General features: G+C 40.1%; 4 protein-coding genes across 4 annotated transcripts; 1 reads left to right on the top strand and 3 right to left on the bottom strand.

The window, feature by feature from the left end:
• Positions 1 to 249: 249 nt before the first annotated feature.
• LOC134795319 (mitochondrial thiamine pyrophosphate carrier) lies at positions 250 to 1601 on the bottom strand. Its single transcript, XM_063767138.1, has one exon. It carries the CDS (start codon positions 1466 to 1468, stop codon positions 503 to 505), a length of 966 nt encoding a protein of 321 aa, XP_063623208.1. The 5' UTR covers positions 1469 to 1601; the 3' UTR covers positions 250 to 502.
• Positions 1602 to 1849: 248 nt separating this feature from the next.
• On the top strand, positions 1850 to 31558 carry LOC134795301 (drebrin-like protein). The gene is made up of 9 exons (XM_063767112.1): positions 1850 to 2067; positions 3668 to 3839; positions 4555 to 4792; positions 16244 to 16341; positions 16663 to 16742; positions 17329 to 17487; positions 20981 to 21567; positions 22020 to 22118; positions 31376 to 31558. Exons 1-9 carry the CDS (start codon positions 1985 to 1987, stop codon positions 31525 to 31527), a joined length of 1668 nt encoding a protein of 555 aa, XP_063623182.1. The 5' UTR covers positions 1850 to 1984; the 3' UTR covers positions 31528 to 31558.
• Positions 4849 to 9166, bottom strand: LOC134795852 (uncharacterized). Its single transcript, XM_063767785.1, has 3 exons — positions 8806 to 9166; positions 5461 to 5614; positions 4849 to 4873 (listed from the first exon to the last, which is right to left on the bottom strand). Exons 1-3 carry the CDS (start codon positions 9149 to 9151, stop codon positions 4849 to 4851), a joined length of 525 nt encoding a protein of 174 aa, XP_063623855.1. The 5' UTR covers positions 9152 to 9166.
• A 6593-nt stretch (positions 31559 to 38151) lies between the features above and the next one.
• On the bottom strand, positions 38152 to 52504 carry LOC134795288 (trichohyalin-like). Its single transcript, XM_063767090.1, has 7 exons — positions 52385 to 52504; positions 50878 to 51113; positions 50134 to 50245; positions 45642 to 49254; positions 45220 to 45500; positions 44772 to 44976; positions 38152 to 38248 (listed from the first exon to the last, which is right to left on the bottom strand). The coding sequence occupies exons 2-7, from the start codon at positions 51101 to 51103 to the stop codon at positions 38162 to 38164; spliced, it is 4524 nt and encodes a 1507-aa protein (XP_063623160.1). The 5' UTR covers positions 51104 to 51113; positions 52385 to 52504; the 3' UTR covers positions 38152 to 38161.
• Between the last annotated feature and the right edge of the window lie 367 nt (positions 52505 to 52871).

Raw genomic sequence — 52871 nt, 5'->3', positions numbered from 1 at the left:
AATAACATAATATCTATATTCTGTAGTAATACTATACTAAAACAACACTAAAGTGATAGTAGTATTTCCCCTTATATGAGTGTGTAATGAAAAGTTGAAAACAGAGCATTTTGTATGGAAATGTAAATACAAATTCTTGAACGAATTTGTTGAGGCATTATTCATGGAAAGTAACTAAGAAATAGTAATTCAACGAAAAATTATAATAGTAGCTAATTATTGTTGCCAAAACATAATATTGGAGGAGGATAAAATAATATTACAAGGTTCATACAAAGATCAATTCAACTTTTCTCTTATTTCCTTAATTAACTATATTATGTGATGTGAGTATTAATAATAATTGAGTGATATTAATAAATAATAAACATAGGTATGTGATGAAGAACACAATTCAATACACTAACATTTGGACTACTACCATACAAAAACGTAAATACAAACCAATGTTTAAGAATGGCGATTTATTCTATGCCACTGTCACCATTCTATAGATCACTTTTCAAGTCTGTGTCCTCATCAGTAGATGTTTTATTTCATCATATACAGCAAAATGTAGCGCTGAAACCAGCACAGCTTTAAGCATACTGGGCCAATAACCTTTGTACAGGGATAGGAACCCCTCCTCAACTATTGTTAACTTAATACAGTCTAATATACCATTACAGTACATTTGTTTACCAAAACTCGTCCTGTACTGTTGGAAGCCTTGAATCTGTAATCGTTTCTTCACTAAATCACAAGGATAAATTGCAGTCTTCGATACAAAACCTGCAATTGATCCCGATAGCAGATTTGCTAGTAAAGATGACTTTACTGTCCCAGCGAGAGTATCTCTTTGAAAGAATTTTAGTTTTGTCAATATATTGTCTGTGAAAAGCTTGTAAATAGCGAACTGGATACCGGCGTGGGGCGCGATCTGCCCCAAAGTGGGTATTAAACCTTTAAATAAAGCTGCAGACCCTTCTGTCCTGACCATAGTGTGAAATGCATGAGTGAATCCTTTGTAGGCTCTTTGAGTCTTCTGTTCAGCGATTAACCGCGTTCTCACTGTGTCGAACGGAAAGGAGAGCACTGTTGCCACGGTCGCCGCCACAGCGCCGTTAGAAAAAATAATTGCGTGTCTATGGGTATCGAAAAATTGAGGGTTTGCATGTTTGCACACAGTTGTAAGCTCTTCGAACGTCGTAAATTGCAATATTCCATAAGTTATAGATAGTAACTGCGCCGGTATATGACCACTCCATAGCGTAGATAGTCCTTCTTCCCTCACAATTGATGATAAGGCTTGAAATACGGAGCTGTACTTAGAACCTTGTTTTATTGGCTCCAGTTGAAGTTGGAATCGAATTTTCAGCACGTCCAGGGGCTGTGCCACTGCTCTTGTGAAAGCGCCGGCTCCTCCGCCGGCAAGTGCAGACTGAAATGCGGTAACTTTGGATTCATGTTTATGTACTAGGAGCACCATACTCTAAACTTGGGTCTTATAACACAAACTAAACCAATAATTGTCAAAACAGTCTTAAAATAACACTTTTTACGGCGAATATTGGGAAAATAATATAGTTTTTCAATATTATTTTATAATTTTTCGACCTTCAAAACATAAGATAGCTGTCAACGTCAAATCAAATGTCACTCGCTCAAACGTCATTTGCTTCGTTGCCTTTCAACGTTTTTAACATTGTGCTAAACAGTTTCATTCATGACACAATTCATGTAATCACTTCGAGGTTCGTATTCGCGTTGTAAGTTACAGGGCGGTCGTCACTTTCATTTGCGATATGAAAGAAAGAGATACAACAAAATATTTACATATGGCAACAAGTGTTCTAGCTGTCGTCAAATTATCATCGGTTTATCTAGTCTATGGCTGTTGTCGGTCGAAATTGTTGTGAGTCAGGCCGCCCGTTCGTCGGCATTAAAGATTTCACAGAGATTTTGCTTTTTACAGTGTTCAATTCGTTAATGCGAAGAATGTAAAATGGCTATAAACTTGAATAAACACAAGGACGCGTTAGTCGCCGCGTGGAAGGACGTATTAGACGAGAAAACTGATACTGACTGGTGCGTATTAACAAGTTATAGTTTTACACAACAGCGACCTACTTGCCGATTTAATAAACGCGAGCTTGTCTGCATTAATGAAATGAATCAATTAGAGTTGTGTCCACGATGCGCCCATATTAGCTGTAACAATGGTATCAACAATTGCATTCAATTCAAACAAGGAGATGCTTCTAGTACACTCCTTTCACTACGTGAAATGAAAACTTTCGTATTACTATGCGGTATATATGATTAAACATGTTATGTGGCTTTACTCAGAAATTGATGTAAAATTCATGTGCTAGATCACTATTCTAGGTGCATTTTCTTTCAGCTTTCCAGTTATAACAATGTAGTTTTATCAGATCAGAAAATTGACTTGATTAACTATTCTATAACAATTTTCCTTATACCAGTAAGGAAAATTAATAAGTTTCCTTTATTAAAGCAGCCATATGTGCTGCATAATTATAGTTTTAATTTAACCTACTATTTGTAATATGATACCCCCCCTGTGAGCTGTCTAAATGTTGGGGCAATGCTAGAAAGATATATACTGCTACATCTACATTGGACTTGTGTGATGACATTTGTGTATTGTGAACTATTAGAATCTGTACATTATTTCAGCCACTAGCATAACAAAAGCATTACAAATGCAAATGATTTATGTAAATGTTTGCATTATTGGTGTATTTTATATAAATAACGAATCAGTTTTACAATTAACTGCTGACCTCAATTTAAAATATCATACCCCATATGTAATTGGGATCTTATTTGAATTAGGCTTGTGCCTGCTCGGTTACTGCAGCGAGCGCTCTGCTCTTGGTCAATCGGTCAAACGAACTAGTTTGGTCTTTTAGCTCCTTTAGTTCAGTTCGGTCGTTGAGAGCTGGAATGAATATGAATCGATTTTACAGTATTTTTTTTAAATCTTTGGCAACTGAATTACTTCATTACGATTCAAGTTATACGATACTATAATGACGGTTAAACATTAAAATCTTGACATAATAAAAACAAATATTTGATTTTCCTTCATACTTTTCAGGTTTAGGGCTGTTTGTCACTCTTTTATCTCGTTCGCACATGTGCCAGCGTCATTGTGAACCATTTCGTTCAGTCTATTTTCTGTTCCACTCATGTCAAGCGCTCACCAATCCCACTGAACTAAAGGACCTAAAGACCGAATAAGGTCGTGCAAAAAGATTTAGTTCCTTTTGGTCCTTTATGGGATTTCATTCCTAACCGTTCTTCGTTCATGACCGACACAACCCTAATTTGAATGATGTCATATGAAATAACCTCCATCAAGATTATAACGCTTTTCAGTGATTTAGATCCACAGTCCTGTCATAGCCCTAGCCATCTCTAAGAGCCGGTACAGACGGACTGCAACTTGTATGGGAACTGCACACCAACATTGCAGTTGACATGCAGTTCCCATACAAATTGCAGTTGGGTTCCAGTCTGTATCGGCCCTAATTTGCTAGCCTTATTTAGCAAAATAGCTACAACATAAGCAGCTTCCTGTGAGAGTTTGAATTGTATAAGATTGTCCTGTAAAATTTATTCTTATATTTATTTACTTCATATGTTCATTTTTCTATTCCAGGGCTCTATTTGGCTATGACGGCTTAACCAGTGACCTAAAGTTTGTAAGCAAAGGAGATGGAGGCCTAATAGAGCTGATCGATGAATTCAACAGCGGCAAAATACAATACGCATTTCTAAAGTTAGATGTCCCAGACAGCAGTATATCTAAATATGTTCTTATCAACTGGCAGGTGAGTGATAAGAGATAAGACTGTTTTCTGTATAATGGCAAGGACAAGAATGTTTGATTGCTTATCTGTGGGTGGCATCGGCATAATATTTATGTTCTATCTGATGTACCTGTATTCCTCTCTTCCGTACAATAAAGTGTTACTTACTGATTTTTATTTTGTTGTTATGTTTCTAGTCAGATTTCGATATTGGGACTCATTGACCGCTCAAACTTCATACGACATGACCTTGTATTATGGATCCTTCCAGGGGCCTAACTAAGACAACAGTCAAAAATCAAATTTATAATGCTTTATTTCTTTGACATCCAGTATTAAAATTTTAATGATCTCAATACCTCACAATATTCGAATCGCGACCTTGGCTTTCCTTCTATAAACTACGAACACTCAATCTTGTTAAATAAATAAATAAAAAAGCCATTTATTTCTGGGTAACCATACACTATAAAGTATTTGTACTTATTCTAAGATAAATCTTAATTACTAAAAAAGTTATTCCAAAACCCTCGTAAGAGGTATAGGCCTCTTCCAGTTGAGATTTTGTATTTCTTCTTCCCTTTCTGTTTCATTTTCCTCTCTTTATTAATCTTTTTGGTTAGAATTAGATGATTGCATTTATAGTTGTAATAAACTGGAAGGTTGCGGTCCTTAATCCCCACAGCGACTGCTCAATCTTGTTATACCCAAGTCACACAATTTCTTTCCCTTTCAGGGCGAAGGTGCCCCAACGGTCCGCAAAGGCACCTGCGCGAACCACATTAAACACGTGGCCTCCTTATTCACGGGCTTCCACCTAACCATGCACGCTCGTACAGAAGATGACCTTGAGGAGAGACTGATTCTGGAGAAGTTGGCGAAAGCCGGCTCTAACTTTAACTTCAAGTCTGGGAGGAATGAGGAACTGCCTCCTAGCGGGCCTGTGGGAACGGCGTATCAGAAAGTTAACCCAGGTAACATTTGAAGCAGTATTTTTTACCATCAAAAATGATGTCCCTACCATAGCGCCTTAGCTTAGAGACACTTCGGGATATCTAATCACAAAAACACAAGGTAATTTTTACAAAAAACAAACGCATGTCTACAGTCATCTTCTGACCCAAAAACTGTGTCTTGGCCTCTTGGGATTAGTCCGGACTAATCCTAATAAGGACTAGCTGATCGAAACCAGAGAAAATTCAACCAAAGAAGGCACCACTGAACTGTGGTTCAGATAATTCAGTAAGTACTGGTAATTCCGCTACTACGCTAGATATCGACTACGAAAATAATAGGCGTTTTGGTAACAAAACTGATGTATGGAGTGAGCACTCTATGCTTACTTAGCTTCTCTAATGTACAGTCACAGACTTTAATTTTTAGGGTTCCGTACCCAAAAGGTAAAACGGGACCCTATTACTAAGACTTCGCTGTCCGTCCGTCCGTCCGTCTGTCTGTCACCAGGCTGTATCTCACGAACCGTGATAGCTATTTTAGATAGAAATTTTTACAGATGATGTATTTCTGTTGCCGCTATAACAACAAATACTAAAAACAGAATAAAATAAAGATTTAAATGGGGCTCCCATAGAACAAACGTGATTTTTGACCAAAGTTAAGCAACGTCGGGCGTGGTCAGTACTTAGATGTAGATGTAGTGTAGGGACGCCCGGCCGGAAGCAGGCGGGCTGTCGATAGCTTGTCGCGTTCATTCAGCCCGGTTCCCTGGAGTTGGAGCTGCAGGTTACTGTCCCGGCGGCATTCCCACACTATTCTCCTCAAATCTTCTTGTTTTCCTGCAGAACAGAAGGACATCTTTGAGTTCGACGTCCTTTAGTTCGTTTTCTTCTAGTGTGTCTCTACCGAATGTATTATATCGCGGTGCCGCGTACATAGTACATTCTGCTAGTAAGTGTAAGCTGGTCTCCTCCTTTCCACAATGTGGACAGGAGGCGTCTCTACTGATTTCCATTATCTTAAGGTGTCTGTTGAGAGTATTGTGACCTGTAATGATACCTGTCAGTAGTCTCAGACTGCTCTTACCTAGTTTCAAAAGATACCTGGTTCTCCTGTGGTCTATACCTTTGATCATCATCTTCGACTGTCTGCATCCAGTCTCTTCTTCCCATTCTCTCTGTGCTTCCATCTCTTTTACCTTCTCTATGACTCCCTTCGTGACATCAGCTGACATAGGCAGAGCCGGTTCCGGACCTATGTATTCCGTCTCCGCCCCTATCCTCGCCAGCTCGTCTGCTTTCTCGTTTCCCGTTACTCCCTGGTACCCATGCCACCGTGACACTTCTTTGCTTGCCTATCAAGTTGAGCTCCTCTCGGCATTCTCTCACGAGCGAGGAGGTAACTGATATTTTCTTTAGTGCCTTTAGTGCTGCCTGGCTGTCTGTATATATTACAACAGCTCCCTCTTGTTTTGCGCTCTTTTTGATTATGCTTGCGCAGCGTGTTATAGCACATACCTCGGCTTGGAACACGCTAGCATATCTGCCCAGTGGTACTGATACTTTCTCTCCCAGTTTGGGGATCACTATGCCCGCTCCTGCTAATTTCGTCGAGCTTCTTCTTGAGCCATCCGTAAAGCAGATGGTCGTCGGGTGTCCGACTTCCACCTTCCAGTTGTCTCTTTCTCCTATGTGTATTCTATATTTCTTGTCAAAAATCTCCTGCCTCTTTATAAGGTCATTATTAGCCATCAACATTTCAAGTTTTGATTGTGCCTCTCTTTGTATCAGCGCGTGTCTCTTGTCCACGCAGCTTCCTCTCCATTCCTTGCATGCTTTCATTCTATACCACTGTTCTGTGGCTCTTTTCTCCACCTCAATCCAGAGTGGCTTCAAGCCTAGCATTACCTCCATTGCGTGTGTCGGGGTCGTTCTCATAGCCCCCGTCATCATGAGGCACGCTAATCTCTGGACTTTTGTTAGTTCTCTTTGGTTTTCTTTAATATGTGCTCTATGCCACCATGTCACTGCTCCATATAGCACCCTGGGTAGTATTATCGCCTTGTAGATCCAGTGGATCATTCCTGGCTTCAGTCCCCAGTTCTTTCCTACTGCCCTTTTGCATTGGAACAGTGTTCTTATAGCTTTAGCCGTCTGCTCCTTGATGTGAGTTTTGTACCTGAGTTTACTGTCTAAAGTAACGCCCAGATATTTCAATTCCTCCACCATGTCTAGTTCTATTCCTTGTATCTTTATGGGTTTCATCTCCTTTATTCTTCTATTAGTGAATAGCACTAGTTTCGTTTTCGATGGATTGAGATCCAACCCTCTCTCTCTGCACCACCTCAGTACCTGTCTGAGACCTCTTATCATTATATCTCTTATCACGGTGAGAACTATTCCTCTCACTAGCAGCACTCCATCATCAGAGTAAGCCTGCATGTACATGCCTCCTCTGTTGAGCTCTTTTACCATTGAGTCCAGAAGTAGGCACCACATCAGGGGGGACAGGCACCCCCCTTGTGGGAACCCTCTTCATGGACTAATCGTCTTTGTTACTCCTCCCAGCTCCGCCGTAATGGATCTACCTTTTAGCATTCTCCCTATCCATTGCGCTATTGTCGGTCGGATGCCCTCTCTCTTCAGACTTTCTTCTACGGCCTCGAAGGTTGCTTTGTCAAAAGCCCCCTCAACGTCAAAGAAGCAGCCTAGTGCGTACTGTTTCGTTTCTAGTGCCCTTTCCACCCTTAAAGTTAGGTTGTGTAGGGCTGTCTCCGTTGACTTTCCTGCCATGTAAGCATGTTGATTCCCATGTAGCGGGTCTCCACTGCTTTCCACATTTTCTCTTATATGTTTGTCTATCACTTTCTCTAAAGTCTTTAGTACGAACGACGACAGACTTATGCTTCTGAATGACTTCGCTTCTTGGTATGATTTCTTACCCGGTTTCGGTAGGAAAACCGCCCTCACCTCTCTCCACACCCTTGGAATGTATTTTAGTGCAATACTTGCCCTGTATAATTCCACTAAGTCCTCTTTTATGTATCTATATCCTTTCTGCAGTAGTGCCGGCAGGACTCCGTCAGGGCCCGCAGCCTTGAAGGGCGCAAAGGAGCAGATCGCCCATTCTACCCTCTCCTCCTCCACCACCTCCAATGCCGCTGCCCAGTCTGACTCCTCCTGACCTTCCTGCTCCTCCATTTCTGTCATCTCTTTGCAGTCCGGAAAGTGTGATTTCAGCATGACGCTTAATATCTCCTCTGGTTCCGTAACTAAGTCTCCATTTACTCTCAGACTACCCAGTTGGCACGATCGATCCCCTGCCAGCAGTTTCACTACTCGTGCCCCCTCTGAATAGCTGTTTAAATCTCCCGTGAACCTCCTCCAGCCCTCTAGTCTAGCTTTCTCTCTTAGTCTGGTGTACTTATTCCTGACCTCTCTGTACGTGTCCCAGCTCTGAGAGTCGTCCCTCTTTGTCGCCACTCTCATTGCCCTTCGCACTTTCTTCCTTACCTTTTGTAGTTCTCTGTTCCACCATGGCTGCCGTTTGCCTGTTTGTATCAGCTTCTCCGGGCAGGCCTTGTGGTATGCTCCTAATATGATCTCTTTCAGTCTGCGAGACCCATTTTCTAGGTCATTCACATTCTCATACCTGACTCCCGAGACAGCCAATTCCCTTAGCTCCTCTTCGTACTTCGTCCAGTCGGTTTTACGTGGATTTCTTACCTTCATCTTCTCTACGCGACTATCGATGCTGTAGAGTAATCTGCGGTGGTCAGACATGCTGTCCTCCACATCCACCCTCCAGCCCTTTACCTTGTCGCTCACCTCTTTCGTTGCCATGGTAATGTCAAGCACTTCTTTCCTGGCTCTCGTTACAAACGTTGGTGTATTACCTATGTTCATAATTTCTAGGTCATTGCTAATTATGAATTCTATCAATGATTCGCCCCTTTCGTTGGTGTCGGTGCTACCCCACACCTCGTGGTGTGCGTTAGCATCGCAACCAACAATCAGTGGAATCCCCTTACCTCTGTACCACAGTACCGTTTCTTCTAGTTCCTTCGTGGGTGCCACTCCATCGCCCGGCAAATAGCAGGACGCTAGCGCCACCTTGTATCTCTTGCCATCTTCTTTCATGAAGTAGGTCTCCACCACAACAAGGTCTCTGTAACATAAGGTCATGACACAACCCATGTTTCTTATTTTGTTGCTCACATAAATGCATGCTCTAGGAGGCAGCTCACCATTCCCTTCGTAGTAGAGAGCTCCCCCAAGATGTCCCAGGCCTGCCACCCGATTTTTCCATGCATAAGGTTCTTGCAGCAGTGCTATGTCAACTTCGGCCCTCCTAACATATTGTCCCAGCTCGGACATCGCATCCTTGCAATGTTGGAGGTTTACTTGGCATCAGAGTTGGGCAAAAATTAACTTGAATAAGAATAAAAATAAAAACAGAAATTTTATTCTTATTCAAATCGATTTGAATTAGAATAATTCTTGCACTAGTTATTTTAGAATAAAATTAAGGTGATTAAATCATGTGACTTTTATTTTAAATGCGGAATAAAAAACAGAATAATTATTCTAGAAGTGGGCCTATTCTAACTAAGGTTTTATTCAATTAAAATGTTATTTAGAATTAAGTTAATTTTTGTAGTACACAATCGGTTATATTTTGTAAGTTGATTTTCACCCTTCTATTTAAAAGTCGGATTGATTTGACATTTGTTACTTTAGTTTAGGTAAGTATAGTACACATTGAAGAGTTCCGCTATACACTTATCTAGTTCTATCATCCGATCAGGGTGCTTAGCCAATATGCCAAACGTTGACGCACCGTAGAGTTGCGCATAGTCTCTCTCTATTTCTCTTACATATTAGTGCGATAGAGAGACAGATAGCGTTTCGTTGGCGTAGCACTCGTAGCGCAAACGATTGGGTGCCTAGCTAAGATGCCAATTTTTGTTTTTAATTTAATAACCAAATCATTAGGTACAATTTAGCTGTTTTTAGCGCTTTCTGTCTCTATCACTCTTACATATTAGTGCGATAGAGAGACAGAGATAGCGTTTCGTTGTCGTAGCGCAAACGATTGGCACGTTGGCTAGGCACCCAAGGTGCCTACCCAAGATGACAATTTTTGTTTTTAATTTAATAACTAAATCATTAAGTTAATTTAGCTGTTCTGGGGGGCTAGCCAAGATGCCAATCGCTTGTGCTCCGACAACGAAGCACTTTCTGTCTCTATCACTCTTACATATTAGTGCGATGTGCGATAGAGAGACAGAGATACCGTTTTGTTCTCGTAGCGCAAACGATTGGCATATTGGCTACGCACCCAAGGTGCCTAGCCGAGATGTCAATTTTTGTTTTTAATTTAATAACCAAATCTTTGGGTACAATTTAGCTGTTCAGGGGGCCTAGCCAATATGCCAAGCGCTTGCGCTCCGACAACGAAGCGCTTTCTGTCTCTATCACTCCTACATATTAGTGCGATAGAGAGACAGAAATAGCGTTTTGTTGTCGTGGTGCAAACGTTTGGCATGTTGGCTACGCTCCCAAGGTGCCTAGCCAAGATGCCAATTTTTGTTTTTAATTAATAACCAAATCATTAGGTAAATTTAGCTGTTCTGGGTGCCTAGCCAACATGCCAATCACTTGCGCTCCAACAACGAAGCGCTTTCTGTCTCTATCACTCTTACATATTAGTGCGAGAGAGACAGAAATAGCTGTTTGTTGTCGTGGTGCAAACGTTTGGCATGTTGGCTACGCTCCCAAGGTGCCTAGCCAATAAGCCAATTTTTGTTTTTAATTAATAACCAAATCATTAGGTAAATTTAGCTGTTCTGGGTGCCTAGCCAACATGCCAATCGCTTGCGCTCCAACAACGAAGCGCTTTCTGTCTCTATCACTCTTACATATTAGTGCGATAGAGACACAGAGAGAGCGCTTCGTTGTCGGAGCGCAAACGATTGGCATCTTGGCTAGGCCCCTAGATCAGCTAAATTGAACCTAATGATTTGGTTAGTAAATTAAAAATAATACGGTTACTGAAACTATGCGTTATGCGACAGTCAATTTGTAAGATTTGATTCCATAAAATAGGTATAAATTAGACAAGAGACTAACTACTGTTACATCTACCTAACTATACGTAAGTAATTAGTACCTATACGGTACCCGGACTATATTTTTATTCGTGGAATATTATTTCGATTAAAACTCATGATTATATTTATTTGATTAAGAATAAGTTATTCTCATTCAATTTTTTCTCCTACGAATTATTCCCGACCTGCGATCATATATAACCATGGATACCGTCTTTAGGAACATTACCGTTCAAATTCTCGGGCCAAATTAGCACACATACACAATTACGCCTACATTCAAATAAGACGACGCGTTTACAGAGCCTGTAATCAAAGCTCGTAAACAAAATAAGAGTCATCTTTATTACACTAATGGTACATAGCTAAGTGTAGATGAAATGCATATAATGTCAATAACTACCAATCAGCGACATTAATCCGCTAATAACCTTCTTGCTGTACGTACTGGCCGCTGAGAGTTCGCGGTTCATATTTGATTAGAATATGACTTGGACAGGGATAGGTTTATGCCATACAGTGAAGAACCAGTCAAATAATTCACGTATAATAATTTAATGCAGATTAAAAGATAACTAGTTAAAATGTTGTTATGACATGACAGACTAACTCAACATAAGTAAATATATCATTGTTGTATAAATGTATTCCGCTATAATAAGTATTTTGTATATTTTATTATCAATCTGCATGGCAGTGCGAAGTCACGTTCAGGTATAGTCTGTCCGTTTTTCTAAGATCAAGTACGCCATAGTAAATGTATGGCGAACTTGATCTTAGAAATCGAACTGGCTATACAGTCTGCAAAATTTAGATGGGTACACGAATCGGGTCAAAAATATTTGAACAGGCGGAGTCACAATAAATCCCCACTTTCAGTTCAGAATATTTTATATGTATATAGCCGGTCAAGCAAGTTAGTCAGTAGAAAAAGGTGCAAAATTAAAATTTTGTATAGGACCACAGCCGTTCGCGCGTTCATTTTCTAAATTTGCCGCTCTTATAATATTTTAAACTTTCGCGTTTTGAACACATATTAACTCACATTATACGAAACGAAACTGATTTACGTCGGTAAATCAAGGTAATTGAATAGATTAGATTAGATTTCTTTATTTCAAGATGAAAATTACACTATAAATTTGCTACATTCGTCAAAATTATGTTTATCTTCTCATCATGATCGTCAAAAATTACATTATATATTTAAAAATAAAAAATATTAAGATTAATAAAATTATGTCTCCCAATAAGGATCGTCATGTACAAAGAAAAACATGTCAAACAATTGAATATAAACCAAGTTAACATTAAAGTCGATGTCAACATAAATAATTTGTAACTGTCATTAAAATGTCGAATTTAAACATAAAAATATCACAAAAGAACAAAATGTCATGTTTAAAATACAAATCTACAATTTAATAATAAATAAAATTACATATGTTACATATATATACATACATATATACATATATGTTACATAATATAATTCGCGTTAGACCCGTCTATAATGTGAGTTAATGTTTGCCGCTCTTTTCTACTGACGGAAATGGCTTGAGAGAGAACCTACATATATGTGACAGTAGAGAGTGGATTCAAATGATCAACATTTTCAGATAATGTGTGTATTTGTTAAATTAATTCAGTGAAAGCATGATAGGAAAAATGTATCTACATATAGGAGACCGGGTATGATTATCTCATGGGTTATATCTCATGAATAGAACATATTCTAGATATCTTGCCAGGCATCCACTCAATTTCATGTCTCTCTAATTGGACAGCTTTTTTCCATAGTTCTCTGCGAATAGCATCTTGTGGGAATCTGAATGGAAAGTAATGTAAAATGACAATACCAAATTTGATTATTAATTTGAAATAACTAGGTAGTTTTTTTATAGCTCCATCTCATGAAATAAAAAAGGAAAATACAAATCTGTAAGAAGGAATTTATTACTACATTTATAATTATATAGAAAATACCTAAACCAAATACAAGTTAATAAAATAGTCTACTTCATTTAGCATAACACCATCCCTATTATCCTCGCAATTTAAAAAGTCGTATGTTGTTACGACAGTCGTATGCAGTTGTTACGTTTTAGCTTAGCACGGTAGTATTGAAAACAAATCGTCATGTTTTTTCCAAATTCTACTGAAGTTATCTGTTTACTACAAGTGAAAAGTGATTCCACTGTCCTTGGTATGAACTAAAATAACTTCTGCACCACTTCACGACACATGAATATATTTTTAATTACAAAAAAACGTTGTTTTTATAAATCAATTTAGCCATTTGTCACTGACTGTCATCTCGGTGGTACTGAGATTGCCAATCGAGCAGTTTGTAAGTACCGCCTATCGCGGGGTAGTTTGCGTTGGGTCATAATTGAGCGGACAGAATACTTCCATGTATAGCATTTCGCTGTTCCCGACCAAAATTATTTGAATATTTTTGACGGGAATAAAATCGAGATGATTTTATTCCTACGAATTCTTATTCAAATAATGATTTTATTCTTGAATGCCCAACACTGCTTGGCATATGTTCGTGTGTGTGTTGGTGTGTGTGTGTTTGTGTAGTGTTCCCTGTGTGTCTCCCTTTCTTTTCATCTCTTGTGTGTAGTGTTGTTGTCCCCAAGCTGCTACTCGGAGAGTTCACTGCCGGCGACATCCATACTCCCCTCTCCTCCCGTATGGACATCGACGGGTTCAGCACTCTCCTGCTTCAGCTCGGGTGCTTCTGCTGGTCCTTCTTGTTTGGATTCTGAGGGTTGTGGATTTGGATTCGCCCTCAGAATCCGGACTCGTACGCTGGTGGCCGAGAAGTCCAGAATCTTTGTCTTCTCTTGCCCCCAGCTCTCCTCGACTCCGTCTGGAACCATATAGGTCAGTCGGGTTCCTAGCTCTAGAGCCTCCCTACCTACTGCCTTCCAGTGCAGAATTTTGAGTTCCGGTCGATCGGGATTCTGAGCGTAAAGGAACTCCTTTACGTACTCAGTGTCCGTGTCGCCCGGAACCCAAACCTGCACCCTGGTCTGCTCCAGCTTACGCACGATGATTTTGTGGCCATCCAACTCTCCGAAGTCCTGACTTCGCAGCCATTCCCTCGACTCCGTCGTTTTTGGTGTCACAAGGAAGAATCCTTCTGACACCAACCCCGACGTAGCGAATCTTGGCGCTACTAAGCCAGGCTCCCCCCTGACTACCTTCAGGACGACCACCTCAATCAGCTGCGTAAGCCTCTTTCTGATGAGTCTCGCCAGAGCCTCATCCACCGAAACTCCGTCCTCTCGGCACACAGCCACAGCGAGACCCCGATTCGCCTTAGCGACGTTCCGTGGTCCCTCCGCGGCCGCCTTGCCTTGGTTCGGGCGCTTCGCTGGAGGACGCTCCGAGCGACCCTCATCAGTACTCTGTCTTTTTATCTTTAAGCCGCTTCTGCTCGGGCCGTGCTTGGCCTCCCCTTTGGTAAATACCTCGGGAATGCCACTCCCTTCCCCAGCAGTCGCAGCCCTCCTCCTAAGCAGCTTGGCTTTCTTTTTCTGAGCCTTCGACTCATACTTGTGGAACTGCTCATGCTCCATCGGTGTGGCCTCCCTAATGGTTTCCCCCTTCGATGGTGATTTGAGCAGTGCATCCTCTTCGTTCAAAGTCAGGCCACCCAGTTGTAAGACATCTGGAGTGCCCTGCCTTGCTTCTCTCTGTGTTCCTCCACTCTCCTCGTCGGAGCTCAGAGTCCCACCTTCTTCAACGATCGGGGGTCTATCAGCTGGCTTCCCGCCCTCCCGCTCTTTCGAGACGGTCGGGGGTCCCTCAGCTGGTTTCCCGCCCTCACGCACTTCTACCCTTACGGGTCTCTTCTCCGCTTGCGCGGTGTTGGTTTTGGGTTTTTGTTTTTTTAATCTAGAATCCATACACTATTTAAATTTGTGGGAAGAACTAAAATTAGGGTGGTCAGTACTTGGATGGGTGACCGTTTTTTTTTTTTTGCATTTTTTTCCGTTTTTTTTTAAATTATGGTACGGAACCCTTCGTGCGCGAGTCCGACTCGCACTTGCCCGGTTTTTTTTTATATTTTGGGACATCTTACACAGTTCAACCTAGCCCCAAACTAAGCCAAGCTTGTACTATGGGTCCTAGGCGACTATATACATACATAGAAAACACCCACTACTCAATTGTTGAGCCATTTAGAGTTCAAGCTAATTGGGTTGTCAATACTAACGCTATGACATCTCCATTGTAAAGTAAACCCTAAATGGCTCAACAATTAAAGTCTGACCGTACCAACTCCGTCCAAAAATGATGAAACGATGATCCGATATTTACTGTTATATAATCACAAATAACGACATTTAATTTGTCAACAAAGTTGTTATTACAAATAATTGTAAACATTTACTGCCGAATTCATTATTACTTCCACTGTAAATTGAGTGTGAGTGTTTCTTTAATTATTAAAATTGACCTAAATGGCAAACCTTTTAGTTCGTAAACATTATGGTGTGACGTGTTTGAATGTAAGTGAAGAGATTATTAAAAGAAGGCATAGTTTGCGAAGAGGTGCGTTATATTATAGTTTACTTATTTTAATTCTTATTTACAAAATATATTCTGCGGGTTCAAACCCCGGCTCGGCTCGTACCAATGAGTTTTCGGAACTTATGTACGAAATATCATTCGATGTTTACCAGTTTGAAGGAAAACATTGTGAGGAAACCAGACTAATCTCATTAAGGCCAAGTTTACCCTCTGGGTTGGAAGCTTAGATGGCAGTCGCTTTCGTAAAAGGTAGTGCCTTCACCAATTCTTGGGGTTTTGGGCTGTAGCCGCGCGCGTCACTTGACGCCTATGGCAAGGGGTTAACATACACGTCTGCAAATAAATATGTCCTTTGTATTAGGGTTCCGTACCCAAAGGGGGAGGCCTATGTTCAGCAGTGGACGTCTTATGGCTGAGATGATGATGATGACCCAAAGGGTAAAAACGGGACCCTATTACTAAGACTCCGCTGTCCGTCCGTCCGTCCGTCCGTCCGTCCGTCTGTCACCAGGCTGTATCTCGTGATCTGTGATGAAGCTGAAATTTTCACAGATGATGTATTTCTGTTGCCGCTATAACAACAAATACTAAAAACAGAATAAAATAAAGATTTAAGTGGGGCTGCCATACAACAAACCTGATTTTTGACCGAAGTTAAGCAACGTCGGGCGGGGTCAGTACTTGGATGGGTGACCGTTTTTATAGATAATGGTATGGAACCTTTCGTGTGCGAGTCCGGCTCGCACATGGCCGGTTTTTTTTTCAAATAGTTTTGGAGCACTATGTAAAAGTAACTCTTTTGTTTCAGTTCAAGAAATCAACTCGTCAGAGCGCGACCAGTTCTGGTTGAAAGAAGAACAAGAAGAGAAGAAGAGAGTAGAAGCAGAAAGGAAAAGGAGAGAAGAGGTAAGATGATAAAAATGAATTAAGTAGTTCATAGTATTTATTCCTAATAAAATTTATATTGATTAACCTCCTTTCATAAACGAACTACAAACCTCAATAATAATCGTTTGTCTTTATCTGTCATTTTGACTTATGTATTTGTAAGAAAGGGATAAAACATAATTTAACTAAATCAGGCCCGTAAAGTTTTATGAATAACGGGGTTAGTGTTTATATTCTAAAAATATATGAAGCGATTTTTTACCTCAAACTCATCAGTACTCACTGTACTCAGTAATTCAAAACCGTTTGGACAGTTTCAATTGTGTTAATTAATTTTAGGAAAAGAGGAAGGCAGAAGAGGATGCCAGGAGGAAAGAAGAATTAGCCGCCCAGAGGAGAGCTAAGGTTGAAGAACAGAAGTAAGTGCTTGACTTATTCTTACCACCCTTTGACAATGTTCGTTAGGACATACATAACCTTTGACCGTCTTTTTATATACATATTTTTCTTAACCAGAACCATAGAGAAAAAAATACATAGACTGCTCACTCCATACATCAGTTTTGGTACCAATAATACTATTATTTTCCATAGTCGACATCTAGCATCGAGTAGCGGAATAACCGGAAAGTCTAATGACGTTGGGCATTAGACTTTCCGGTCGGTGCTACATCTATTGTCAAGTAGCGGTACTGATAATTCCGCTACTCGATGCTAGATGTCGACTATGAAAATAATAGTCTTTTTGGTACCAAAACTGATGTATGGAGTGAGCACTCTTGTCTTACTATATTTATCTATGCCAGAACAATAGGAAAGGGTCAAGGAGGCTTGAATTTCGGTGCCGAATTAAGAATAGTAGGTTAAGAATATTTACAGAGTTTTTGAAAAATCGTAGCGCTTTTTTATTTAGATCACAATACGGTTGCCAAAATTTTTATTAGCTATTTATTTATAATACCAATATTTTTTGCTATTCCTAATGACTATATTTTGTTTCCGTAGAGTGGCGAGTCCAGACCCAACGAGTCCCACCGGCGTGTCAACGAGCGAGGTACTTAGGAGGCAGAGGTCACAAGAGGCGAGGCAACTTATTGGAACCTCTACGGCCTCTGCCAGGGCCCTGTTCCAACAGAATTTGGCTCAAGGACAACTTACACCCAAGTAAGTTGGTTAACTAGAGGCTCTGTGAGCTGTATAACCTCGCTAAAACTATATAGATTTTAAACTTTTCCGAAATCGGTAAAAAAATCTGTATAATTGGCCTGATGACAGTAACAAAGAATAATGGAAATAATGGTTTCAAAGAAACATATACGTAAATACGATTCAAAAAATTAATATATTCAATAAAATAAAACTGCAAAATTCTCTAATCGGCCATTTTGACTGAAACGCGAATCAGAAGCGAGCTAAGAATTGACGTCATCAAAGTATGACATATTTCTTAGAGCAACATAGACAATCTCATTGACTGTAATCCATTACGTCCTCACCAAAGAGTTTGGAAGTTCAAAAAAAATATTATTTCGCCACTAAACATTTATTACGTCCAAAAAATATTATTACACGATATAAAGTAAATATTTATTTGTTATTATATAAATAAAACGCTAAATAATACGATATTTCAAAAAAAAACATAATTTTTTGGCTGAATGGAACTATCATTGCCATGTTGGCTGTCGTAACTAGAAAAAATTAAAAAGTAAACCCGGCGCTCGGTTCTTAATTCATCTTAAATTGCAACCGTGTGAGAGTCTTTGTATAAAATGACTTATTGTAAACAATTTTTGTAATGTATTTATCACTCCTAATAGTAATATATGGTGCTGAATTAACAATATCATTCGGATTCAAGGGAAATTCGTAACTGTAAGTATGTAAACAATGTCTACCACCATGATTTATGACGTCACAAATGGCGTGTGAGGCGTTTTCGCGCGAGGTTTAAACTAGCTATAATAAAATGCAATTATTTATGTTAAATCTTATGAGTATAGCTGAAATATTGTGTTTTTCGGAACCAATACAAGTGTACCGATAATATTAAAAGGGATTTCAAAATTTGTCATCAGGCCAATTATTGAATTTGCTTACAAAATTTCACAAGAATCAATGGTGAGATGCGACCTTGTAGAGGAGAACAGCTTCTACACTCGCGTGCAAAAGTATTGCATCACTTTGTATTTTTTCGTCCGTACCCAATATATTTGTAAACTGGTTAATTTCGCTAAATTGTTTTAATGTAATCATGTTCCTTGAAGTTTTAGCTTTACGAAAAGTAAAAAAACATGGAAACCGGTCCAGTATTTTTCAAATTATCGGCATTTTTCCTTTTTGTGAGCGGTTTCACGTTATCACGCGCACGAGTTGCGCTACCTTTGACCCCTATAAAACGGGGGGTAGAGAAGGGGTTGTTATTAGTCACTTATCAGAAGTCGATCGTTACATATTTTCGCGTATTTTCCCTTGAAAAAGACCTGAAAAAATGGAAACCACTGAAGCTGAAGTCCGCTAAATCGTCCAGCCCCTGCAAGTGGGGCGTAGCCAACGTTCAGTAGCTGCCGAGCTGAATTTAAGCCAATCTGCAGTTTGCAGAGTTTACCAAAGGTTCCAGGGGACTGGATCCTTTACTTCAATACCAAGAAGCGGCCGCAGAAAGTGTACATCAGAGAGGGACGACCGCTTCTTTGTCACAACATCTCTCCGAGATCGATACCAGACAAGCATTGCCATCCAGCAGCATCTGCGTGAGATACGAGGAATGACTGCCAGTGAGTGGACAATAACGGCCTGGCCACGACATTGGTCTAAGGCGATCGGCGGCGGCGACCGGCGGTAAGTCGCAAAAACAATAACCCGGCGACGCATAATGCATGCCACGAGCCTTGTCGCCGAGCGGCAACGCGCGCGGCGTGCACCGGGCGACCGGCGGCGGCGGCGAGCGGGGCGGCGCGCGACTCGAACATTTGTATCGGGCAGTGCGGGCGATGCCACGACTTTAGAGCGGCGCGACCGGCCTAGGCGGCGAGACGGATCGAGCGGTGGCGTGCGGAACAAAACAGTTTGTTTTTTCTTCGAGCGATATGGACACGGAAGCGTATATTATTGAAATTTTAAATGTACTTTCGCGTATTTAATTATGTTGTAACGTCTCCACACTCATTCTTGTGTACTCGCTTTTTTTTTGGGTGCTTTCTATACATAATATATATAATACTAAACTAGATGTAAATAAATTTGTCGTCCTGTATTTAGCCCATGCACCCCTTCTCTTCTGTACAAGATGCTATTGACAAACAATTAAATATATTCTATGCACTGAAGTGCCACTTTTGAAAAATAACATGTTTTAATACGTCCCAGCCGCTCCTAGTCGCTGCCGCCGCTACTGAAAGTACGTGGCATGCCTGGCGGTCGCTCGCGTTTGCCGCGCAGCCAGCCGCCCCGCCAGTCGCCTTAGACCAATGTCGTGGCCAGGCCGTAAGAAGAAGACTTAAGAAAGCGAACTTGACACCCAGGAGGCCCGTAGCGGGGCCCAGATTGCTGGCGCGACACCGTACAGCCTAAAGAGAGTTTGCTGGAAATCACAAGGACTGGACCATTGAGCAATGGACCCCAGTTCTCTTCTAGAAAGAGTGCAGAATGTGCTTGAATGGATGTGACCGAAAAGGAAGAGTCTACAGACGGCCAGAAGAACAGTTCGCTCAATGTTACATCTCCGAAAGGATCGCCTATGGCGGTGGATCCGTAATGCTCTGGGGCGGCATTTCCTACGACGGGCGGACAGAGCTGATTTTCGTGCCTGGCGGGGGCCGTGACAGTGGATTGACCGCTGCCAAGTACATCACTGATATCCTGGAGGAACATGTTGTTCCTTATGCCGGTATTTTTGATGAGGGGTTCATCCTAATGCGGGATAATGTCCCGTGTCATACCGCTAGGGCCACCGCAGCCTACCTTCTCGAAGTGGGCATCGACACCATAGACTGGCCAGCGATGAGCCCGGACCTTAACTCCATTGAACACGTGTGGGACTACCTAAAAAGGAGGGTTCGGAAGCGGAATCCTGTCCTGGTCAATGTTGAGGAGCTGAAGGGTGCCTTGCTGGAGGAGTGGGACGCTATTCCTCATCATCACATTAAAACATTAATTAGGTCTATGAAAAACCACTTGGTTTGTGAAAGGAGGAAGGGGTGGCAATACCAAGTTTAAATTTAATAATAATAATCGATATTGTATTAAAAAAATGACCTTTATTCATAAGTTTCCTGATTTATTTTTGGAGCATTATGCGACTACTTTCAGTTTTCTGATTTTTTTTAGTCTTCGGATTCGAAATTTCATTGAATCTACCATTTTTCTAATGCGTTACATTATAAGCTTTCAGTTGATACCAAAATTTTCAGAATCGGGTATAGAATTACAAAGATATTAGGTGCGGACGAAAAAATGCAAAGTGATGCAATACTTTTGCACGCGAGTGTATTTGGAACCATCACAAGCGTTCTGGTTCAATAGTAGCTTTTTATTTTAGTGACTCTTGGACCACTCGCTACACTTGTCCATTTTGACTTCTATCGCTTTCCCGAGTACAAGTGGTAAACAAACTTTGCTCCCGTGTTACATAACATTTTTTTTAATTATTCCGCAGATCGAACAGTATACCAGAGAAGCCCGTCCGTAGCTCGGTCATCGCGCAACGCATCAACACATTCACACAACCACAACCCACTTCCCTACCCCCCCTCTCCCCCTCAAACCGCTCCCCCCACAAAATCACCCCCACCGAGCCCCAGGAGCCCAAAACGAGCCCCCTCAAAAACATAGACAAAATCAAAATGAGCCTAGAAAGCCCCTCGCAAATACAATACGAACCTATAATAGATCCCACAGTCGATTTAAGTCCAAGTACCGAAAACAACCCAACTTCCTTCAGTGCCATAAACTATGCAGAACTTAAAGAAAACGAGTACAGACCTATAGCCGATTCGCTAAAACAGAGTGAACCTATGATTAAACAAAATATCTTAGAGAATGACATGTTCGATGCATCGTATTCTAGTTCGAATGAAAACGATGATGACGATAGCGACAATAAGTTTAGTACTATAAAGAGATCGCCGTACAGTAAGAATAATATAGCGGAGGAGAATGGGAAGGCGGAGCTGAGCAGGCAGAATACTGTTATAGAGAATGTTCATTATAAGAAGGAGGCTAATGGGACTAATACTAGTGATGGTGAGTTATTTTTTACATAACTTTAGATTTTGAAGTTAATATTTGTGGCCATAGGTATAGAAGGGCATAAGGAATTTACACCTGCGCTGTCCGAGACTTGTAACCTTTTTCACTAGGGCAACAGTTATTAATATATTATGTTTGATGAAGTGGTTTAATATCAAAGAAAATAGTTGTTAATTGTAATAGAGAGGTAAAGATTAAGAAAAAAACGTTAAAGTTTGACAGCCAAAACAGATGGTCACTGAATTGTCAAACGTGAACTTCTGGCAATCAGAGTTACCATAACCCTGTATAGGGCCAGCGACATTAGCTGTCTAATTCGAAGCATGACCGATAAAATCGATTAATCTTCGGTATGGCTAAATGTTGAAAAAACACTCTGTAATATTTAAAGACATATAATGAGGAACAACATTTGAGTATGTGTAAAATATGGTTAATATTTGCAGACGTGTCACCAGAAGGCCTGGAGGATGAGGGCACAATATATGAAGACTTGGACGACGACCCCGGTCTTACTGCGAGGGCGTTGTATGACTACCAAGCAGGTAAGTTCCTTCTATAAAATTGTTTCTCTATGCTAAATAATTTGGAGATGTTGTAGGTCCTCAAAGTCAATGTGACAATACTATTAGAAGTATTTGAACAAATTAAATTATTTTTCAGAAAAATATAAAAATTTTACCTTCCAATAAAATTGATATTATGTTTCCTTCTACGTCAGAGATGTTCATTGAGAGAGTAACGCGATCGGTGACCGACAGATGCCACTAGAGTCTATGTAGTCGCTCCGCCCTACGCCGTGACGTTGTTCCTCTTCCCCTCCCTGCAAACCGTTGCTCGCTTCCCGCGACTCGCCGCCACCATGTCATTGTTGAGGAGTACCGTCGGCATAAAAGTAGCCCAGTAGCCTGCCAGGAAGGCATTACTCACATCTCTGACGTAGAAGGAAACATAATATCAATTTTATTGGAAGGTAAAATTTTTATATTATGTGTTCCGTACTCTACGTCAGAGATGTTCATTGAGACCTGTTTATTATCTCCTGGTGGCGAGTCAGCGGGCGCGCAAGCGTTAGGGCTACACCTACTGTCATAGAACTCAGAGAAAGAATAAATATATACGCCTTATTGCAACCCATGAAATCACAGTGACTCGTTATAATGATGCATTACAGGAAATTGTGAATTTAAATTGTAATCCCAGGTTCGAATCTGACGTTAAACTGGTTTGAGAGATTTCTCATTCGAAATCGCATCCGATCCGCAGAATCTCGGCGTTAGAATGGTCTAAAGAAGAGTCATGTTCCCAATTAACTTAAGCCAAAATATCGCTAATTGGATAGATTTCCAGCCAATTTAGTGATTAAGTACATCGTGGATCGAAAGCAATCTTAAGCGAGGCCGGCTTGGATGAGACTGTGGCTGAAAGCGCAGTGTCCCCTAACATTTTGTGCAATTCTCACAAGTTGACGTACCCAGACTACCTACTTACTGGGTCTATACTTTATTCCGGAGCTTCTAAGAGTCCAATCGGTAAGACACGTTATCTGGTTTAGAGCCGAATTTCGGACACAAAATAATAGCGTGAACGTTATCTATGTAATTGCCCGGGCTACAGTATAGTAGAGTAAGGTCATTGACCCTGCGGCCTGATGCTAACAGTAAAAATGCGGCAGCTCTTCTATATAGGTACGTTGTAGGGCTATTCAAATTAGGGCAAGTAGATTTCTCGCGTCCTAAGCTGGTGGTTTGGGAGGCGCTGGTCTCGCTATTAATGGCGTTGGAAGAAGGCATAGTGTCCGATAGTGGTTCACATACAGCGCTTGTTACAGGCTTATGAACAAGTCTCGTTCTGAAAGCTAACATGGGCAATATAAATATATGTCTGAGATAGCTCGCTACTTCACTGGATATTAGAGGTACCTGGCAGTCGATCTTATTTTTGATGCACCATGAAGACCATTTCTACATTGTGGGCGTACAGGCGGCCTAGAGAGTTGCGTCTCGTTCGCTACGTAGCGTTAGCCCTTGGCATGTTTGCCTGCATGCGCCAGTCACGCCAGTAGGTACATCACAGCGGACGTCACTCCTGATCCCGCCAGCTCGGTGTTGGAGCGTCGTATCTGTCAGGAGCTACGCCTCCTTCTAAGGTCGTTGACTCGTAAGGGAGGGCGGTCTGACGCTGTGTTCACTAGGACCGCCAGTAAATTGCAAGCTTACCACAGCTGCGTGAAGGCTCTCCTTATCACGCCGTCACAGGTAACAGACTAGGCTGGGAGGTGGAGACATCCATACCAAGTCGTATCACCGGCAGCTGCCAGAAGCGAAGTGGTAGCAGTTCAAAGAGTCTGTTAAGAAATACCGTGACACAGTGCGAAGGCTCTCGAAATCGGAGGCTGGCCAACAAGGCGCAGATAGTCTCGGCGGCTTCTGGGCGTAGCTGCCACTCGGGCGCGCAGTGACTTCTTGATAAATCGCCCTCGGGGGTTGTACCGACCTGGTAAGTAGCAAGGAACCAGCGCGACCTGTAGACGATCTGCTGGCATCAGCAGTTTTTGCGACAGCCGTGGTAACGGAGGGGATGTAGTGTCGCCGTCGTTTTATGTATACTGTAGTGGTGCGGTTGTATGTTTACACTTCTGTCGTCAGCGTTGCAGATGTAGCCCGTTAACGGTTACTCTTCACTGTAAGGGCCTTACCTCGTACATTGTCTACCAATATTGGAGGTTGTAACGGACTGCTTGCATAAGATGAGGAAGGAAGTGGCGCGAGGCTTTCGGCAGCTTCGTGTTGCTGGGGACTGCGAAGGTGTCACCTTCCTCCATGAACTAAAGTTTGCGAGTTTGAGACTGAACAGGAGGCATTGAGTCTCATTTCTGCGAGAAACTCGGCAGCAAGGCAGGCGTGTATGTCGCGAAAAAGAAAACTTTCAATCGGGGTGTTGTGCCGCGTGTCCCACGTGATGTCTAGGAGCGTAATAGTTTAATTCGCTTTACCCGAAGAAACACCCTATATCGAGCTAGTATAGGGGTATGGTAGCATGCTTTTAAGGAAATCGAACTAATGAAATCCAGTTTAAAATCGATTTTGGCGCTTGCGTAACAAAACTGTTTCGATAAAGTCGAAGACAGACAGATGGAAACTGCTGGGGTCCTCCTGGCCCCTTTCTCTTAGCACCGGAAACTCAAGCTTGTTCAGGCGCAGCGGGTTTATTTGTCCCATTTTGTTTATTATGGGCTTGGCGCACGAGTTCGTCTTTGTAAGACGGAACTTAAGCTGGAGAGCGCGGGCAAGCAGAGATAATTATGTGAAGTCTGCAGACCTTTTCGATGCCTTTCACCTCGGTTTTGAGCGGTCGCACAGGGCCTTGTCGCTAGCTGTTCTTCGGTTGGATCACTCCATGGCCTCGAGAAGTCGTAGGAACCTCGAAGCGGCACGGCCCCACGTCGATCAGCACCTTTATGAAGCCCAGGAACACGACGTATTTTCCTCTGAGTATCGACATATCTTACCGCTTTCAACTCCGGGCAGTCGAGCCACGCTAGCCTTACGACCTTGTCTGCCGTCGCCGGAGGATTCCTTAACCGAAACCAAGAGCTTAGCGGTCTGTTCGTGCTATGGCACCATAGCTATAGGCGCCTGCGTACCTCAATTCCCATGTGGACAGGACAAAAATGATACTGTGGCGCCCAGCGCAGCTTGGTGGGCAGCATCGGCGGCAGGTAAGTTCGCGGTGGTATTCTTGCGAACAGAACATGGGCGCCATTGTAAGGGACGACATCGTCGTGGTTGCAGCATCGGTGGACAGCATCGACGTGATTGTTGGTGCCATCATGGCAACCGCCGCCGCTCAAGAGGCGCCGGTGCGTGAAGCTAGAGGCGCTATCGTGGCGGCCGGCTCGGGAGGCACCGGTGCTCGAGGCCGGGCGGCGCTATCATGGCGGCCGCCACTGGTTCGGGAGGCGCTGGTGCGTGAGGCGAGGACCCATCGTGGCGGCCCGCTCCACAGTGTTCGATTTCCCTCAAAAAATTTCCCTATGCTGTTTATTGCATAAATCAATCAAGGAATGCATTTGAAATGCAAGACTAGAACACCCAGTAGTCTATTTCAAATACTTTTTTTTATAAAAAATAAATTATATTTCATGAGCTTGACATCGAAAAATTACTAAATAAATTCTACAAAAGTATCTGATGAAGAAGTCGCTTTTTAATCAATGTAGTTTGATAAAGAAGCCTTTGGCGCATATTTTCTAGTTCTTAGTTTTGGAATTTACCCTCTGCTTACCGAGTTATTCATATAAATACAGATTTTCTATTTCATTTTTTTTCTCCTGAAAAACTCAAAAGTGCGACTTGTAACTAGCACTGAAAGATGGCTCTTAACTAGGTCTACCACTGGTAAAAAAATCACGTTCCACTATCGCGGCGTTTGGGAGTTACGTATAAAGGTCAAATTATACTTTTTAGGGTTGTTACTTAAAGGTCAAACAAATATGAAAGGTCGGAGTAATTAAAAAATCTGATTAAATTAAATTAAGAAACAACATAAGAAACTTTATTTATATTTATTTATTTAACCTTTATTGCACAATACAAGAAATTACAAATGGCAGACTTGCCAAAAGGCATTCTCTACCAGTCAACCATTGGGCCACGCAGAAACTTTTTAGTGCAGTGCACTTTGTTAAACAATAAAGTCATTAAATTCAGAAAAGAAAGAAAGAAATTCAGAAGTCAAGTTATAGTTTCTTTTCGCAAGTTGGTCTCAGATTTTATGTATTTTGTGGCTCATACAAATCATTTTCATTTTCGAGAACTAACGTGCAGTCGTCAACATGGGATGGATTTTCATCACCGTCTATTAACGAAGATCCATCATTAGCTAGATCTTCATCATCGACTTCAGCCTCTTGTAAGTTTTCTTCATGAATCGGCTTCAGAAGTTCACGAACTGCTTCTGGTAGACTAATCCTACTGGACGATTTTTGTAAGTATAAATGAAAGAGGTGTGCACACAATTATGTAAATGTATTCAAACTTAGCCATTTTGATAATGATGGATAAAATTGTTTTTTACGATTAGTCGATTTTTAATTAATCACTAGCACTGGTGCACTTTTGCCCACGTCAATCCAGTGTTCCTGTATTTTTATTTATGTACCTGGAGTATGTCTAAACAATATACAGTTTTGTAATAGAGGAAAATTTTGAATTAATTCTGACTAAAAATTAAAGGTCAAGTTGAGGGTCAACCCTAACACTGTATTTTTAAATTCGATAACTCCCAAACGCCGCGATAGTGGAACGTGATTTTTTTACCAGTGGTTGACCTAGTTAAGAGCAATCTGTCAGTGCTAGTCACAAGTCGCACATTTGAGTTATTTAGGAGAAAAAAATGAAATAAAAAATCTCTATTTATATGAATTACTCGGTAACCAGGGGGTAAATTCCAAAACTAAGAACTAGAAAATATGCGCCAAAGGCTTGTTTATCGAACTACATTGATTAAAAAGCGACTTCTTCATCAGATACTTTTGTAGAATTTATTTAGTAATTTTTCGATGTCAAGGTCATGAAATATAATTTATTTTTTATTAAAAAAAGTATTTGAAATAGACTTCTGGGTGTTCTAGTCTTGCATTTCAAATGCATTCCTTGATTGATTTGTGCAATTAACAGCATAGGGAAATTTTTTGAGGGAAATCGAACACTGTGCGCTCTAGAGGCGCTGTCGCGTAAGGCGGGCGGCTCCATCGTGGCGGCCGCCGCCGCCGGCTCGGGAGGCGCCGGTGCGTGAGGCGAGACGCGCCATCGTGGCGGCCAGCTCGGGAGGCACCGGTGCGTGAGGCGGCCGCCGCCTGGCTCGGGAGGCACTGGTGTGAGGCGAGAGGCGCCATCGTGGCGGCCAGCTCGAGAAGCGCCAGTGCGCGAGGCGGTGGTGCCATCGTGGCGGGCGGCGCCGTTGTGGTGGCCGCCGCCGCCGGCTTGGGAGGCATCGGTGCGTGATGCGAGAGGCGTCATCGTGGCGGCCAGCTCGGTAGGCACTGGTGCGTCGTGAGGCGGGCGGTGCATGCCATCGTGGCGGGCAGAGTCATCGAGCGGGCGGCGCCATCGTGGCGGCCACCGTCGCCAGGCTCAGGTGCGTGAAGCGAGAGGCGCCGTCGTGGCGGCCAGCTCGACAGGCACCGTTGCGCGTGACGGACGTTACCGGCACGGGAGGCGCCGATGGCTGGCTCGTAGTTGCACGCATCATCACGGCGACACTGCTGCCCTCGGCGGCGCCATCGTGGTGGCCACCACCGGCGTGTAGGTAACCAGCGACGTCATGACGGACGGCAACCAACGCGGCGATCGTCGCTGTACTCGTAGCGTTTTCACTGCTTCCACGTAACTTACCTTCCTTCCATTCGAGCAGTCGGCACGCAGAAGCGGTCCGCCTTCACCTTGGCGCCAGGACGGGATCGAGAGGTCCGCGATCCACCCGCGCCGCGACCGCAGCAACAGGAGCGGGCGTGTGCCTCTCGGAGTCCCGCGGACTGGAAGCGTCCGCACCGCGACTGCAGCAACAGGAGCGGGCGCGGCCTAGAAGCGTCCGCGCCGCGACTGCTCTCGCGGACTGAAAGCGTCCGCACCGCGACTGCAGCAACAGGAGCGGGCGCGGCCTGGAAGCGTCCGCACCGCGACTGCTCTCGCGGACTGGAAGCGTCCGCACCGCGACTGCAGCAACAGGAGCGGGCGCGGCCTGGAAGCGTCCGCACCGCGACTGCTCTCGCGGGCTGGAAGCGTCCGCACCGCGACTGCTCTCGCGGACTGGAAGCGTCCGCACCGCGACTGCAGCAACAGGAGCGGGCGCGGGACAGGAGCAGGCGCGTACTGAAAGCGCTCGCACCGCGACTGCTCTCGCGGACTGGAAGCGTCCGCATCGCGACTGCAGCAACAGTAGTGGGCGTCCCGCGGACCCCGCACCGCGACACCTCGGGCTCCGGCCCGCAGCGTCGCGGCGTCTCGGGGTCACCTTGGACGACAGCAGAAGAAAGTCGACGGCGCGCGGGGGCCGGGGCCCGGGCGGGCGCCGGGCGGGACAGGGGAGCCCCCGTCGCGTCACACCTAACGACACGAGGTACTCCCAGGTTAATATGACCTGCCCGAGAACCGTCCTTTAGTGTCGAAGTAACTTCTGAACGCCAATAAAACTAGAATATCATTAAACTGGCTCACCGGATGGTTCGAGACAATCCAAACCTCCTTATCGGCGAAGCGCGGCACCCGGCAGCGGCGCGCGCAGGCTGCCCGCCTCCGCGCCGCCCGGGCGCCGCCCCCGCCGCCGCCGGCACGATGACCGCACGTTCCCTCTCCGATGCGGAGCGACTTGCGTTACCACTTGTTAACGATAACTACTGACGTACTTCCTACTTCGATCTCGAAAATGCGAGTTAACGGTAACGATTTTAGCAGCATGGAATGTGAAAATTAATTTAGCAAGAAAAAAGTGGGTAGAATCGAAAAGCACCGTTCGATGACTTCGATCGCGAGACCGCCAAAAGACTAATATGTAGTAGCGATCTCTGCTATATCTCACTATTTAATCGACCGAGCTTTGGATCGGAAATGTTAAAACACCATGCTGCAAAAATATACGCAAAAAAATATTTGCGGACCATCGGTCAGACAGTCGACGAAACAATGACATGGTGGCGGCGAGTCGCGGGAAGCGAGCAACGGTTTGCAGGGAGGGGAAAAGGAACAACGTCACGGCGTAGGGCGGAGCGACTACATAGACTCTAGCGGCATCTGTCGGTCACCGATCGCGTTACTCTCTCAATGAACATCTCTGACGTAGAGTACGGAACACATAATATATTAATTTGTTTTTATCAAGTAGAAACACTACTATATAAATACTAGCCTGGGGCACTGGGGGCCTTAGTCACTTTTTCTTAGTATATGACATTTATTTCAGTCAATGTGACAATGTCCCCAAAATCAAAGTGCTATACATTTTTTTTCTTTGGATAGGTCTTTCAAAACGAATAAGGGTCTCCAACAATAATTTTATGATAAAATGAATATGTAGGGAAATAATCGCTCCGAAAGAAAAAAAAATGTGTTCCCCGCTCTAACTTTTGAACCATGGATCCAAAATATATTAAAAAATTCTCAATATGTACAAGAGCTTAATAAATACTTTCAATGGAAACTATAAAGCCATGGATACCCAATCAGCCGCAAAAAATGGCCCCGCAAAAGTAACGTTAAAACAGATCACACGTTACTTTTTCGTTTAGTTTTGGCTCAAATGTGAAGTTGTCAACAATGTCGTAAAATGGTCGTAAAAATATGCAAAAAAATAACAATGATAAATCAAGGAAAAAGCATGGAATGTATTTCTGTCGGTTAGTTCTTTGGATAGCATTACATAATTTATGTAATCTGGTGGTAATTTCATGGTTTTGAATAAATTATTTTGTTACTACCAAAGAAGGGATGTGAACGAACAAAAAATCTAATGAGTCGATATGAGGTCAATACTTTTTTATTTTTATATGGAATTCGTAAGATATAATATTACGTTTAAATTCAAGATTTCCAAGAAAACCTATGTGTACGTGAGTACGCGAGAGTGGACTGCTATTATAGCAAGAGATAGGGGTGATGCAGTTTTAAACAAGGTAAAACGGCACTTGTATGTCGGCCCGTTGCCCTGTTTCTGACATATACACGACCAATAAGGGCTTCGATTAACTGTAAATGCTACACATGTCTGAACACAGTGACAACCACAGGATTTTTTTGATAAAGACCATAACCAATCAGTACCAGTAGCGACCTAAATGTTCCCGTGCACTATATTGCAAAGAACGAAAGTGCGAAGAGTATATGTAGATCTAAAATACATAGTACAATATTTAATAAGTTGAATTTGCTTCAAGGATAATAGTATTTAAAGACGTATACTGACTTATTAAAAATAAATTTGTTTTATGATAACTTACACGGGTTGTTACCATGAATTAATTTTATTTGAACTCCCGATCAAATTGAATTTGTTTCATTAATTACTTTGGTTTTTCTGTACAGTAATACGTCTTAAAATGTACCAAATGGACTCCATTCGTTCATTATTCTCGTTTGACGTTGTATAGCGTAAATACAATGGTGACGTTACGTTAAGTGCCATCGGACTTAAAGTTTTAACAGTGTTGGTACTAATGTTTGCAAATTTGACACTTAATGTTTACGACAGTAAGTTCTTTTCCGTACAAAACATTTATCTTGACTCAAAATTTACGTAAGCGTTTTTATCATCAATGCAAATTTACCGCTAATGTCATTCTGACCCACATTTTGTGACGTTTTTGTTCCGCTCTGTGTGTCTATTTCTAATATTAAGTCAGTGTATAAAGCGAACATGATCGGTCCAGCCATTTTTGAGCTATTGCAAAAAGTCTTAAAAACAGATTCCCCCTTATGCTTGTGATGTACATGATACTTACTAATAGCCGCCGTTTAGCCTATTCTGACAGAATGGTAACTGCGGAACCCTACACTGAGCATGGCCCGACATGCTCTTGGCCGATTTTGTTGTGATCTTTATATGCTTTATAACTCGTATCTTATTTTTTGTGTGGCAAATACTGCCCTGCTAAGCCAAAGAGCGCTATCTCAAAATAAAATTAATTGCTAATACTTTAGTTTCTATTAATGAGAATTCCATTTTCAAAATTATTTGTTTTTGAGATAGCGCTATTCGGCTTAGGAGGGCAGAATAGTGGCAATAAATGGTTTCGTATTGTTAACAGCGGACGAATCGGAGATCACGTTCGACCCGGGCGACATCATCACGCACATCGAGCAGATCGACTCGGGCTGGTGGCAGGGCGTGGGGCCGCAGGGGCTGTTCGGTTTATTCCCCGCCAACTACGTGGAGCTCCTCCCCGCACACCCGCGCTAGTCCACCAACACTGTCTGTAGCTGTAATACCCGCTCCGTATATTTGTGTAAAGTGTCATTCTATGGAACTTGCTAACTATGTAAACAAACCGCCATATTGAAATTGTCTCTGAATGATGCTTTTACTAGTGACTTGATTACATAGTTAGCAAGTTCCATAGAATAACACTATAACCTTCGACCGGGGCGACATTTCTTGCATTAGTAAGACGTGGGGCCGGCGGGACTTCGCTAATTACGTGGGACTGTTGCCCGCACACCTGCACTAGTTCACTATAGTTCGTTTTTTTAGCATTAGAAAGAAGGTAAACATTCTTGATGTGTCTTTTAATTGAAAAACACGTTTTAAAAATAAGTCGGCAAGTATGTAATAAATATGAATCTAATACGATCATTTATATTCTTCCGCTTTCATAAGTAATAGTTACTGATTTTTAAAAAGCGTTTTTCAATTAAAAGACATGTAAAGATCGCTTACCTTCTTTCTAATGCTAAAAAAACGAACTATAACTATGCGGTCTGTAGTTGTAATATCCGCCCTTTTGATTTACATTAGTAGGGTGTGGGGCCGCGGGGGCTCTTCGATCTGTTCCCGGGCAACAACGTGGAGCTGCTGCGCGCGCCCGCGCTAGTGGCAGCCACCATGACACGAGCGCCGGCTCCGCGCCGAGAGTGAACCCATAACATAACTGCACGGTAGCCTCCTAAGGCCCAAGGTCCTATAGTACTTATTCAGTTCAATGAAATTTAAATCATATTCGATTGGAACAGAGTTGCTTTTGCTTTGTTTCGTTCAGTTTTTAAACAGCAATATCAACTCTATTTCCTACACTAAAGGTTCAAATTTTTGTGGGAAATTTTGCATTTTTCTACCTTACGTTATTCCTTTATTTTTACGTTACTTTTTTACGTTATTTTTTTATTTCTACTCAGATTCATGAGGACTATTGATTTTGAAAGAAAAGTGTCCGGAAAATTGTGTCAGTTTTGTGACGCATTTTCACATACATTTTGTATTGGCCGTCATAAAACAAACTTAAATTTTATACGGAAAACTGAGGTCACTTTTTCTTGTTTAAAATTAATAATATCCTAGTGACACAGTTGCACAGTAGAAATAGCCCATATATGTTGAAAAAAGTAAATGGTACACTTTGCTCTGCAAAACCCCCCAAGTATATCTTGACAGTTCTGGCATAGGATCCATCCTGATTGGCCTGGCAAAGATATCCGTATAAGAATCGCATTAGTTTCCCGAACATCATAAGAAATTGTAAAAAAAGTATTTGGAATTTCTGTATACTTTTGCGACTCCTTGAAGTTTTGGCGTATTATATCATAACTTTGTTAAACAGACAAATCTAGTAAATTGATTAGTTTTTAAAAAACTCAGTTTGAATAAGTATGTACTCGTACTACTATTTTTAATAGTCACTGGTTATAGTCATTCCCTATTTTTTTTTTATTAATGTCAAGATTATTTACATTAACTTTTTATTTCTCATAATATTTTCTTGTACCTATAGCCACTTGCAATTATGTATTGCGAAACAATAAAATTTGCATTCGGTCGATAACGGAGTATGAGAGATAATTCGAAAGACGTGTACAGTCAACTCAACTTATATGTAACGCGTATTCACTAGACATAAGTTCAAAATTAAATATTAGGCGACTGTACCAGAGTCTGAAACATAACTATAATCGACTGCTCGAAATGTGATCTCTATTTAATCTTTATTGAGATCTCAAGGTCAAATATAAATATACAAGTTATACCTCTTGTATGGACAATTTAACCCTTTGTGGTCAAAGTGTTAAAATAAATTGTAATGTTGAATGTTAGGTCCATTTAGAGCTTTTAAGAGCTAGAGTTTTTGTTGCTTTATTGAGATACTTTCAGTAACCGGGCCCAGTTTTGTATGAAAATTCGCCATAACATTATATGTATAAAATCGGATTCATCTTATATTCTTTCATACAATTAAATTTCCTTTTTCGGGTAAGAGGTTCCACCTACCTGCGAAGCTACCTTTTATCCGTTTATATTTATATATGTCTTTTATTTGTATTTATAAATGATGATTATTTCAGTAAATCATACTGGACTTTTATGTAACTTCAAAATAACAATAGTATTATTTTTATCTCGCGTATACGCATTTATTTGTCACAAGTGATTATTTTGACTCTAATATTTCCTTATATTTAATTACCTAGATGTTAATTTTACTTTTTGATAACATCATTTTGTATGAAATTAATATTGTATATTAATTATAAATAAGTAGTGTAAAGACCAATGAAATATTTACGTTTTACGTTGTATTTTCCCGAATGGGCTTAAAGGTTGTATATTGACTTATTTTGACTGTTTTAGTCTTATTTTTAGGTTATAACTGTATTAATTTTTATTTATTGTAGTAAGATTTATATCATATTTAAGATTGTATTCGTTGTAAACTTTTTTGTGTCGTTTTCAGCAAAAGAGATCACTTCGGAGGTGTTGTCAATAACTCCTTATTGACAAGATGAAATGGTACCTTTTGCAAAAATGCGACACATTATATTATGTCTTGTCACAATTTTATTCATTTTACAAACATAGCATATATACATTAAAAATGTAAAAGTAAACCCTTGCGTGTGTCGTGCCAAATGTAAAGCCCCCTCGATTCTATAGTATTCCACTAAATAATTTATTTAAAAAAATAGGCAACACAGAAAAAACAGTATTAAGACTTAAGACTATCTTCTTCAAAATAATTATTTTCTGAGTCTTATTTTTAGTAACTCTTCTACTTTTCCATACAAAACTGACACTATGATAATAAAACTACGTAATTATTAGTGTGCAGATTATATATTAAATTATATTTTATCAAAAAAATACACATTCTCCTTTAAATACGAAGGATATAATTTATTTCTTAATACTGCAATCTATTTGAAAGGTGTATTCCCATTTGTGCACAGATGGGAATAGGCACTTGCATCATTCCCACTTGTCCCCGCCTCGTGTATGGCGGCGGTCGCGGGAGGCGGGGAAAAATGGGAATACACCATTTGAAAGCACACTCTAACAGTAATATTTTTCTATAGACACACTTATTTTAAACTATTTTTTAAAATTTGAAAGTAGAGCTCCACGTTCAGAAAGCAATTTAATAAAAATATGTATATATAGTTATAAGCAATATTAGTACATTAAAGGCCTGTCTCCATATTGCGCGGCAAACTACAAACTGCCAACCCGGTATCCATTGCGAGCGGCTGCCTCGCGAGCCAATGTTCGATAGTTTGCCGCGCAATATGGAGACAGGCCTTTACGATACAAGTGCGATAAATAGAAAATTCGTAATGAGTGGCGATAAACTAAAACACGACCGAACAGAGTACCTATTCGCACATGTATCGTGTAACGTTTTACAGTACATATGGCCCTTTAAATTTTCGATATTGTTGCGTAATGTGCTAATCATCGCACTAGTGCGGTAAAGTACTTAGCACCATATGTGCTGTGAAACTAATTACGATTTTACAGTACATATAGGGTTGCCAGATCGAAAGGCGCTATTAACGGGAAAAAATATCAAATTTTCGGGATTTTGGGACTTAAGTCAAGAAAAAATAAATGAAATTAAAGTAATTGTAATTAAAAACAAAGATATTTTCGATACTACGTCAGCTGCTCTGCCCCTAGTCCTTTTTATATAAAAATAGTATAAATTCTTTTGAGATCTTGAACCACAACAAACAAAAAAAATTCGGGGCGGCGAGCGGCATGACGCGGGTCGCTGGCTCGCTCGACGACAGTTCGGAACTTGAAATTATTGTTTTATAACATAACGTGAAGCTGTTTTTCGGGAAAGTTTCCACTTTGTCGGGAATCGGGAACACATGCTAAAAATCGGGAGAATCCCAACAAATCCCGACCATCTGTCAACCCTAAGTACCTACATATGGTCCTATTTTCCCGCACTAGTGCGTAAAATAGCACTTTTCGTGTGTATGTCAAAAGTTTAAAGGGCCATACGTACTGTAAAACGTTGTACGATACACGTGCGAAAAGGTAATTTGCAACTCGTGTCGATTTAAATCACTCCCTTCGGTCGTGTTTTAATTTATCGCCACTCGTTTTGAATTTCCTCTTTTCCGCACTTGTATCGTAAATAACTATTATTGCCTTGATATTGGATACATAATAAATGGCTGTTATTTAGTGCACCATTAAGCGATCACTAAATTACTCTTATCCCAATCAACGCGGAGTATTTTTGGCGTCATACTTATTCCTTTCTGGATATGCGATGATACGAACTGTCGAAGATGTTTTTGAAATACACGTAAGTGACTGACGTGACGTGACTTTATCAATAAATTTGTTCATAATTTCTCCATGCAATTTCGCAGCTCACTGTACATTGACACTTCACGTCAAAGCAAGTGCTGCCATCTACCGTTCTCGTACGTTTTCTTATGCATAGTAGGTTCTACCATCTTGTGGGCTACATTGGAAGCATAAACTTCACATATACGCCTCGCGCTTAAAATCTGACGTCTCCTGTGCTGCCCCCTACAGTTTATGCACGAATAATCTCCTCGTTGATTGGGGTACGCAAACGCATAAATGTCACAATGTAGCAAGAGATTATTTATTATAGCTTCGATTAGTTATAATTATTATATAATATGTTTTGTACATTAATACAACCATAGACAACCACGTACGCACTGCCATATGTATATATTCTCTTTAAAATATTTTATACATAATTAGGTACTTTAATATTTGACATGTTTTTCAAGTAAACGGTACCACTTTGGCCTGAAAGACTTAAAATTGCAATTTAAAAGGCCAGAGCCCACCGGCTGCGTGTGCGTAGCGTGAACTAGAAATGCTAGAATGTTGGAACCGTGCACGCACACGTCACGCAAGCGGTATGCCGTCTCATAAGAATCTGTATGTTACAACGTGCAAGTGCACGTCTATGCACACACATCTGGAATGCACAGTCCTTAAGCCCCGAACTCGCTAGTACTAGAGCCCAATCCCACTCGTGCATAAGAAGCCTGTGTCCAGCAGTGGGACGTGCGATGAATTATATTATATTATGATAGTGGTACCTTTTGCCTGAGGACCTTTTATTTTAATTTGAAATTTGAATCCCCCATTATTTCAACTGCAAGACTAAGCTTTGCCTTTGACCCTTCTATACATGATAGTCGTAAGTGAGATGTATTTTTCGTATTTAGTTGGTAGAGGTGAACCATTTTTAAATTGCACGCCCCTCCAAACCACCTAACCGCACATCTTAACCCTTTAACGGGCATAAGGATGTCAGAAATTACGCTAAATTGAATCCTATCACTTTGAAGTAAAGTTCAAAATCATTGTGGGAAATATGTACCCACATTCCTCTATGCCTTAATTATAAAGGCTTAATCTTATAGATAGACGAACGCACACAAATACAAGGTTTCGCCGTATGTATTGCTGCTTTAGATGTGTGCGTAGGTGCTTTGGAGGGGCGCGCAGTTTAAAAATGGTTTGTGTCTAAACGTGTGTTTTTATATGTATACATAATGGTTGATGTTACATAATGCGATTTGCGTCTTACATTTACCTATAATTTATGACAGTTGAATTTGGCACTTTGTGAAATCGAAAATTATGATAGATCGCCCACACTGTTAACTGACAGTTCGTAAACCTTATTACAAAAGGCATAAGGTCCACCGATGCACAGTTAACAGTGTTGTTGTTTGTTACTTTATACTGGAGAATATTTATAGCGTATCAAAAAAACCGGACAAGTGGGGGCCGGACTCGCCCACCGAGGGTTCCGTACATTTTAGTATTTGTTGTTATAGCGGCAACAGAAATACATCATCTGTGAAAATTTCAACTGCCTAGCTATGACGGTTCATGATATACAGCCTGGTGACAGACGGACGGACGGACGGACGGACAGCGGAGTCTTAGTAATAGGGTCCCGTTTTTACCCTTTGGGCACGGAACCCTAAAAAAAACTTTTTAATAACAGTATTATGTTGTTTTGCCGTAGTCATAATCATAAGCTCCTTTTGAAAATTGATATCGATATTAGTACCTTTAATTGAATTTGCGCTAATCGCATTATGTAGTTTTAACCTGTAGTATTTACTGCAATATAATTTTGTGTATGGTGCTCCACTGTAACATAGGTTTACATTTGTATCCTACGACTTTCGGAATAAACAAGTCCTACAGATCAAACTTTTATTTTTCTCGTTTCCTTGACTTATAGTTATGTACTTAAGGTGAGGAGGGCCAAATCATGTACTGACGGAGTTTCTGAAAAAAATACTAATTTGACAAGCCAGAGCCACCATCTACAAAAAAAATCCAAAAACTGAATCGACTCATTTGGGAAATGCGACTGTAGGTAGAGAACAGTCTGACAGACATACGATAGTATTTTTGCAAGCTGAAACGGAGACCTTCGCATTCGCTCGGTCAATAAAAGTAAAACTAAATAAGTATTTGATGTAAAACTTATAATACTTTCCAGCGCTAACACATAATCAACTTTGATGCATAATTAAATTAATTAACATTATGAAACTAATTATAATTAATAATTATAAAACATTCACTCAACAACGGCGCGCGGCGGGAGGATCTCCGAGAACACTCCGTTTCGAGGCATCGGGATTTTGTTGACCACATCCGGGTTTACCTGAAACAAAAAATAAAACAATATTAAAAGTTAACCTTACAACACCTCTTTAAAAATCTTTATCCTTTACCAGGCTGACAGTTCAAAAATGACAATCGAATGTCTGTCTTACTGATCGAAAATAGAACACATGTTTGAAGTGTCGTATGTGGGAAATATATATCCCTTAGCCTGGTTAAGGGTTAAGCTATAACCAAGCTTCTTGGTCGCCGCAGATACATCTAAATTCAGCAGAGCCTTAGAGACTCATAGAATGTTCTCGATATTCGAAACAAGCTTTTCACGACTTTCTAGTTTCGCCAATTCACCAAGTAACACAGAACGAGTTTAGAGAAACTGAAGATAGTTTGGACGGGCTCTTAAAAGGAGGGCATTTTCGGAAGAAAATGTAACATTTACTTTATTTTTCAAAAACTTGGGTTATTTTTACTTAGAATTACGACTTCTGTCGATGTAAAAAGAAAAAAAAAATGTCCGAGAATATCAGTTTTGTGACACATTTTCAGATTTTGTATGAACCATTACAAAACTGACACCTAAAATTTAATAGTCCTGCAGGGTGACCACTCTTTACTATAACCAAAATTCCCTGACTTTTCCCGGTTTTCCAGGCGTTTTTTCAAGATTTTCCCTGACCATAATCTTAAATGTAATAAATATAAAATATATAATTGGAATACATTATTGAGTTTTTGCAGAATCTGAATAGCTCAGTTGGTAAGAGCGAAAGCATAGTTAGACGGAAGTCGTGGGTGTGAACCTACGTCAGGTGACGTTTTTGTACTGTTTCATTGTAATTTGCTATCACAGTTCATACAACAGTTCATACAATTACCCTGTAATTCATTTAATTTTTGAGCATTTTTGTTAAAAGCTGTACAGGAAAAACCAATTGAAACAGTACCTCTGACTACTGAATTTATTGGATATTAAATGTATCATATAATATAATCCAGCGAGAAATACTAAAGGGAACACTTTATACGGGCCTTAATCGTATTAGTAAGTACTAGACTTCAACGTTTTGCGTATTATGGTACAAAAGCGACGAATTGAGAAACCTAATTTTTTGAAGTCGGTTAAAAATCTTGGGTATAACTGAAACAAAACTAGTAAATAGTGTCCGACCGAAACATGTTTTTTTGTCGAAACCGAAAATTTTGTAAACTTGTTAAAATCGTGGAAAAAATGTCATAAAACCGCTTTTATACACAAATTAAGGGGCTTTCAACACCCAATGTCCTTGAAATTGATGTTACTTAATACTTAAGCAGTTTATTAAGAAAAACTATTTGTTTTAATAAAGCAAAATAAAAAAGAAGTTAAAATTCATTATATTTAAAAGACCGTGGTCATACTCGATACATGATTGAACGAAATAGCCCAATAAAAAATAATAGGGAGTACTTATTACTGCAATGTTCTGCCGCCAGAGAGCAGCACTAGTGCACATACTAAACCATAAGAGTAACTTATACATACAAGGCCTTAAGGCGCTCTTATACTCGAGTTTTACGTTTTCAAGGGGGTGAAGCAGACGCGTGGTAGATCGGGCAGGCGAGCGCCCCGCGCGGCGCACCGCACCATTCCCGCGCAGCACGTCTACGTCCTTATTCTAACGACATCGGTATTCTGAATTGTCAGTTCCGGGATTTTTAGTTCGGCAATTAATACTGAATAAGATTTATTAGTAAATTCGAATTTTGATGAGTACTTAATGAAATTAAAAACCGGACAAGCGCGAGTCTTACTAATAGGGTTCCGTTTTACCCTTTGGGTAGGGAACCCTAAAAATGGTAGGTAAGACGGTGAGGTCGGTGAGTGTACCTAAATAATTATTAATTATATACAATATGAGTGTATACTTGACTGGTCATGTTGTTGTAAAAATCGATTTCGACTGGCAAAACATATTATTTTTTGGCAACCGGGTTTTTTAACCTAATTAGACCCCGCTGAATCCGAAATTGCCGGTTGCTTGATCGAATTCTTGACTGGAAGTGAGATAGTTGATATTAAAGGTCCCTTTTTTTAGTTTTTCGTAAATAACTCTTAAACGGTGGCGCATAGCAAAATTTTTCTTAAACATAAGTAATCTGCATAAAATTGCCTACAAGAAAGATTCCGTACCATTTTTCGCTAGGATCAATATTCAAAGAGATATTAAGGCGGGAAAGTTAATTATAATCACTTATCGAAGGTCTCTTTTTATTGTTTTTCGTAAATAACTCGTAAACGGTGGCCAATATAAAAAAAATGAACTAATAATCTACACAAAATTTTCAATAAAAAAGATTCAGTACATTTTTAGCAGGGATCAATATTTAAAAAGATAATAAAGAGGGAAAGTTAATTATAATAAATTCTAAGGTTCCTTGGTTTTATTTTTTCGTTAATAATTTTAAAAGTATGACATATAGCAAAAACAAATCTTACACATAAATAATAAACATAAAATTTCCTACAAGAAACATGTAGAACACTTTTCGCTAGGATCAATATTTAAAAAGACAAAGCATCCGGTAAGTCAATTATAATCAATTTTAAAGTCCCTTTTTAGTTTTTTGTAAATAACTCGTAAACGGTGTCTCATAGCAAAATAGGTTTTTATGAATAAATAATCTTCATAAAACATCTGAACACTGTTCTCTAGGATCAATATTTAAAACGATATTAAAGGAAGAAAGTTAATCACAATCAGTTCACAGGTCGCTTTTTTTTCGTAAATAACTCGTAAACGGTGCCCCCGTTGCAAAAAAATATTATACATAAATATTGAACATAAAATTGTCCACAAAAAAGGTTTTGTACACTTTTTCGCTACGATCAATATTTAATGAGGTATTAAAGGGGGTAAGTTAATTATAATCAATTTCCAGGTCCCTATTTTAAGTTTTTCGTAAATGACTCGTAAACGGTGACCCATAGCAAAATAGGTTCTTAATGTTAATTAACCCCCCTTGGCTAAAAAGTGGCCTCCATGTTTATAATTCATTTGTTTACGTAAGATGTCCGTCTTTGGGTCACGAATTTACATGTGTGTACCAAATTTCAACTTAATTGGTCCAGTACTTTTGAAGAAAATGGGCTGTGACAGACGGACAGACAGACAGACAGTCGCACGAGTGATCCTATAAGGGTTCCGTTTTTTCCTTTTGAGGTACGGGACCCTAAAAACTAAAAAAAGTGACATGTGAATTGATTGTAATGAACTTTCTTCCTTTAATATCGTTTTAAATATTGATCCTAGAGAAAAGTGTTCAGATATTTTTTGCAGAAAATTTTATGTAGATTATTTATTCATAAAAACCTATTTTGCTATGGGACACCGTTTACGAGTTATTTACAAAAAACTAAAAAGGGACTTTAAAATTGATTGTAATTAACTTACCGGCTGCTTTGTCTTTTTAAATATTGATCCTAGCGAAAAGTGTTCTACATGTTTCTTGTAGGAAATTTTATGTTTATTATTTATGTGTAAGATTTGTTTTTGCTATATGTCATACTTTTAAAATATTAACGAAAAAATAAAACCAAGGAACCTTAGAATTTATTATAATTAACTTTCCCTCTTTATTATCTTTTTAAATATTGATCCCTGCTAAAAATGTACTGAATCTTTTTTATTGAAAATTTTGTGTAGATTATTAGTTCATTTTTTTTATATTGGCCACCGTTTACGAGTTATTTACGAAAAACTAAAAAAAGGGACCTTTAATATCACATATCTCACTTCCAGTCAAGAATTCGATCAAGCAACCGGCAAATTCGGATTCAGCGGGGTCTAATTAGGTTAAAAAACCCGGTTGCCAAAAAGTAATATTTTTTGCCAGTAGAAATCGATTTTTACAAAAATGTGACCAGTCTAAATTATTCAATTTGATTAATTTTATAGCCTTTTAAAATATGTTTACACAATTTATCAATCGTGACTGAATTCCGGATTGGTTAGATGGGTGTGTGCCTTTGCTGCCCAACTTGATATAAAATGACAATATGACGGACGAATGTCTGAAATGTCACCGTATTTAAGAATTATTTTGCTTTTCTTCGTAAGTATGTTGAAAAACATTGTGTGTATAACATATTTGCATATTTATACGGTGATTACCCATTTTATGTAACGTCCGCTAAACTAGCACAGGTCCGACGCTGACAGTGGTCACGGGCGTACTGGCGTGAGGAATAGGCGCAAGGTATTGCCGCGTAGGGTGTAATTTAGTAGGCAAAATGTTGAATTCATCAAATGATGAATGAAAAAATTAACGTATCGATAAAAGGACAAGCAATAATGAAGATTTACTTAAAAGCTATCGACTGAAGTAAGTTTCATATATATTTTCGTCCTAGTACTTCTAACATAAGGAAATAAAGACAGTGTTAGGCATGTTTTCAACTTAAGATTCTATCGAGAAAATAATGAGCCGTCGTGTTTCTGACAAGCAATAACGTAGTTCAAGGACTGAAGTTATACATACTAGAAAATAATGCGTGAAATCCTTGTAAAAGTCTGTAAATATGGTGACAAAAAAGTGCATTTTACTACACACCGCGCCTTAAACTATTTTTTGATATAAAATAATAACAAAATCTATTACAACTTGGTAATCTGTTTTTCCAATAACGCAGCTTCTTTGGCAGCTCCTTCGAGAATTTTTCGCCTTTTTGTTTCTAGTTCTCTGACCATTTCCGCAGCTTTTCTTTTTTCTGCTCTGATTTTCGCCTCTGGACTTAAATTTTCCAACTTATTGTGTAGCTCCTCCGTGTACAAGGATTGAGCATTACGAGAATACGAGCCGCGTGGATCATTTTATTTTTTTCAATATTTATTTTGTCTATACCGCCGTGGTAGGATATAGCGTTACCTATTATTAACCTATTTAGCGGCAGACGTACGACCCCAATTTCATAGGAAACCGCAAATCGATGTACAGGTTAGCCGTTTGGCACACGCATACTATAGTTCGTTTTTTTTAGCATTAGAAATAAGGTAAACAATCATGATGTGTCTTTTAATTGAAAAACACATTTTAAAAATAAGTTACGGCAAATATGTAACAATTATGAATCTAATACGATAATTTATATTCTTCTGCTTTCATAAGTATTAAATTTTGATTTTTATAAAGCGTTATTCAATTAAAAGACTTGTCAAAATCGCTTACCTTCTTGCAAGTTCTTACTAATTCTGAAAAAAACGTACTATAGAGATCAAAATTAAATTTTTGACCCGCAGTTCCTAAAAAAATTTTCATAGGAGAAGCCCAAACTTGGTATGTTTTGAAAACTATTTTTGTTTTAATTTAAAAAAAAATTGGCCAAGTGCGAGTCGGACTCGCACACGAAGGGACGGAACCCTTTACTCGTATCTATAAAAACGGTCACCCATCCAAGTACTGACCCCGCCCGACGTTCCTTAACTTCGGTCAAAAATCACGTTTGTTGTATGGGAGCCCCACTTAAATCTTTATTTTATTCCGTTTTTAGGGTAAATCTTTACTTTATGGACCGTCGATTTGGGGGTGGGGGGGGGGGGGTGGGGGGGGGGGGGGTGGCTACCCCCCAGTCCAACCCCTATGGCGCGGAACCCCATGGTTATGGAGATATCCATGGTTAAAGTTTGTATGGAATTATGTACTATGAAATAAGGGATTACAGCAAAATTTTGGGAGACGGGGTGCGGCGTGAGGGGGGGCGCTGAGGGGCGGTGAAGCTGTTAGATCTGGGTTAGCTCCGGCGCTGCGGAAGAGCAGCCCTTCCGCCCTCGCGTGACAAAGCACGCTCACTACACTCGGCTCCGCAGCTTCGCCTTACTGGCTGCCCTCCCTCCGCGCCTCCGTTTTTGGAATTGCTCTCTAGGGGTAGGACAGACAAGACCACGTGGATAGTGGGGTGCTCTGATTCGGTTTTAAGTGACCTTGACATTTTGGGTACCTTGAGATTCTGGTAACCAAAGATTTTGGTGACCTTGAGATTCTGGTGACCAAAGATTTTGGTGACCTTGAGATTTTGGTGACCATAACATTTCGTGACCTGAGATGTTGTGTGACCTTGAGGATGGTGGTGTGGTATAAAAGGTAATATAAATTAACACAAAACGGCACCTATCAACATCTGCTATCACATTTCTCCTTTATTTCATAGTAATTTCATACAAACTTTAACCATGGATATCTCCATAACCATGGGGTTCCGCGCCATGGGGGTTGGACTGGGGGGTAGCCCTTTGCACCCTCTACCCCCCCATACCCAACACACCCTCCAAATCGACGGTCCATAAAGTAAAGATTAGACTTTTATTTTATTATGTACATACAGAGACAATTTTTATTCCCTAACCTCCATTAAATTTCCCTGACTTTTCCATGACCAGCGAAATTCCCTGACTTTTCCCGGTTTTCCAGAAAGTGGCCACCCTGAGTAATTCTCTTTTTAGTCGAAATAATCCAAAAGATGACAGTTTTTCGAAAAAAATGGTACATATTTTAAACCTAAAAACCCCAATTTACAGACAAAACCCTACCTTAATCCTAATGTCCCTCGGCATGTACTCATGGAAGAAGTCGTAGAACTCGTAGTGTGTGTTGACGACCCGCAGGCGCGCCATCTCCGCCTTGAGTTCGTCGACGGCGTGAGGCGGCGCTTGGTGGCGGCGCCGCACCAGCTTGCTGAAGCTGAAGAGTGTCTGCACGAGCTCCTCGGCGCGAACCCGGGCACGGTAGTCGTATCTGGAATTATAGGGGTGTGTCATCATTTTTAAGGTTTCGTACCCAAAGGGTAAAAACGGGACCCATTGCTAAGACTCCACTGTCCGTCTGTCTGTCTGTATGTCACCAGGCTGTATCTCATGAACCGTGATAGATAGACGGTTGAAATTTTTACAGATATTTCTGTTGCCACTATAACCACAAATACTAAAAAGTACGGAACCCTCGGTGGGACTCTCGGTGGGAGTGGGTAAAATCACTTACTTGGGTTCCAACTTCTCTTCCAAAAACTTATACAGCCTCTTAGTTATCCACGGAGCATTGGCAGGTTGGAATCTCTTAGGCGGCTTATACATCAGGTCCTCGACGAAGGCCTTGGGCAACGCCTCTGTAGGTATACCCGTGGGTTTAGGAATTCGCTTAGGCTTCCTAGGTTCTGGCTGGGTCATGCGGCGGATGGAGTGGCGAATGGAGTATTTGAGTTGGATGGGGGACATCACGTTGAAGTTGCGGGTCGGTTTTAGTGATTTCTGCACTTCGTCTCTCTGAAAAACATTTGAAAATGTTATAATCTTAAGCCTTTATACAGCAGACTCAGAGGGAATATATTTCCCACAATGATTTTGAACTTTATTTGACAGTTGCCGATCCCATTTATAAAGAATTGGAAATAAAAATCTACTTACTATTTTCTGCCTCCGCTCCATATTTTCCTGCGCTATCTTCTGTAACTGCATCATCAGCATAGTTTTCTTGCTACCAACCGACACATCATGAACCCTCGGTTCCGAAACTCTTCGCAACGACGCCCTACTTAATTCTGGTTCTCTCTCAGACTCATTATTCTCAGTAATATCATTGTCAGTTTGTCTGGACACACCTTCGAAATCTATCTCTTCAACAGACATCATATTACTGTCAAAGACTACACGAGAAACTCCACGTTTCTCTGGCGTTTTGTATTCAGAATTGAGTGCTGATATGGAATCATCGTTGTCTTTGTCATCGTATTCTGGTTCTCTAATATCGCGATCACTCTCTTGTTCTTGAGACATATCATGGTCTTCATTTTCTGATTGCTGTTCTTCCTCAGATTCTATCTCTTGTAGAGATTCTTGTTCTGATTCAATTTCTTGTTGAGACTGTTCTGCATCTTCTAACTCTTGTTGAGATTTCTCCTGATCAGATTCGATTTCTTGTTGAGATTGATCTTGTTCATCTTCTATCTCTTGTTGAGATTCCTCCTGATCAGATTCGATTTCTTGTTGAGATTGATCTTGTTCATCTTCTATCTCTTGTTGAGATTCCTCCTGATCAGATTCGATTTCTTGTTGAGATTGTTCATGTTCAGATTCGATTTCTAGTTGAGACTGTTCCTGTTCGTCTTCAATCTCTTGAGTTTCATGTTCAGAATCAGCTTCTATTTCCTGCTGAGAATCTTCTTGTTCAGATTCTACTTCCTGTTCAGATTGTTCATTCTCTTCTTCATTCTCTAGTTCGGGTTCCTTTTCATCTTGCATAGATTCAGTTTCATTTTCCCGATCTTCAAGACCAGATATAACTTGCTCTGAAGCTTCATAATCTAAAACTTCTTCACTGTGATGTATAGATTTTGAGCGTATCGAAGTGCCACGACGTGAAATATCCTTGCCTGAAGTTTCTTCTAATATTTCATGCCCAGATGCAGACATTCCTTGACCATAAGAAGCATTCATAGATATCTCTGGTCCCGAATCATTATTATCCGGTATAGGTATGTTTACTGATTCTTCAGGATTAGTTAGATTCTCGGATATTTCAGGCTCCTTAATATCGTGGAGAGATTTGTGGTAAGATGCTTGGTGTTCTAATATTAGTGGGTCGGGCACATGATGGGTCGAGGTCCCATGGACAGGAGATTTCAAAATGGGAGACTGATTGCTTGAAATATTACGATTGGATGATCTGCGGTCACGGATATGTTGATCGTTGATGTCGTCTAATACAGTCTTAGTTTTGGTTTTGTCCTTTGATGCGTTATCACTGTTAACATCTTCAATGACTGTCTTATTTTTTGATTTGTTAATTTTTGATGCATTTTTACTATTACCGTCTTCGACAACAGTTTTGTTTTTAGATTTGTTTATCTTTGACGCATTTTTGTCGTTTCCATCTTCTGTGGCTGTTTTATTTTTAGTTTTGTCAAAGTTTGTAGCGGTTTTATTGTAAAGTTCAGTTTGACGTTTAGCAGATTGCTCCATGACTAAAGCGCGCAAGGATTTCCGTGTAGTGTATTCCTTGCCTAAAGTCTGGCGTATAGTTTTTCTTGTGGTGCGATGAGAATCCCATTCGGAGCCCTCTGTGCTTGAATTTCTCGATCCCTCACTGCCTAAGGTACTTTCTTGGACTGGTGCTAAACTGTGTCTCATGTTCATAGTTTCATAGACGCTTTTGGATTTTCTGAAAGTAGTACTGCGACCTATTGGCCTGAAAGATTCGTTGTCGTTAGTCATGTTTTGTAATACTGCTTCTGGAGATTTGACTTTAGAAACTTCTTTTTTCCTGTTTCGACCTGTTGTGTCGTGAGTAGAATTGTTTGGAGTTTCTTCTACTATATCCTCTTCATTTTGATCATTATCTACTGATGTGTCTACGATTTTGTGACTCTTATTTGAAATATTTTTGCTTTTGTCGAGTTTGCTAAGGTTCTTGCTAATATCTGTATTTTTTTGATTTGGCTCAACGTCATTGTTTTGTTCCGGTACAGTAGCATCTTCTTTTTCCGCAGCATCACTTAACTTTTCATCCTCGTTATCGTTCCATACCATTTCTTCCATATCCTCATCTTGGTCTTCTTGAGGCATTTCTTCGTCACTTTTATCTTTCTCAACCATATCCTCATCTTGATCTTTGATTGCTTCATCAGTTTGGTTTTGGTTTTCCTGTTCCTCCAAACTTGGTTCCTGCTCTTCTTCACTTTGTTCCTGTTCTTCTTCACTTTGTTCCTGTTCTTCTTCACTTTGTTCTCGTTCTTCCTCACTTTGGTCTGGTTCTTTTTCGCTTTCTTCTTGTACTACTCCGCTTTCTTCTTGTACTACTTCGCTTTCTTCTTGTACTACTTCGCTTTCTTCTTGTACTACTTCGCTTTCTTCTTGTTCTTTTTCGCTTTCTTCTCGTTCTACTTCGCTTTCTTCTTGTTCCTCACTCTTATCTACATCTTCATTTGTTTTGCATGCTTCTTCTTGCCTTGCTTCTTCATAAATATCTGGATTTTCTTCTGTTTTGTTTGATAATATGTTTGGTCGACTTTTTTCTGTTTCAACACATTCTCCGTGCAATTCAGCCATTTTATCTTCTAATGATTGTTCGTTCTCAGCTAGTCGAGTATTTTTATCAGTTACGGCATTATCTTGTTGTTCCTTAGCAACCACTTCTTCTATCTGCACATTTTCAGCATTTGAAATCTTGACAGCTTGCTTAGTAGATTTATTTTGTAAGGATTTATCTTTGACACTTGTATTAAGTTTAGTTTTGCTTTTTTCCTGTGTTTTGTTTACTTTTTTAGACACATCCTTTACTTCCGCATCTTGACTTATGTTGGCTTCTTCTATGTTTTCATTCGTGAGTGTTTTATCATTTTCATCATCTTGTATTACACTCTTATGTGCTTGCTTATTGGTGCGATTTAAAGATACGTCTTCTGTAAGCGTATCATCTTGATTTTCGTTTTGCAGTTCCATATCTTTATCACTCATTCTTGAAGCTTCTTGGGCCCCAATCATAGTAGATGATGGTAGAAGATTCCAGTCATCAATATCAATTTCCGTGGTCATACTTGGCGTTAGAGACGGCATTCGCCTACTACGAGTACCCAAACTTAATCTCTTGTTATTATTCTTTTTGAAACCAAATACTTTATGTTGGACCTCTGAGTCCTCCTCACTATCAGACAAGACAAAATCTGTGAACATATTTTTTCTTTTAGTTCCCGCTTGGCCAAAGAGATTTGGACGAGTCTGTTTGTTTGTTTCTGGTTCAACAGTCTTATTTATAGTTTTATTAGTAGAGTTGAGTAAAGCAGCAGGAAAAACCGGACGATTTCTAGGTCCTTTATTGAAGAGGTTTTTTGGAGCGACTTCTATAGATTGGTCTTCGATGTTGGTCTTTCCGAGGGACTTGCGTGAGCCCATAATGTCGCCGAATTTGGCTTGAGTTTGTTGCTTCTGGTTGAAGAGCCTTCGCTGTGGTACAACTATGCTGGCGACTGATTCGTTGTCGCTGCTTTGACTCTGTTGGACTGATTGGCTCTGCTTGTCATCTCTGAAACAGTGAAAAAAACCTGAAACTATGACTACTACTTTAATATTTTCTTATATTATTATTTTAATTTTAATGCATTGGAGATGTTTTTAAGTGATGAAATGAATATTTTTACCTTGACATGTATTTAGGGGTCATCCATTAATTACGTCACACGAATTTCTAGGTTTTCTGACCCCTACCCCCCTCCCTGTCACACTTGGTCACTTTTGGCAAACCCCTCCCCCCTGGTGTGACGTCACATTTCTTCAACGAAATCAGCAATTATTTATTTAATATTTTATCAAAATATTTTTGACAAAAGATATATTAGTAATTTTATAACCCAACATTGATTAAGAAATAAAATTAAACTAATAAAACGATTATCGTTTCGAAAACTTGTTATTTAACTGTATAGCGAATAAAATAATTTTAAATAAATTTTCGGTTACTGATGATGTTAAAAGTGACGTCACATAGTTTGAACTTCCCCCTCCCCCTTGTCACAATATGTCACATTTTCTTGACCCCCTCCCGCCCCCTAAACGTGTGATGTAATTAATGGATGACCCCTTAGATCTGAATATATCTAAATATTTTTTTTAATGTCTTGGGAATGTTTTAATTTAGGTAATAAATGATTTTACTGTTATTATTTAAGACTGTCAATATTTTATGTTTTATTAATTAACTAGTTATATAGATTATTTTAAGGACATGTTTTTGTACCATCGCCTACATTGTTAATTGTCCATCGGTAAACCTTATTACAAAAGGTCTTCCAATAGACACTCGAGTGTTGCTGTTTCTACGCCAAAAGGCAAAACATAGAGATACCAAATTGATAATTTTATACACCATTGTAGCAGTATTTATTTAAGTTTATAAGGAACTTACTTCTCAATTTCAAACTCATATTCCTCAAGCAAATTGTCAGTCATCTTGTTAGTGTCGAGGGCTTCGAGGACGTCCCGGGTGCTCCCCTCCAGCCTCTTCCACCAGCTGGCACCTGGAAATCATTCATATTATAACTAGAGTCACACCAAGAAAAGTCTGCAGCGGATTTGATAGCCCACGCAGTGTAAGTGTTATTTATACGTCATAATTTCATAGAAGTTTGACGTTTAAAATGACACTTGCAGTGCGTGGGCTATCAAAATCGCTGCAGACTATTCACGGTCTGACTCTATTATAAGCTTAACCCTTTGAGCGCCACCCCTAACGTGCCCGGCGCGTTATTGTGAACCTTGTTGAATTGATTGAAGGTTGATATCCAGCTGTAGTCGCGCGTGTCAGTTAACGTCTTTGGCGGTCAAACGGAGAAAATCATATATTAACCCTATTAGTAAACGTAGGAAAGAATAATGGTGGGTAGTTCATTTCAAGTTGTACACTACACTTTTTTTATTTGGACATTTTTATGTTATTTCTACTTAGAATAACGAGCGAGAAAAAAGTACCGCAAAATTTTTATTTCCATTCTGTTACCATTTTTCATAGACTTTGGATGCGGATCGATAATGAAAGGATCGAAAAATGTCTAGAAGTCTTGGGATTTTTTTTGTCCTATTAGGGTCGAATGAACTTGTGATTCTAAGTAAAAATAATAAAGTGTAGTATATATTATTCAAATAAACTTACGCCTCGGCGCCTCAATATCAGTGTCATCAGGCAAAACAGATCTCCTCTTCATCGGTGACAAGACAAATTTGTCGCTCTTCACAAATTTCTCCACCACAGTCGACAGTCGGACCTCGGACTGTGCTGGTGAGACAGAGCTCAGGGTTCGTCGGGTACGTCGCCGGGGGGTGATGAAACCCTGGGACCGGGCAGGCGAGGGGATTTTTGATTGTGACTTATTGGACATCTTGAGGTGCCTAAAATAAATATTATTAGTGAGTACCAAAAAGTAAGTCAGAAAGTGACCAGAAAACATTATGATATATGACCCCTAGAGAGAGGGGTTACTATTAATTTAGGAAACAGCATTTGTTTGCAGTGGTATCAAGTGTAAGAACTACACAGAGATAGCATTATTCTCAGCAATTTTTATTATTAAAAACTACTGTATTGAACACTGTTTCCTAGAAATACAATAGAAAATGTTACCAACACATCTGATGCCCCACACTGGATTAAAATGGTGTCTTTAGCATATGTGTCTAACTATTTGTTCTCAAAATAGTAAGTATATTTTTAAATAACGATTTGTGACAAGCAATTTATCACTATAAGCAAAGTCATTTCATCCCACTGTGTCACAAAGAATTTTATATGAAGACCAAACTTCGCACAGTAATTACGTCTTAGTAAGCGGTTGGTCAGTATAAGCGGAGTCATTAATAAACGGATTCCACTGTATTTGAATTTATAGTGAACTTAACAGTTTGTACTAATAAGATATGCTGTAATGCAGAAACAATTAAGGTAATCCAAAAAACATGTATATTATGATAGTGCACAAGAACAAGAGTTTTGGGTCTCAATAGAAACTGAGAACCTACCGCAAACCATGTTCGACGTGTTGCCTCTCTGTCGCACTTGTAAATTCGTACATAAGTGTGACAGGGAGGCAAAACGTCGAACGTGTTCGTGGTAGTCCCTCTGATAGTATGAATTAGCACAAAATTAATGACCTAATATGTATAGACTGACTAATAAGGTGTTATTCTTCAGCTTACACCTGATACTTTGGTTTTTTTAGCATTAGAATTCTTTCTAGGCGTTTTTCAATAAAAATACATGTCAAGATTGTTTACCTTTTCTCTAATGCTAAAAGAAACGAAGTATATGCTGCCTATATATTGCCAAAACAGGACAAAATCTACAAAACAAAGGTACTTATTATTTCAATTATTTGTAGAATTATAACATAACATAGTCAAGATTTTGACTACGATGTGTGCAAATTTTTAATAAACAGATGTTAAAATATCATGTTCAAACAGTAATATTTTGCCAGAGACATTTATTGTTTTCGTATAGATTTACATGTCTTCTATAATGTGAACTATAGGCACTCATGCACTTAGTGTGGTTTATCCCAAACAATGCCAATAAACTAAAATTCTTCATTAAATGTGATGTGATGTGTGTTAAATCTGAGAATGATCGAGTAGTCATTATAACAAAGCGAATTGCTACTTACTTCTAAGAAAACAAATTATTTCACTGCACCACTAACATAAAGTTTTAAAATTGCAATATAATAGATATTTTTACAATATTAGGCTCTTCATAACATTGTAAACGCCGTATTAGTACGCCACTTTCAAACATCGATTGACAATTTGACAACAAAATAACCGTTTCAGTAAATGGTTTGAATTTGACACTTGACACTGTTCCGTTACGCGCAGAATAATTCACGTAAGCGTCAGGAATGATTATTTTATTGATTGATACAATATGGTGATGAATGTTATGACTAGTTATGACAGTGTTGAATGAAAAAAACCAAGGGATACTTAATGTGATATGTGTGTGATATTCATTTCTCTGGGAGTCACTCTAGACTCCAAACTGCAATGGCATGCACATATAGGCACTCTAGCCGGAAAACTTAGTTCAGCAGCCTATGCAGTGAGGAGAATCAAACAGCTAACAAACGTAGAGACGGCCAGGCTGGTATACTT

This window comes from Cydia splendana, chromosome 12 (genome assembly GCF_910591565.1).
Source record: "Cydia splendana chromosome 12, ilCydSple1.2, whole genome shotgun sequence".
Taxonomy (NCBI): domain Eukaryota; kingdom Metazoa; phylum Arthropoda; class Insecta; order Lepidoptera; family Tortricidae; genus Cydia; species Cydia splendana.
This window is presented reverse-complemented; position numbering and strand designations above follow the sequence as displayed.

Coding starts and splice junctions, on each gene's coding strand:
- LOC134795319 (XM_063767138.1), bottom strand. CDS start 1,468: ATGGTGCTCCTAGTACATAAACATGAATCCAAAGTTACCGCATTTCAG.
- LOC134795852 (XM_063767785.1), bottom strand. CDS start 9,151: ATGTCCGAGCTGGGACAATATGTTAGGAGGGCCGAAGTTGACATAGCA. Junction 5,615..8,805: donor AACGGTACTGTGGTACAGAG/GTAAGGGGATTC, acceptor TCTGTTCTGCAG/GAAAACAAGAAGATTTGAGG. Junction 4,874..5,460: donor TACACTACATCTACATCTAA/GTACTGACCACG, acceptor TTTTGTGATTAG/ATATCCCGAAGTGTCTCTAA.
- LOC134795301 (XM_063767112.1), top strand. CDS start 1,985: ATGGCTATAAACTTGAATAAACACAAGGACGCGTTAGTCGCCGCGTGG. Junction 4,793..16,243: donor GTATCAGAAAGTTAACCCAG/GTAACATTTGAA, acceptor CTTTTGTTTCAG/TTCAAGAAATCAACTCGTCA. Junction 17,488..20,980: donor CAAGGACAACTTACACCCAA/GTAAGTTGGTTA, acceptor ATTATTCCGCAG/ATCGAACAGTATACCAGAGA.
- LOC134795288 (XM_063767090.1), bottom strand. CDS start 51,103: ATGTCCAATAAGTCACAATCAAAAATCCCCTCGCCTGCCCGGTCCCAG. Junction 50,246..50,877: donor TGATATTGAGGCGCCGAGGC/GTAAGTTTATTT, acceptor AATGATTTCCAG/GTGCCAGCTGGTGGAAGAGG. Junction 49,255..50,133: donor TATGAGTTTGAAATTGAGAA/GTAAGTTCCTTA, acceptor TCACTGTTTCAG/AGATGACAAGCAGAGCCAAT.